At 42.7% G+C, this 72,089-nt stretch overlaps 1 protein-coding gene across 1 annotated transcript; it reads left to right on the top strand.

Annotated features, from left to right (window-relative positions):
* Nucleotides 1-36,517: 36,517 nt before the first annotated feature.
* Nucleotides 36,518-71,889, top strand: PSMF1 (proteasome inhibitor subunit 1). Its single transcript, XM_032462016.1, has 7 exons — nt 36,518-36,818; nt 42,933-43,085; nt 44,550-44,632; nt 51,216-51,401; nt 67,702-67,755; nt 68,848-69,006; nt 69,548-71,889. Exons 1-7 carry the CDS (start codon nt 36,690-36,692, stop codon nt 69,597-69,599), a joined length of 816 nt encoding a protein of 271 aa, XP_032317907.1. The 5' UTR covers nt 36,518-36,689; the 3' UTR covers nt 69,600-71,889.
* The last annotated feature ends 200 nt before the right edge of the window (nt 71,890-72,089 follow it).

The raw sequence follows: 72,089 nt of genomic DNA, 5'->3' as shown, positions 1-72,089 counted from the left end.
CAGGCATTCATTCAATACATATGAATTAGCAGGGAGGGTGTAGTGGTAGAGTGCATGCTTAGCATGCATGAGGTCCTGGGTTCAATCCCCAGTACCTCTGCTAAAATAAAACAAATAAAATTTTAAAATAAACCTAATTATCTCTCCCCTCCTCCCCAACCAAAAAAACAAAAAACAAACAAAAAAAAAATCACACACACATTTATTAGAGCCTTCTCCAAGCCAGAGTAAGATATCCCTTATCGTCAAAGAAAGAGGGAACACTCCAGCCAGCGGGACAACCAGATTTAGAACAAATAAAATGTATAATGAGGTGACAGAAGCCACCGTCCATCACTCTGACTAGGAGGAAACTATGGGATGCCTTAGACAATGTTGGCCCAGGAGGGTGCACTGGCTGTGTGGATGCCAGGCAAGTTGGTACCATTTCCTGGGGGTTGGTGGAATGGATGCCTTTGTGGCCTGACCGAGGCCACCCTTTACCTCACTCCCAAGTTTGCCAAGCTTGTGCCTGGGGGACCAGCTTGCGTAAAGAGACTTGGATCTTACAGGAAGGAGAGGTGCCAACACCTGACCTCCAAGGGTCAGAACTAGTGCTGCAGGAGTGGGTCTATGCAGGCAGAGACCAAGAGTTTGGAGTGAAAGGTGTTTTTTAGGAATCAACATCTATGGAAGGAAAAGACGGGCAAGGAGGACTGAGCAGTAGAGCCTTGGGCAACCTGGCTCCGCCAAGCCACCCAGGTTCTCTACGCTGCCAAATCCTGTGCTCACTTTCCTGCCTTTATATTTACTTGAATCCCCCTCAGCATTCATGTTATTTTATTTGACCCGTTGATAGCTCTCTGAGTGATACATGATCATGTTTGGGCTTCTGTAGTCTCACAGTCTTGGCTGCTCCTCCTCCACATGGCTTCTAAATGCAGACTGACCCAGGACTCACATCTGAGCCCCTCCTCTACCCTGCTGTCCCAGGGCTTCTTAATCTTAGCATGTATGAGCCTCACCAGGAGGGCTTGTTAACACACAGACCACTGGCTCTCACCCCCACAGTGTCTGATCTATAGGTCTGGGATGAACCTGAACATTCAAATTGCAAATATGTTCCAGGTAATGGTGATGACTCTGGTCCTGGGAACACACCTGGAGAACCACTCACTCTGTCTCAGCCAGTGTTTACAGCCTTGGTTTTCAGCCTTGGCTGCATCTTGGAATTACCTGGAGGATTTGAAAATACTGACACCTGGCTCCCAATCCACAGAGATTCTGATTTAAATGGTCTGTATTATATCCCAAGCACCTGGAGTTTATAAATCTCCTTTGGTGATCCCACTGTGCACCCAAAGTTGAGAACCACTGGTCTGGATACTACCTAAATCCTGATGGTTCCCAGATTTATTTCCCTTTCCCAGGCTTGTCCTTGAGTTTCAGCCCAGCATACCCAATTACTCACATAAAGCCTCCCCTTGGATGACTCACAAATGTCTCAGCATTAACACATGGAAAGTGGAAATCTGAACCTTTACTTCCAAACATGCCACTTCTATACCTTCTCCATCTCAACTACATCCATCCAATTGCACAGGCTAAAAAATCTTAGCGTTATCCTTGATAACTCTCCCCCCACAGGTCCCAAATACAATCCTTCAGCATAACTTGCTGGTTCCACCTCCAGAACACATCTCCCAGTTCTCTTCTTCCTTCACCTCCTCTGCAAACACCTGGGGCAGGATGCCATCCACTCTTCCCTGGGTGGTCTCTACAGCATCCCAACCTTCTACCTACTTCCACTCTTTCCTCTCTCACCAATGCACCCTCCATATAGAGACCAGAACGATCTCTGAAAAATGTAAACCAGACCACGAGACACCCCTGTTTAAAGTCCTGCAGCAGAAGGAAAATGTGAAAGTGTCTGTAAGTACCCTGAGAGCAGCAATCATGGCTTGTCTACTTGCTGCGTCCAGCGCAGCTCGGGACCGCGTCTGAGGATGGGCGACGCATGACTTCAGAAACAAAGAGAGAAAGAGCAAAGATGGGACCGGGGATTCAAGATCTCGTGGATCTGGACTGCTGAAAGCCTGGTGGACATCATATTTATTAGGAGTATACAGCTCAGAAAAAAATGCGATCAAAGAGGTGGGGCTTTGGATATTTCATGCGATAAGCACTAAGTTCTGCTTGCTGGTTAACTGATTAATTTCAGATCTATCCCTTCCAGGAACAATCACCCTCCTCGGGGTATGCAAAATTTCTAAGTCTATCTTGTTATTGCCTCCGAGACGTCTCAAGATAGCAAATATTTCCTCTGGGTTAAACCGCATGCTTTCATGCCAGAACAAAGTTCTGTTAATGGATGATCTGTCTTTCCAGGACCATCCACTGTTTTACCCTAAGGAAATATCCACCCTCCTTCATACCCTTATGGTCAATCTCAGGATTTCTCCTTACAAGTTTTCTTTAGCATAATACGTGTTATAGGTCATTTACTGCGGAAAACATTAAAACAAAGCAAGCATGTGCATTTTAAGCAAGTAAGTGTGAATATAATATTTTAAGCTCATGGAAATCTAGGTGTGGCTTGTTTTCTAGCTGCTTGTTGTCCAGTGGCTTGTTTTCCAGCAGCTTGTTTCCCAGCATCTACTCTTTTCATTGGTGTGCTCACAGACCCTGGCCCTGCGTGGGTGCTCAATAAAAGTTTCATGAATGATTTGAATGGTGTTTACCTGAAGGAATTCTAAGATAGTCTTGTCTTGGTTTCCCCATTAAATGGGGTAAGCAGTTCTGATACCCCCTTCCACAGGGCTGCTCCCAACCTAAGGAATCCATCCTGGAAGAAAGGACTGGAAATCCTCAGCTGCCCTGGCTGCATCAGTGGCCCTAAACTTCCTAGGTGACCCCAGTAAACCAGCCTGTCCCAGAAACTGGAGCATATCCTGAGTTATGAGCATTCTACAGGAGGACGTCTAACTGCCTTTGCTAGCACACAGTTAATCCCCCAGGGGGCTTCCTCTAATTAAAACCAAAACCACAATTATGGCTGTATGAAAGCATATGCACATGGTGTCGCTTAAAAGGAAGAGATTTACAAGGTGTTAACAACTCCAGAGTCAGCCTGCCCCAGCACCAGGTGCTACAAATCATCAAAAGTGGAACCAAGTAAGTCACTGGGACTCAAGATACACTATCCAGTGAGACCTGCTGGGTAGTTCTAAGAAACGTATGGGGATTATTCGCAACACACTAAATATGCTCCTGCCATAGGGCCTTTGCACTTATGATTTATACTTAAACCATGGATTGAAGTATGGTTTATGATTTTCAATCCATTGCATTTTTATCCTAATTGACACTCAAATTGTCTCATCTTTGGCCAGTAGGAAAACTTTCAAGTTGGTTCCTTAAGTCCTTTTGACATATCTTTATTAGTTTTATATGTAGAAAACCTTCTATGTAATATGACAAAATATTCCAGGCTTTTCTTGCCCTCACCTCCTACTTCAGACCCAGAACAGGCACTTCTCCAAGGAGTCCTGGTTCCTTTGAATGGAAATGGTATTTCAAGACCACAATCTGAATGCTAGGCATGCTTATTGCTCCTGGGCTGGTTATTATTTCTAGCCCTTGTCGGTGGACAGAGCTACAATATTATTGTATATAATTATTACATACAATATATATATTATAATAGCTCATAAGTTCATACCAGTACTTTCCGTTCTAACTTAGAATTCAGGTTGATTTAACTTCTTTATGGTATATTTTGTATCTTTTTTCTTATGCACTGAGAATTCTAGATCTTACTGTCACAGAGGATGATAGTCATTTTCCTGGTCCCATGCTACACATGCATCCAGCTTAGATTTTTAATACTAACACTATTACCATTAATTATAATTACTGAGATGAGATTTGAAATTTTTGTGTATGCCATCCCATTCCTTTCCCCATTTTTAAGTTTCCATTATCAGACAATAAATCTTTTAACACTCTGTTCTCTTCTTTTCAACCATCACCGAGGCTTAATTGTACAAGTAAGTAAATATTAATGCTCACCATTGGTCTTTATTTTGACATCTCTCTACTGTGTTCATTGTTGTGTGTGAAGCTCATTTTCTGATAGATTCTTCAGGAAAGACTCATGGGAACAATATTCCCCAAGTTCTTGTGTGTTGATAACAGTTTGTGTCTTTTGTATTTGAAAGTCAGTTTTGATATCATTTTCTTTCTTCCAGTATGTTAAATCTGTTGCTCTATTCTATCCTACCCTAAAGTGTTGCTTTAAAAAAAAATATGGTGACAATCTTTCTTTACGTAGGGGCTCTTTTTGCCTAGATTCTCAATTTTATTTTTCTCTAAAGTCTAGAGATTTTACTGGAATAAATGCTGGTCAGCTGAGGTCAATATTGTCAAGTATGTTGTGTTCTCATTCAATATATAATTTCAAATTTGTTTTTGGCTTCAAGAACATTTTCTTAAATTGTAGTTCTTAGTATTTATTCTCCTTGGGTTTTTTTTTGTTTTGTTTTGTTTTGTTTTGTTTTAATTTGATGTTCTCTTTTAGGTACTCCTATTATCCATATGATGTATCTTTTTTGCCTACCAATATATCTCACTTTCCCTTGAAAATTTTTGTTTTTCTTCATTTCTTTTTGATTGCTTAGGACCTCTCTCCCTTTTTACCTTTTTTTTTCTCTTAAGGTATTATTTGCTGTGTTGATTCTCTCTGTTCCTTCTGGTTTAGACTTTATTGTGTTCTGTGTGCATGTTCTATGAGCATTCAAATTGCCCTTTTTATAACGACACTGGTCATACTGAATTAGGGGCCCACCCTACTCCAGTATAACCTCATCCTAACTTGACTAATTGCACCTGCAATGGCCCTATTTCCAACTAAGGTGATATTCTGATATCCTTAGGGCTAAGAGTACAAAATACGAATCTGGAGGGAGGGGGTGGATATAATTCAACCCACAACACTGGGTTTCTCCAGTTCTCTTTGGGAGAAAATGCATAGACCCCAATGTCTCTAAAGGCCCCAGAAAAACTCAAACTCAAGCCCACATCTCTCCAAGCATTTTCAGGGGAACATGTTCCCATTGAGAGTAGTTATGCTCCAAGGCTGTTCTGAAGGCCCTTAATCTGCCTGTTTCAAAACCAGATGGGGGAACATCTCCAGATGAAACTGGTAAGGGAAGGAGAGCAGGCAGACGTGAGTAGTTTACTTTTCCAGTGAAGTCTGAGCCCACACGAGCCCGCACTGCAGATTAATTTCACATCACTTACTTTTCTTAGATACAGAGAATGGCCCATTGAATCAAACCCAGGAAGGGCAAAGGATCCAGCCAAGGTCACACAGAGTGATGAGGAGAGCTGGGCCCTCCCGGATCCCAGCTACAGTCCAAAGGCATCACATAATACGAATCAGCCTCAGAGTATGAATCCTAGAAGGGAGCTTTGGCGGGCCTATCCTAGACAGACCCATGACCTTGGTGATGTGTATTGCAAACAATCCCTACTCCCCCAAGTTCATCATCCAGCTGAACTTCCCAGGTGTGCCATCTGCCACAACGGGACACACGTCTGAGGTACGGTATCACCACAGACTGATTTTGGCCATCTGCACTTTCATGGACTCCAGTTTTTCTTTAGACTCCCTTTGTCTTTGTATAAATATCTTAAAACATATTTAAGTAAACATACTTAAATTAAAAAAATTATATCACAACTGTAAGTGGAAAATCAGTATCTGTCCCTTGTTATGAGTAGAAGTTATCTGTAAAAGTAAATACTCCAGCAGCTAAATAATGTTATTAAATTCTTGCTAGATACTCTTGCCTACCTGAAAAATTTGAACCTGAAGCATGTTCTCTCTTTATAAAAAAAAAAAAAATAGGGGGAGGGTATAGCTCAAGTAGTAGAGTGCATGCTTAGCATGCATGAGGTCCTGGGTTCAATTCCCAGTACCTCCTCTAAGAATAAATAAGTCAAGCTGATTACCTCCCCCCACCAAACAAACAAACAAACAAAAAAGTAAAAAAAAAATGATTAGCAAGTGTTGGAGAGCTGCTGAAGACATACTACCTCCTGAGACTTTCTTCTTAAAGGCCTAGGTCGCATTGGGTACACCCGTGGTACTCCATCCATGCTTGAGGAAACACTGGCACTGGGCAAAGAACTGGAGGAAGAACTAACTCATTGGTGCCACTAACTCACTTCCCTGTATCAGTCAGCAGTTGGAGTAACACCCACCCCAGTTCAGTAGCTTGAACCATTTATTACTGTAACTCATGCATCTTTGGGTCAGCTGGAACTCTGTTCACTTGAGCTGGGCTTGATCATGTGACTGTGGGTTGGTTGGGACTTTGCTCAAGGTTGGGCTTGGCCAAGGCACATTAGCTGGGGCAGCTCTGCTCTGCATTTATCAGTTCTCTCCTCTGGGAGCCCAGACACATTCTTCCCGGGTTGATGGCAAAAACCCAAGACAGCACGTGGAAACACGAGAGGCTTCATAAGACCTGGGCATACTCTCATTTCTGCCTCGTTTTACTGGTTAAAACCAGTTACATTGCTTAGCATAGAGTCACCTCTCTTGTGGGAGGGACTGCAAAGAGCATAGATACAGGGAGAGGTGAAGAACTGGGACCAATAATGCCATTTCCCACAATAATGCAATCACTTGTCTTATTTTACCAGGTTCACCGTTTGTTAAATAATGACATGGGACTACAGTTATATCAGCTTTCCGGTCCTTTTACCCTGGGGGACTCTTTACTTTTTCTCTAGAGGCCCAAATCCTGAAAGACTTTTATGTCTTAAGTAAACTGCTTTTATTAAGGTACAATTTCTTGTAGGATTTTTGAAATTGTACTGTCTTCTGGGGCCTCAATATTGAAACCACTGGATTAATTACCCTTTATATATCTAACATTCCAAGATTCTACAAATCTTTTAAGCAATTATTCTAAGATGCTATGCTTTTAAAATATTCAAGATTCTAGAATTCTTTGCTATACACTTCTAGGACTCAAAAACTAGTCAATGAAACTACATTTCCAAAGAGTCTGTGTTTATATTTCTAAGATTCTCCAATTTGTTTTCAAGATTCAGACTTGATGTGCTAGCACATCTGAAGATATTAACTGAAAGGATTTTCCCCTATGCTTTTTACACCCTGTTACCCTATTTCCTCATGCAAGACAAAGTCTATTTTCGCAAAAGTTCCATGTGCACTTAAAAAGAATATGTATTCTGCTCTTGTTGGGTAAAGCAGTCCATACATGTCAGCTAGACACAGTTGTTTAATGGTGCTGTTCATTCTATATCCTTGCAGATTTTATGTTCACTAATTCTACTGATTACTGAGGGAGCCATATTGAAGTCTTCAACAATAATCGTGGATTTGTCTATTTCACCTTTCTGTTCTGTCCCTTTGCTTCCCGTATTTTAAAGCTCTTTTGCTGGATGCATACACACTTTAGGATTGTTTTGTCTTCTTAGGAAATAGACCCATTTATCATTATTTAAATTTCCTTTTTGCCTCCAGTAATTTTCTTGGTTCTGAAATTCACTTTGATTTTAATATAGACATTCTGTCTTTCTTGTGATTAGTACTTGCATGGTATGTACTTTTCATCCTTTCAATTTTAACCTGCCTATATAATCATATTTAAAATGAATTAATTATGGACAGCATATACTTAGGTCATTTTTAAAATCCATTTGGACTATCTCTGACTTTTGGATTGGTATGGTCAGACCGTTTGCATTTAATGTATTTATTACTGATATGTTTAGATTTATGTCTACCATTTTATTATTATTTTTCTGTTTGTTTCCTCTACTTTTCATTCCACTATTCTTCCTTTCCTGACTAGTTTTGGGGGGGTTATTTGAACATGGTTTACTATTCCATTTTAATTTAACTACTGTGTTCTTTACTGTATCTCTTTGTATAGTTATTTTAGAGGCTGCTCTATTGATTGCAGTAGACATACATACTTGTCACAGTCACTTAGAGTTAATACTTTATGGCTTTAGGTGGCACACAGACACCTTTCCATCCTATGTCTGTTTACCCTCCTCTGTTTGTGCTACAGTTGTCTTGTATATTATATGTGTATACACTGAAATTTCCATCAGACAATGTTCAAAATTTCACTTACAGTTATCAAATATATTTTAAAGAACTCAAGAGAAAAAGAATAGTCCATTATTTTCACTTGGATATTTACTAGTTTATGACCCTTATTACCATCTATATTGCTCTTTCTTCATTTCTGATCATCCACGTTCTCTTCTGTTTCCTTCTGTTTAGAGAACCTCCTATAGCAATTCTCTTAGAGATGGTTTGCTGGCTATGAATTCTCTTAGTTTTCCTTCACTTGAGAATGACTGTATTTCACCTTCATTCCTGAAGGTTTTTGGTGTTTTTTTGTTTGTTTGTTCTTGTTTTTGCTAGATACAGAATTCTAGGTTGATAGATCTTTTTTATTTCAGCATTTTAAATATGTTGTCCCTCTTCCTTCTCATATTCACAGCTTCTGATGTAAAATCTGCAGCCAAAAATGTAGGGGAAAAAGTGTTATAGGCAATGTCAGTTACTAAAAACAGTGTGTTGCTTTTCTGGATTTTGTATTGCTTATGACATTTGTCAGCTTTTTAAAATTTGTGGTTTATTTTTATTTTCTTCTCTCCTTCTAAATAAATATTCACGTCTATACCTAAATGTATATGCATAATTTTTTTCTTAAAAAAGATCATCCAAAATGGTATAAGCTTTCAACTTCACAAAACTAGATCCAGTCCTGCTCCCACCCTCTACTTTTGCCCTCAATCCCTTCAAGGAGATGTCAAGTTGAAAAAGAGACAGGCATCGGCTGAGTTCCAGCTAGATCTCTCCTTCTTGGTCCAGTGTAGGAGATGAAAAAGCCTGCAAGAGGTGCCTAGGCACACAGCTCTGAGTAGCCTCCTGTGGATTCTGCGGGTCAGAGAGTCAATGCGAGCCAAGGACCTGAAGGTGGCCCAGGTGAGGCATCAAAGCCAGCAGTCTTGGCTGAAAATCAGAATGAGGAGGAGCAGCCAGCATGGCTGGGCAGCACGAGATGTAGGACTAGATGCTCCCTCCATCCTGGGATTATGTGAGGTCCTCTGGTTCAGACATAACCCATCAGGGAAGAAGAATATATATATATATATATTTTAATATTCTTTTGGGAGGTAATTAGATTTCTTTATTTGTTTATTTGTTTGTTTATATTTAATGGAGGTACTGGGGATTGAACCCAGGACCTTGGGCATGCTAGGCGTACACTCTACTCTACCACTGAGATATACCCTCCCCCACTAGAAGAAGAATACTAAACTGAGATTTCAATCTCATCTGTGTAGCTCTCAATCTCTGTTTCTCCTCCTCTTACCTCCTCTGCTCAGCCATCCAGGTGTCCACACTGTTTCTCCCAAGCACACCCCAGCCCAGCCTCAGGGCCTTTGCATTTCCGGTTCCTTCATCCAGATGAACCCTTCTTCCCTGGGTCTTCATGGGCCTCTCTCTCACATCTTCCAGGTCTCTGCATAAAGGTTGCCTGCCTCATCAGGACACTTTTTTTGACCATCCTGTATAAAATCATACTCCTTCTCCAACACTACCTACCCCCTTCTCTCTGCTAAATTTTTGTCGGAGTACTTATCACCCCTATGCCATTCTATCACACATTTATTTGTTTTTCACTTGTCTCTTCCATTGGACTGCAAATGAAACTTCATCATGGTAGAAGTTTTTATCTGACACTTCATGGTTCTACTTCTACCCACTTAGAAAACGAAAATACCTGGCACATAGAGGCCTGTGATAAACATTTGTTCAAAAAAATTAACGAATCAATTAAGCCTCTGCTACCTGTACAAATGGAAGCTAATAAACTGAGTATGTGCAAGGAAAAATAAAGTTGTATTTCCTGGAATTTGTCCCTGGCTCATCCATGCTTGGGGCTAAGATAGATTGACTTTTAGGAGTACTTGCTGGGGGTAAGAGTCTATAGTCCGCTCTGTATTTGTTTCTAAGTTCCTGTAATACTGTGATTCTCTGTGCCTGTGTCAAAGATCTTGGAAATCCTGGCTTTGGTGGCTCTGGACAGCTCACCCTGAAATATAAAGCCAGGATCTTAATGACTCCAAGATGTACAGGATAAGCCAAGGGCACCCAGCTTGATCTCACATAGCAATTCCAGCTTGGAGGGATAATTGGAAAGATTATCACCAGGAAATTGTTTACAGGACAAGCAAACTCCAGACACAGCCATCACCACCCCCAACCCCTGCCTGGTTTTTATTTCACATAAACGATTTTCTCAGTAGAAAAAAGGGTAAAAGCCTGCCTGGTTTGGTGTGTTTGTGGGACAAAAAGTGGGTGCCCACAGCGGTCAGGTATGTTTTGGCCATTATGGGAAAGGAAGAGGTCCTGAGACTGCCCCCCCCCCACAAGGCAATATGATGTTTCTGTCCCAGGGCCAACACACCCACATGCCCAATGGGACCAGACAGGTGACCTAAACAAGCAAAGATAGCCAGATGGAGACCAAGGAAAACAGGACACCCATATCCCTTCTCAAGAGGGTAACTTAGACCAATTTTTGCCAGTCAGGGATATCAGTGTGGCCAGATTTTCTGATTTCTCTTAAAAAGCCCCAAACCCAAATTTGGATGTGAAATCTCCCAATTTTAAATGTTGGCAACAGAATCAAAAATTTGAAAGCACTATTTTCTAGTTAATATTTCTACCTAAGAAGTGACTCCAAATTTAGTGACGTAAAGCAACTATTTCATTATGTCCATGGATTCTTTGTGTCAAAAGTCTGGACAGGGCACTGTGGAGACAATTTGACTCTGTTCCATAGCGTCTGGGGCTTCAGCTGGGAAGATTCAAATGGCAGGGGCTAGAATCATCTGGAGACTTCTCCGCTGGTGCCTGGGTTGGGATGACTCAAAGGCTGGGATTGTCCACTGGAACGGCTACATGTGGCATCTCCATGTGGCCTGGGCTTTTCACAGCCTGCAGGGCTGGGTTCCGAGACAGAGCATCCAGAGGGTAGGCATGGCAGGAGAGCCAGGTAGAAGCTGCACAGCCTTTTATGACCTAGCTGCTTGTCCCATAGTGTTACTTACAAGATACTCTACTGGTCAAAGCAGCCAGACCCACCCAGATTCAAGGGAAGTGGTACACAGACCCTTACTTGATGGGAGGAGTGTCATAGAATTTTCAGCCATGTATAAAAATACTACATACCCGTGGCCATGCCAAATGGGCCTGCAGGCTGGGTTTGGCCAGAACATTGCCAGCAGCATCATCGAAGGGAAGTGAAGATGCAGGCACATCCCCAGAGCACAGACATGAGTGTGGAGCCAAGAATAGAGGGATACCTGCCTGGGTGGGCTTCCCCTGCAACACACAGCCACGTGAGACCTCTAGTCCAGACCCCAATCCACACACCCTCACAATGCCTACTCACAGCCATTCTTTCCCCTGTCCACAGATTCGGGCCCATCCCGAGCCACAGCGACCCCAGAACACATCCTCAGCATGGCCAAGTCATCCACTTCCTCATGGACCCAGAGCCTCAACCATTTCCCCTTCCTCTTCCTCTCTAGGAGGCTGTTTCTCTAAATCCTTGGACATAAAAGGCAGATCCCACCCTTCTCCTAAGCAATTTGACTTAAGTGCCTCTTGTGGGCCCAAGCACTCCCAAGGGGGAAATACCTTCCTTACTGATCACCCTCTCAATGGTGATCCCCAGGGGACTGCATGGAAATGGATGTTTCATGCAAGGGAGGAATGAGCATGGACTTCCTGTCAAGCATTGTACTGGCTTCTTTACATCCATTCTTTCCTGTAATCCTTGCAATGACATTGTGAAGCAATTGTCCCCATTTAAGAGATGAGCAAACCACAACAGATGACCGGATAAAGACATTGCGGTATGCAATGGAATACTACTCAGCCATAAAAAGGAATAAAATAATGTCAGTTGCAGCAACATAGATGGACCTGGAGATCTTCATTCTAAGTGAAGTAAGTCAGAAAGAGAAAGAAGAATACCATGTGATATTATTTATATGTGGAATCTTAAAAAAAAAAAAAGACACAAATGAACTTATTTACAAAACAGAACAGACTCACAGACATAGAAAACAAACTTATGGTTACCAGGGAGAGGACAGAAATGACAAGGGATAAATTGGGAGTTTGAGATTTGCAGATACACACTACTATGTAGATGAAAAGATTTCTTCTGCATAGCACAGGGAACTAACTATATTCAATATCTTATAGTAACCTGTAATGGAAAAGAATATGAAAATGAATATATGTATGTGTATGTATGACGGAAACATGCTGTACACCAGAATTGACACAATGTAGACCGAATATACTTCAATTTTAAAAAGTAAAAAAAATAAAGATATAGAAGAGTCTTCCCAGCAGGGCAGTAACAGAAACAAAAGAGAGAGAGAGAGAGAGAGAGAGAGAGAGACAGCAATGAGCAAAACAAGTTTTACAGAAAGTATATAACTTGTCCAGGGTCACCCAGGCAAGTGAGTTGGTCTATTCCATGTGGAACCACAGAATTGACTCTGAAGCACAGGAGCTCAGGACAAGAGACCAGGCAGCTTAGAGTAGAGGAGGTGAGTTAGGGAGGAATGAGGTGAGCCAAGTGGACCAGACTATTAAGAGCCTTACAAGCCCCACAGAGAGTCCTCAACTGAATGAGTAAGGCAGTAGGGAGCCATTCAATGTTCTTGAGCTGAGGGGTGACTCTACTAATTAAGGCCAGTGATGATGCAAGCAATTTCTTTCAAAGTGTTTTATTTTGCAGATCTTTTCCATGCATTTCCTCACTGGATTCCCACCCGTGTGGATAGATTCTGCATTTGCCATATAAGCACAGTAAGAGTCCTAGAAATTATAATATGCCACAAGTACTAGTGGAAAAGCCAAAACCATAATGCAGGTCTCCTAATTCCATACCCTAGTCAGTGACGGGCAGTGGGGACTGCATCGTACAGTTGGACATCAGCCATTCCAGCCACCTAGCATCACTCCCCCTTAGCCCATCTTTCTCTTTTGGGATCTCTTCCTCCCACCTCTCACTCAGTGATTCTAGTGGGGCTGTGATCCTATAATGGGTGGACACAAGGCCAGGCTGACCAATCAGAATCTGTCTTAAGGATCAACACGGATGCTAAAGGAGAAACCATCAGTGTTTTCTCTAAGGCTGGCAACAGTAAGGATCATGAAGCCAGGAGACTCTGGCAACTGTCTTTACTGTAATATGGGGAATGCCTGCTTGAGAAGGAAGCCAGCAGAGAGGACAGCTGGGCTGAGAGGTAGAGGGAGGTATGCAGCCTCAAGGACACCAGTGAGAACCCCCAGGTTCAGCCATGCCTTGGCCTCTCAGTCACAGCCCCTTTGACTTGCTTTTCTTTCACTTGTCCCTGAAGCAGCTCTGACACAGATTTAAGAGTAAGACAAGCTTGTGTTCTCTCTGAACCTCATTTTCTGCATCTGTAAAATAGGAATAATTAAAATAATGAAAGTTCTGGAGAATTAAATATACTTCATAAACTATAAGGTTACAAAAAGAAAGAAAGAAAGAAAGGAAGGAAGGAAGAAAGGAAGAAAGAAAAGAAAAGGAGAGGAAGGTATAAGGGGAAAATGGGAAGGAATAAAAATTATTACCATTTGCAAACAATATAATTATCCTCATAGAAATGTCAACCCACAGACATAATACTAGAACTCTTAAGAAAGTTGCTGGCTTGATGATCAATATTTCAGAAACCAATAGTGGTTTTATATTCCAGCAATGACAAATTTTAAAATATAATCTTTTAAAAGATACAAAATCTATGAGATTTCCAAGAATATATCTAACAGGAGACGTGCAAAACCTCTGTGGAGAAACCTGTAAGTCTGTACTGAAGGGCGTGAAAGAAGGCCCGAATAAATGGTGAAACATGCCAAATTCACAGATGGGAAGGTCCAATATTATCAACACAGCAACCATCCCTCCAATTTAATTTATAAATGTAATGCACTTTTTATCAAAATCCCAATAAGATTTTTCACTGAACTTGACAGTTTGATTCGGAAATTCATGTTGGAGGAAAAATGACTGGAAATACAAAGACGGAAAAGGAAGACTCATCCTACAAAACACCAGGATTCACTCACTCTAAGGCTGTAGTGATGAAACCATGAAGTCCCAAGTACAGATCACAGTGATGCCTCACAATCCTTTCTGGATTAGTGAATAATCCAAATTAGGCAGTATTTTAAAACAGGTTGGCTCTTTTCAAAATGACAGCGTGGACAGTATTTTCTGTCTACAAAGCTCTCTCTCCCTGTAAGAGAATTACACTTCCTATGCCACTGACATTAGGCCACATGACTTACTTTGGCCAATGATATGTGAGCATGAGTGATGTAATACCCCTTTAAGAGCTATCTCGTGTTTCCACCATGGTTTGCCCCCCACTGCCCCCACTTCCATCAGGGCAGCATATCCCAAATAGGATCGCTGGGCCCCAAAAGGAACCAACTGAATCTTAGAAGGAAGGTGGTGTGGCCAGAGCTGCAGCTGATCCTGGGTGTAGGATGAGAAAGAAATAAACATTTGTTGTTGTAAACCAGCGAGATTTGACATTGTTACCTCAGCACAACTTAGAGAAGCAAACTGATACAGAAATATAATCAAGGAACTGATAACATTTCTGTCCTTTGCTAGAGTATAAATGGCAACCTTGTAGAAGTAGTACATTGATGCTGTTCGTTGGTTTCTCATTGTTCTAGTAAACAGACGCCTTCCCCCAAAATATTTACTATTTATATTTTTAAACAAGTTTGAGGATACAGTGACAGAACCTTTAGCCTGACTTTTAACATATCGTGAGAGCTTGGGACACAGATTTTTCTCAAAATGTTTTTTTTTTCTCTTTGCTATTATGTATTAAGCACTTGGTACTTTACATATATTATATTATTTAAATAGTATAACAGTCTCTTTGAGAGAGGCATTATTAATCCCATTTTACAGCTGAGAAAATGAAGGCATAGAGAGACAAAGTGACTTGCTCAGAGAAACCACAGCAAAAAAAAAAAAAAAAGATCATGGAGCTAGCACTTGAACCCAAGTCTGGCAACAAAGACTGAGTTCTTAACTTACAGAAATTCTGAGTCTCGTACTAATGGTTGATGCTGAGTATCCACCGAATCCAGTCCCCTCAATCTCACTCCTGACCACACCTCTTCATGCTCCTCTTACCACCTTCCTGACCATGCCTTTCTCACAGAGGGCTTCCTTCCTGCTACCATCCTGATACTCTCTTCTGCATCCTTATGCCTTCTTTAAGGCTTAGCTCAGTGACCTCTCTTCCAAGAAGCCTTCTTTGACTACTCCTCTCCACCATGAACTCTCTCTGACTTTATCCAAATAAAGAGTGGAGCAGAACATTTCCCAGAGATGTAAATTCTCATGCATTCCCTTAAACATACTGAATCAAAACCTCCAAGGATAGGACCAACTGTCTGGGTTTTAACAAGCCCACCTGGTAAGATACCAATGCACTTCAGGTTTGAGAACCACCAGTCAAAGCTGATGACATTGGTTCCTTTCCCCTGACCAGCAGTTAGTGTAGGAGGAGACACTGGACAAAGATTCTGGAGATGTGAGATGAATCTGTAGGAAGGGGGCTTCTGGGAAATTTCCTCATTCTTAAAAAAAGACATAGGATGAAAGGCTTTACCCATTAAGGTGCTTTTGGTTTCAGACCATAGAAAATCCTGCTAAGAAGAGCTTGAATAAATAGGTGTTTTATTCTTCTCACTTTCAAAAAATCTAGAGCTAAGTAGTGGCTAGTATTGGCTTGATGGCTCAGCAATGTCTGTAATTCTCTTGGCTTTTCCCTCTTAACACAGAATGGCTGCCACAGCTCAGATGTCACATCATATTCCAGGCAGGAGGAAGAAGTGGGGAAGGCTGCTGCAAGCCATGTCTGTCCCTCTTGTATGGGAAAGTAGAGGCTTCCCAGAAGCCCCCAGGAAGCTTCCATGTATGTCTCTCAGGCCAGAATTGGCTACGTGGGCACATCAGGCAGCAAGGGAGCCTGAGAAAGTGGGAATTTGGGTTTTCCAACCTCTATAATGAAGGCAGGAAGAAAAGGGTTGGGGATGATATGGGGTGAGCAAATCCACAGTGTCTTCCTCACTGAGCTGAGTTCTAGGTACTCACAGCTAAAAAGCTTCCTGAGAGGAAGTGGTCCTAGCTTCTTCCTCAGTAGGTGGAGGAATTAATAAAATGGTGCAGAAGTCAAGTCCAGGGTCAGATCACAAACTAAATGACGCTCCACCACAATACATACAGATTCCACCAACATGTCTTTCTGCTTCTCCTTTCTGACTGTCTTTGTTTTCCATAGAATCATTCCTCCTGTTATATCAGGGGGATGGACCCTCAGAATTTACCAAAAGATGCCAAAGGGTAGAGCAGTTTGGGTTCTGAGCTGGGAGAGACCCAGGGCTAATTTTTGATCTGTCACTTGCATGCTGTGTGACCTTGGGCAAGCGGCTTCACCTCTCTGACCATCAGTTTCTTCATCTGTGACATGAAGCTAATGAAAGCCCCTGTCTCCCCTCAGGGAGGTATGAGAATAAAATGAGATCAAGTATATTAAACTATAAGCTCCGTGCCTAGTACTAAGGTAGGTGCTCAATGAACTGGTACCTATTCTTCTCATTATTATCAATTATTTTAGCACAATCCTGCTGTTGTGGAGTAGAAGAGGTTGTTGTTCAGACGTCAGTGTAGGGTTAGTAGGCGGGACACTTACTACATCTCCTTTGAGGACTGCCTTAAGGAAATGCAGAATGAAATTCTTATTAGCACATCAGTCATTTTCCCGTGTAAATGAGTGTCATCCTAAGCCTGAAAATTGTACCCCTGAGTCTAGGGAGAAGAAGATGCTGACCCCCTTGGCACCTTTATCAGCAGCTCAAGCCTCCTGGGGGGGAGGGGAGGTCAGTGACTGTCCCCCTCCCAGGACGGAGGTGGCCAGCATTCTGAGCTGCCCTCCGCGCTTCCTGACATTTGTGGTTTAATCAAGTCCCATTAATCCCTCCAAGTTTCAAAGCCCGGCACAGGAACCACAAACTCCCACAGCCTCTGACGGGAATCGTGTGGCTAAAGCCAAGGGGAACTCTTTGAAAGGTAATTAGCGTCCTTTGAATCCAGGGCCCTTTGATTTTGCTTCCTGGCTTTAAATGGTCACAGGAGATTTTGCAGCAAAGGAGAAAAACAAAAAGGCAGCAGCAAGAGCCCCTCGCACTGGGCCTTCTGCCAGCCTCTCGTAGTGCTGTGGCCTGAGAGAGGACGTTTGTGAGTCTGGTCAAGGATAGGTATGTTCTTGAGGGGCTGTTCATTTGTTCATTCATTCGTTCAAGCTCACCCTCTAAGCCAGGCCCTGTGCTAAGCACTGAATGGACAGTTTCCATTGATCACTCATTCCTTTTGAATATCTCTTTGTCAGACACTGAGCCAGGCCCCAGGGCTATAAGCTTATTGTTTCGTGGAAGAGGCACCCAATAAACAAGTAAATAAATAAAAATAATTGCTTTGAGGAGAAAGTACCAAGAACTAAACAGTGTTCATTCAGAGGAGAGCAGGAGCATCTTGATGATGGGGAGTTAGGAAAGGCCACTCCAAGGAGAGCACAGTCAGGTGGCACCGTGAGACGCAGAAGCCAGTTATTTAATATAGGGCTGTAGGGGATAAGGAATGGGTAAAGGTTTGTATTGGTTGCCATGGAAACCAATGGGCCATGATCGGTTCTGTCTGAGGAATCCTTGAGCAAGCTTCCTTATGAAAGGAGTCAATACAGTCTAGGTAACAAAGTTGTAACAACCCTGAAGTCTTAAATCACAAAAGTGGGCTTTTTGCTCAATACCTCTAGTGTGGCTTGGCTGTGGCTCTGCTCCCACCATCATCCTCACACCAGGACCCAGTTCCTGTGGCAGAGGGAAGAGGGAATTCTTGAGAGTCTTGCACCTGCTGCTAAGTTCTCCATCCAGGCTCAGGAGAACCAGACGTGTTTGGTGAACAATGTTAAGGACAAACTTGGTGGGTGACTGTGGACTGAGCCTGGCAACAGAGAAGCAGAGCATGTGAATCACAGACAGAGGGAGAAGAATGTGTAAAGGCACAGAGGCCTAAAGTAGTCTGCAGTGTTCAGGCAGCTGGAGTTCTGGCAGGAATGGAAATAAAGCTGGAAAGATAGTCGCAAAATCAGACAGAGAAAGACAAATATTGTATGATATTACTTACATCTGGAATCTAAAAAGAAAAGATACAAATTGTATTACAAACCAGAAATAGATTTACGGACATAGAAAATAAACTATGGTTACCAAAGAGGAAGGAGAGGGAGGGATAAGTTAGGAGTTTGAGATTAAGATACACATTACTACACATAAAACAGGTAACAACAAGGACCTACTGTACAGCACAGGGAACTGTATTCAATTCCTTGTAATAAGCAATAATGTAACAGAATCTGAAAATATATATGTGTATGTTTATGTATAACTGAATCGCTTTGCTGTACACCTGAAACTAACATTGTAAATCAACTATACTTCAATAAAAAATAAAATTAAAAAAATCCTATGATAGGTACTATTATTATCTCCACTTCTGAGGTGGGAAAATTGAGGACACAACTGATGAGTGATGGGGCTGGTATCTGAATCCTCATGATCCCAATGTCCAAACTCTTAATCTCTATACCATACTGTCTTTAAGGTAGGAAGGGGCCAGATTACAAAAGTTCCTCAACACCAAACTAAGGAGATTGGCTTCCACAGGTCCCCCAATAACAGTTAGAAGCTGGTGGTCATAGTTGTTCAAAATACACATACTTTATGTGCATATTAAATATACAGGAATATTCTTCTCTCCTAAGAAGAAGTGCGGCCCAAGGGGGAGGGAACAGCTCAGTGGTAGAGTGCATGCTTAGCACACACAAGGTCCTGGGTTCAATCCCCAGTACCTCCATTAAAATAAATAAATAAAATAACTAACTAACTAACTTAATTACCTTCCCTCTTCCACAAAATAAAAATTAAATTTTTTTTAAAAAGTGTGTTCCTTCTGATTCTTCTCAAAACGAGAGACCCTCTTAATGCATATTTTATTTGCCTTCTTCTTTTAATATAGAGGAAGTTGAAGGAGATGTACGGACCCAAGTAATGGCATAGATGCCTTTTGTTCTTCCTGCCAATCAACATCACAAGAATGATACTAAAGATGTAATGGAGACCATTCCCTTTAGTTCTCCCTGCACTGTCTGGTGCTAACCTTGAACTGTTCCAGGAATGAGCAAATGAGACAGATAAGGAGAAAGCCTTCCCCCTCCCCTTTTGGAAAGCTGTACAAAGCGGTGGCAGTTTTGCAGCAATCCCATCAGCAGCTTTGGGTTCCACTATAACTGGCTGTCCAGTCACATGCCCACATGACGCAACAAATCACTGTGTCCAGGGAATGCCTGCATCTGATTGGCTGGGGTTCAGTGCTCCATCCTCAGCCATCCTGGACTGGAGGAAGAGGGGGCTGGACCACCTCAAAGAAAACCAGGGCGTTTGCCAGAAGAAAGGGCAATGTTTAGGGTTAGAGCAGGAAAGAATAAATGCCTCCTTTAGGGGCATTTACTGGCTGATTGAAAATTTCCTTTCCAATCCCTTCCAAGTACAAAAGGGGAGCTCAGACTCTGAGAGGGGAAGGAGGTGTCTGTGGTCACAAAACTTATCAGTTGTGCTATGCACTGAATGTTCCCCCTACCCCACAAATTCATACCTTGAAGCCCTAATCCCCAGTGTGATAGTATTTGGAGGTGAAGCCTTTGGAGGTGGTTAGGTTTAGATGAGGTCGTGATGGTGGAGGCCCCATGATGAGAAAAGTGCCCTTGGAGGAAAAGGAAGAGACCAGAGCCACCCCAACCCCCGCCATGCCAGGATACTGCAAGAAGGCAGCCGTCTGCAAACCAAGAAACCTCACTGGACACCGAATCTGCCAGCACCTTGATCCTGGACTTCCCAGCTTCCAGAACTGTGAGAAGTAAATGTTTGTTTTTAAGCCCCACCCACAAGTCTATGGCATTTTGTTACAGCAGCCCAGGTGGACTTAGACAGCAACAAAACCCAGGTATGATTCTGGGCCTTGCTCTCTGGCAACTGTCTCCTTGGGGGCAAGGCCAAGTGATCCAGGTGCCAAGGGAGCCACTGGGGTTCTTTTTTTTTTTTTTTTTTAACATTTTTTATTGATTTATAATCATTTTACAATGTTGTGTCGAATTCCAGTGTAGAGCACAATTTTTCAGTTATACATGAACATATATATATTCATTGTCACATTTTTTTCTCTGTGAGCTACCGCGAGATCTTGTGTATATTTCCCTGTGCTATGCAGTATAATCTTGTTTATCTATTCTACAATTTTGAAATCCCAGTCTATCCCTTCTGACCCTCCACCCCCTTGGCAACCACAAGTTTGTATTCTGTCTATGAGTCCATTTCTGTTTTGTATTTATGCTTTGTTTGTTTGTTTGTTTTTTAGATCCCACATATGAGTGATCTCATATGGTATTTTTCTTTCTCTTTCTGGCTTACTTCACTTAGAATGACATTCTCCAGGAGCATCCATGTTGCTGCAAGTGGCGTTGTCATTTTTATGGCTGAGTAGTATTCCATTGTATAAATATACCACATCTTCTTTATCCAGTCATCTGTTGATGGACATTTAGGCTGTTTCCATGTCTTGGCTATTGTAAATAGTGCTGCTATGAAAATTGGGGTGCAGGTGTCATTTTGAAGCAGGGTTCCTTCTGGATATATGCCCAGCAGCGGGATTCCTGGGTCATACAGTAAGTCTATTCCTAGTCTTTTGAGGAATCTCCATACTGTTTTCCACAGAGCCACTGGGGCTCTAAGGCCACCAGGGAAGATTTCTTTTGGGGGGTGGGGGGGATGTTGACAAGGTCTTTGAACAAGGACTTGAAGGGTGGACAAAGTTTCTATGCACCAAGAACAAGGAGGAGAACAGTCTACCCTCAAAGGGAGTTCTCTCTCCCTGGCTCTAGCTTCCTCTGAGGACCGTTACAGTCTGATGGGGGAATAAGGCACGTGGCCAGGCTGTTGCTATAGAGTGTGACCAGCACATTGTAGGAGAAAGGACTATGGAGGGAGGTGGGGGCCCAAGCATAGGCCTTTGTCCAGCAGGAGGAGGTCAAGGAGGTTTCCTGGTGGCAGTGATGTTGACGCGGAATCTTGAAAGATGAGCACAAGTTAGCTTGAAAGAGAGAAACGGTCTTCTCAGTGATGGGAACGTCATGTGCAAAGGCACAGAAGCACAGTAGCTCACGATGTGGTTGTAGAAGAGTAAACAGCTCCATATGGAGCCGGACATCCCAGAGAAAGGTAAGCAGTGAGCCTGGGAATGTCAGCAGACCCTGATGGCACAGCTCTGTGTCCAAAGCTGACAGGAGCCCTGACTTTATTCCTCTGGCTTGGGAAGTCCAGGGGAGGGCACGGGAAAATTGAAATGGACAGTAAGCACTTGTAAATATGCAACTGACTATGATCTTGGGAGGGGTGGAGATGACATAAGTGTGCAAATCAGGACTCCTGGTTGTTAAGGGGTAGAAGGAGGTCAACTCAAAACACCTTGGCCCAAAGAGCAGTTTAGAAAGGATCTTGGAGTGACTTGCATTGTCAACTCAAGCTTTGTGAAACATCTACAGGGAGGTAATTATGCAATTTGGTATTTTCCTTCTGGAAGACAGCTGGGCAGTATGAGCTAAAGCCTAAAACATACATATTCCTTAACCTAGAAATTCTGCTTCTAGGAATTTATCCTAAAAAAAAATCAGTGAAGATGATGGTGAAGATTGAGCTTCAAGGATGTTCATTACACTGTTTATATGGGAAATAAATGAAAACAATCTGAATATCCAAAAATAGGAGGCTGGTCTATATAATGACTGAAAGTCTGATGATGAACTATTCTTTAGTCATTCGACGTGCTGCTGTGGTAAAGACCAACAATTCCCAGACATTTTTCCGTGGGCCAAGGCTGCTCCATGAGAAAGTTGTTGCTAGTCTATGGAAAAAATCAGAAAAATAGAGACAACAGCAAGATGTTCATAAAACTTTTTTTTCCTGTAACATTACCTCCATTCTACTTCTTTGGCTTAATGATGATAAGGGATGTTAACTTTTTTCTTCTTTCTAGGCTGCCCATCACAAAAATCAAATTAACAGTGGCATAAATAAGTAGGGGTGTATTTTTTTCACATTCCAAGAAGTCTGGCAGCAGTGACTAGTGGGGAAGATTCACTGCTCACCAATGCTAGGCAAGTAGGGGGCTCTGTGATTCTTTTACTTTTTCCCTCATGGTCTCAAGAAGGCTGCCACTACTCTTGACAAGACATTCATGGTTCAAAGTAGGAAGAGTGAGGATAAGATGGTGCCAGTAATGTTTTTCCCTTTTACGGGGAAGCAAAACTTTCCTAGAAGTCTCCAGCAGACTTCCTCCTATCTCTCATTCGCTAAATTAAGTCACAGGGCCACCCTTAGCCACAAGGGGGTCTAGGAAATCAAGAATCTGACCAAAGGAAATCGAATTTCCACATTGGGTTTACTAATGATGATTAATTGCCCAGGACAGGGTACATAGCCCCCTCAAACAGAACCAAAAATAATAGGGTAGGGTGGTAGGAAATAGGTGTTGAGAGGGCAGCTAGCCATGCCTGTCACACATGATAGAAAGAAAGTTGGCAACCTGCCACCAGTCCCCGCTAATTTTTGGAAGGTGAAATATACTGGTCCATGAAATGCTGAAGACTAGGAACCACTGGAATAGATGACTGGTTTTTCAAGCCAGATTCCTGTGTTGCCCAGAGTTATTTAGGGGCTACTGTTTGGGTGAGAAGGTGGGGAAAAGGGTGGAAGCACTAGCCCCAAATTGTCCTTCAACCCAAACACCTCCATTCTTACCTGAATATTATGTTGAGCATCCACGAGATTCCACTTGATGTCTGTAGAAGTATGTATGCTTTTCTGTATTTAGGTGTGTATATGCATATATGTGTGTGTGTACTTTTATAAATAAATCTACATATTTATACATATGTGTGTATTTGAGAGAGAGAGATCTAGAAAGATACATGCAGGTGGTTTCAAACTGGTAACCCCCCAGAGCCTCAGTCAGTATCTGAAATCTCTCTGAGTTTTAAATGTCTTTCTTTTGACTACATATGCTCAATTACTCCACAGATCCAGACATTCTTGATATTTTTAATATCACAATTCACATATTTATATTAATCTTCATATCAATTAAGCACCCTCCTCACACATTAAATTAATACCACTTGATTCATACATATTTATTCATTTTAATACCACCCAATTCACATTTACATCAACTCCTGGTCCCCTGTGCATTTAGTTTGTGACCCCTGAATACACCAGTGCATTAACAATGACTCCCTCTGGGTCATGGGTCGTTTTAAATTTTTTCCTTTTCCTGGTCTGGACTGTCTAATTTTGCTAACATAAACAAGACATGGCTTTTGTAATAAGGGGGAAAGACGCCATTTTAATTAAAAAGTAATAACAATGTGGCCTGTGATCCCGTGGGCTGCTGGGCCAGGCTCCATCTGCGCTGCTGCTCCTGCCTCCCCATCCTGCCTCAAATGTGCCTTGAATGTGCTGCCAAGTGAGTGATTGACAGGGGTCCCAGCCTTGCCCTATGAGTAAGGCTCTCCCCAGAGGTGTGAGTGAGATGGGGGCAGGACACCCTCTAAAGAAGGGGCCCTTCCTGGAAGAGTTTAGATACCCAGTTGGGGTCTGAGGCTCTTCCAAGGGCTGAACTCAAGTGTCAGGGACAGGGTTCCTGCAAATGCCAATTGCTTTCCTCTGACGGGGGCTGGTGGTAGATATACTGCTTCAAGCTAATGCAGTATTATTGCAACAAAGCTCCACTCACAGCTACTGCAAGTCACCAGGACATCTGGTTTGAATCTTTTCTCATTAAGACCTAACAAAATAAAAGCTGAAATCTAAGCCACCCCTTTAACACCCTGTATCTCATCCTCCTTTCTTCCTCTTCCTTTCTTTTCCCGCTTCTCTTTCTCTTTTTCTCTTGCACTCCAGAAACTTCCAACCAGGTGTAAGAGTTTAGAAATTGCCTTTCTGTCCATTTTACAGATGGAGACACTGAGGCCCGGGGAGGAACAGTGACTGTATCACAAACCTTCTTACTGACCTGCTAAATAGCCTGTGGCAAGCAACTTGGGTCCCTCAATTTCCTTATCTAAAAGGCAGGATGGTGCTGACACCCCACCCCGCACACCCCATCACCTCCAAGGGCCCTCTGCCAAGAGCAGAAAGGAGAGTGGGCAGGAAGGGCTGGGTGATCAGCAAGGCTGTTGTCACTTCGCTCAAGGGCTTCTAATTAAAACTGGTGGTAGAACAATGTCTTTCTAGAACTTGAATCCCCTGATTTCTAATTGTAGCATCCTCTACAATTTATTTGGGAAGAAGGACTGGGAAGACAGTGATAGTAACACCTTTAACATAGCGGGTGCTACATTCAGTGCTTTAGGAATAAGTGCAGCATCGCAGATGAGAGCAACGTTCTGCAGTCAAGCTATGACCTTGAGCGAACACATCACTCTATCTCAGTTTCCACATGTGATTGATGGGGTGATAATAATGCCTACCTAATAAGCTTGACGTGAGGATGAAACGAGAGCATGTGTGCATGTGGCTAGACTTTACCATGGCGAGCAGATGTGCACAAACGATGGAGTCTTTGCTTTCTCTAACTGATCTCTTTGCCTCTCTGGTCGTTTGATAGCAGTGCACTGTGTGTGTGCGCGTGTGTGCATGTGTGTTTGTGTGTGTGTGTGTGTGTGTAAAAGAAACTCCCAGGAATCTTGCTTCCTCTATCTCTTTTTCCCTGACTTGTCTCTCTTCCCTGATTTTCCTTCCTAGGCAGAAGGGACATCCCTAACAACTTATCTCAGGCATTTTTCTTCGTGTGGTTTGTGGTCAAGATCCATCTTCCTGTTCATCAGGTCAAGATCAAGCTCTTCATGTATTTGATGAAACCCCAGAAATTGAAAACATTTGTTTCTCTCTAAATAACTTAGCTTTCAAGACTCCTTCTTAGAGAGGGACTCAGAGTTCCTATTTTGAGAATCCAAGGCTGAACATCAGCTTTTTCCCTGGAGCTTCTGCTGTGATGATCCTGATTCCCTAGAAAGCAAATGGATGCCTCTGGCTGCCTGGAGGAAGCTTAGCTACTAGGAAAGGGAAAAGGAAAGAGAATATGGGAATATTTCAAAATTTTAATCCTTGTTACAGGATTTAATCCGTGAGGCATTTCCTCGGTACCTGGCTTAAATAGGACTCAGTGGTCTTGGCCAATTTATTATGTTTACTATTGTCGCTGTTATTATTCTCATTAATTATCTACAATATAAGGTATCATCCTTATACCCACTTTTGAAAAAAGAAAGCCACTTTATTCAAGTATAACTTACATACATTGTGACTTGTATTCCAAGTGAACACACCACGTAACTGTCATCCCCCATGCTCCCTTCCAGCCATTCCTCCCTCCCTGCTCCAGAGACAACCCTCATTATAATTTCTAACACCATCAAGTGGTTTTGCCTGGTTTTGAACTTGAAGTACATGGGATCAGGCAGTGATTCTGGCTGTGTCTGGCTTCTTTTACTTAAAATTGTTGATGGTAAGATTCTCCCATCTTGTCACATGAAGTAAAAACACATTTGTTTTTGTTGCTCTTCAATTTTCTACTGTGTAAATATACCACAGTGTATTCATTCATTCCGCTGGCAATGGGCATCTGAATTATTCCCAGTTTGGGGCTATCCTATATCACAATTCTACGAACACTTTATATATATCTTCAGTGCTCATTAGGACTAATTTCTATTGGGTATAAACCTGGGAGTGGATTTGCTGACCACAGGGTGTGCATACATTTGTCTTACTAGATACTATTAGTTTTCCGAAGTGGCTGCACTGATTTAAGCCAATATGTGTAAAAGTTTCAGTTGCTCCACATCCTTGGCTACACTTGGAAGTGTCAGTCTCTTCCCTTTTAGCCTTGTTTGGTGAGTGTGCGGGGGTGTCTCATCAAGGATGGAAATTTCATTTCCCTGGTAACCACGTGCCTTATTCACCACTTGGATCATCTCTTTCATGAAATACTTGTCTGTGTGTGTTGTCCTTTTGTAAGTTTCATAAATTTTAATAAATTCAGTTTATCAGTCTTTTCCTTTATGGTTAATGTTTTGCTGAACTGTTTAAGGAATCTTTGCCTAACCCAAGGCCATGAAGAAATTTACCTCTTGTTTTACTTAGTTTTAATTTTCACATTTAAGTTTAAAATTTAATTTCACAAACCACTTGGATTTTTTTTCTTTGTATCTGTGAGGTAGGGAATCAAGATTCATTTTTTTCCTGAATTGAACATCCAACTGTCCTACCACCATTTATGGGAAAGTATACCCTTTCCTCACTGTGCTATACTGTCAGTTTTGTCCTAAATCAAGTATCACATACATTCAGGTCTGGTTCCAGCCTCTCTCTCCATTTCATTGGTGTCTTTTGCTAATACTACATTGTCTTAATTACTGGTTTAATAATACATCCTGGTATCTGCTAGAGTAAATTTTCCTAACCTTCTTCTTCAAGATTTTAGTGGTAACTCTCAGCTGTTTGGGATTTTCATATAAATTTTAGAATCAGCTTGACTTTTCTTTTTTCACAAACAAAAGGGGAGAAAGAGAGAGAGGGAGGGAGAGAGAGAGAGAGACAGAGAGAGAGGGAAGGGAGGGAGGAAGGGAGGAAGGAAGGAAGGAGGAAGAGAGGAAGGAAGAAGGGAAGGAAGGAAAATTTCCTGGGATTCTGATTGAGATTACATTGAATTTGTAGGTCAAATCAGGGAGAACTGACATAATTGCAAACTGAACAAACATGAACATGTATATACCTATTTTAGAGATGAGAAAATGGGTATCTTATCAGCCGCGCCATGAAGCCCAGGCCACTGATTCCCCTTCTGGTGCCTGGTCTGGTCCTCCCAAGGCCAAAGAAGGCCAAGCCTGGAAGGAGTGGTCCTTGTTTTATCTTCTCCCCCACTTCTCCTCCCTACCCCAACTGTTCACCCCACCAAAGCCTACAGGAACTTAACCCTTCTTTTAGGACATGGGATAAAGAACTTTATTATTTTTTAAAATTTCCTCCAAGTCTTTTCCTAATATTTGGCTTTAGGTGACAGCTCTGACCTCATCTCCCACCTCTCCTTCTTCCTCCCTGGGCTCTGGACACACATGCCAGGCACACTCCCCTTTTCTGGAAAAACTAGCTTTGCCTCCACTTATAATTCAATTCCTTTATTCCATATAAATTTGTGTTTTCTGACTTTTCCTTTGAGCCGGTTATGACATCCATCTGGTTCTCTTATCATTTAACAAGGTAAATAAAATCTTTAACACATGGTCATTTTTAAATTTGTATGAGAGTCATAATTTTACCTTTTTCTGAAGGTTATCTTTTAACGTGGCCTTAGAAATCAGTGCCTGATCCTTATGGCAAGAGCCCTGGAAATCAAACGTCCCGTCCCCCCTTGATGACCTCCAGTGCTCTTAAGTCTCAGCCCTTCCTCGTGTATTTTCTAGATAATCCTCATACAGTATGCTACTTATCACCCTTCAGTTTACAAATGAGGAAATTTGGGCTCAGAGAAGCAAAGCAGCTTAGCCAAGGTTACCCAGCTAAAGCCAGCAATTTCTCTTTCTGGACCTCTGTCTCTGTGTGTGCGCGCGTGTGTTGCCTCCTTGACTAGATTGTGACTCCAGTTCCAGATGGAGTCCAAAAGATCCATTTGGAAACAGTCTGGGGTGTGATGCGGGCCAGGTGGTTAAAGAGCAGCTTCCAGAGGCCTCGGCAGGTCACTCAATCTCAAGGGAGTGAGGTTGCAACATTACAGTTGGTCGTGCCTTTGACCTCTCCAAATCCTGAAGAATAGCCCAGGCCAATGCAGTGGCCCACTCCGTCTCTCCCTACATCTCCCCACTGAGAAACTTGCTCAAGGTCAAACTGCTTATAAGAGTTGGAGCCTGGACTTTAACCCAAGAAGTTCGACCTTGTATGTGGCAGTATTCAAGACCTGGACTTAAGCCCAAGTTTGTTCTTTCCAGCAGTGTGTGACCCTGGGCAAGTTATTTAACCTCTCATGAAGTAGTTAAGATAATTGAATTAGATAATGTAAGCCAAGTGCCAGACTTGGTAAATCCTCAATAAAAAGTGCTGCTTCCCAAGACCTCATTATTTCAAATAATGAACCACTGCTGAGGAGCCCCTGCCATGTGCCAGGCACTGTGCCAGGTGTTTTGGTGACAGCATCTCCAGGAATCCTCCCAACAGTCCTTGGGGAGATACCATTATAAACTCTATTTGACAATTTGGTAAGTTGTTTGGCCAAATTTGCACAGAGAGTAAGCAGTGAGGTGGAGCTATAAACCATGTTGCCATGACTCCAAGACCTAGACACTTTTCTCCTTTATGCATTCATTAATTCATTCAATTCAACAAATATTTATTGAGATTCTACTATATATGCAAGTCTCTGTTCTAGGAGCTAGAAGTACAGCAGTGAACCAAACAGACACAGATCCCTGTGCTCATGAATCTGATGTTCCAGTTACAGGAGCAACGAGCACAGCTTCTGGCCTTTCAGGGTGAGGCTGGTTACCCATCCCACCTGCCTGACCAAGGTAGGATAAGTGCCCGATGAGTCTTTTGGGTTGGAGCTAGACTTTTCCCACTGTTTAGTGGGCAGGAGAAAGGATCAGGGCCAAATCAATGAAAGGATGAATATAAAGATGTCTGCTGAGGGCAGTGGGGAATGGCCTCGGAGACAGAAGAGCAGACTGTCAGTGTCCCCTGGGACTTGGCTTCCCTGAAAACTGTCTCTCCCTGTGGTCAACAATGCCCAGAGCGAAAAGCAGGTATTTCCATGCATGAAGGCTCTAACTGCACTGTGGACAGAACCTGCAGTGGGGCCCCCAATCTAGGGTTCCCCTGAACCTCCAGGTAGAAAGAATCAGGATGAAGGAGACATGGGAACCTCACCCTGCATGGCTGCCCTTCCTGGGCATTTGGGTGGGCCCGGGCGCCCTCTTGTGGCTTCCCTTGTCAATGCATGGCCCCTCCATGTGTCCCTGTGGTTGGAGGGGCTGCCCATACCTAGACCATTTCTCTGTCTCCAGCCTGGACCCTTTTCCCTACCCCTAGTCTTTCCTGTCTTTAGCTGAGGTCTGAAAAACTTAGTCACAGCTTTCTGACCTATTCCTGCATAGACCTTGGAACACAAAACTTCGGCACCTGCAAGTTCTTGTGATGCTGGATGTAGAGCAACCAGGGATCTCACTCATTGTTCATGGGAGTATAACACGGTAAAACCACTTTGGAAAGCTATTTGGCAGTTTCTGATAAACATACACTACTACCAGCAATCCCACTGCAGGAATGTATCCAAGACTAATGAAAACATACGTCCACACCAAGACCTGTACGTGAATGTGAATAATAGCATTATTCATAATTAAATCAAACTGGAAGTAACCCAAATGTCCACCAATAAGGAAAAGAACAAACTGTGGTATAGTCATACAGTGGAACATTACTCAGAAATAAAAAGGGAGGAACTGATACACGGAACAACATGGATAAACCTCAGACATGATGATGAGGGAAAAAAGCCAGGCACAGAAGAGTCCATGTTTCACGTCAGCCATGGAGGGGTGCCAGTCTCTCTTCAAGAAAGAAATTGCCAGTCAGCTGCAAGGAGTGAAGTTCTCCAGCAGGGTACAGCTGTAGCACCTTTGGGACAATGCTTGAGACCATGTCTTCATGGCAACTCAGCCAGTGACAGATCACAGAGGGATAGCTGGCCATTTCTGCCAGACACGGGACTCCATGGGAATCTTTGTTCTGGGGCTCCATGCTGGGGCAGCTGAGACTTTCTCAGAACTGCACCAAAGCCTGAGGATCCTCCTGTCCAGTCCTCATTTCTCCTCGCTCTTCTTTCACGGGTGTCAGACCTGCATCATGGTATGAAAGTCCTCCCACCCTTACTCCTGTTCCTACTCCCTTTTTTCCTTCACAAGCCTTATCTGCAACAAATCTCTAGTACTGCTAACTCCATTGACATCTGCTTCCCAGGGCCCCTAACTGACATTCTTTTTTATGAGATTTAAGAGGGGCCAAATTAATCTGTAGAGACAGAAAGCAGATCAGTGGTTGCCTGGGCCAGAGGTCAGAGAGATCGGCTGCAGAGCCGCATGAGGAAATTTTGGGAGTAATGTAAATGTTCTATATCTTGATTGTCATGGTGGTTACACTGGTTTGTACATTTTGCCAAAAACTCATCGAAGTGTACAACTAAATAGGTGCTTTTATTGTATGCAAATTATACTTCAATAAAGATGCTTTTTAAAAGAATCTCTGCTTCCTAGAAATATCTAGAGTGTATGGTGGTTACAGGATTGTGTACATTTGTCAAATCAAAGAATTGTACACTAAAAGGAGGATTTTTGTATTATGTGTAAATTGTACATTCTTGAAAAAAAGAATGAATCAGGAAAATAAGTTTTACTGATTATCATGTGATTATTACTTAAAACAATTTTGTCATGTGTATGCAGGTGATACTCCAATGGAGAACTCACACTTCCTGACTTTAAAACTTAATACAAACCTACAGTAATCAAGAGTGTTGTACTGCCATAGAGAGACATGTAGACCAAAGGAACAGAAAAGAGAGACCAGAAATAAACCCTTGCATGCATGGTCAAATGATTTTAACAAGGGTGCCAAGACCATTTACAAGGGAAGGGCAGTTTTTACAACAAACGGTACTAGGAAAACTGGATATCCATATGCAAAAGAAGGAAGATGGCCCCCTACCCCACCACACACAAAAATTAACTCACAATGGATCAAAGTCCTAAATGTAAGACCTAAAATTATAAAACTCTTGGAAGAAAACAGGATAAAAGCTTCATGATACTGGATTTGGCAATGATTTCCTAGATCTGATGCAAAAAGCACAGGCAACAAGAGAAAAAATAAATTAGACTTCACGAAAATTTGAAAATTTCATATATTCAAACACACTGTCAACAGAGTACAAAGGCAACCCACAGAATAAGAGAAAAATATTTTCAAATTCTATATCTGATAAGGGATTAAGGACTTTCACCCAAAATAGAGTTATTAACAACAATAAGAGTTGTTCAAGAATAAGAAAACAAACAACCTGATTAAAAACTGGGCCAAAGACCTGAACACACACCTCATCGAAGACGATACACAGATGGCAAATAAGCATGTGAAAAGATGCCCCACCTCATACATCATCACGGAAATGTAAATTAAAACAATGAGATACAACTACGTACCTATCAAAATGGCCAAGACCCTGAACGCTGACAATGTGAAATGCAGGTGAGAATGCGGAGCAACAGGAGCTCTCATTATTTATAATTGCTTAAACTTAGAAGCAACCAAGATAACTTTCAGTGGGTAAATGGATAAACCATGGTACATCCAGATAATGGAATGTTATTCAGTGCTAACAATAAAAACAAACAAAACAGAAAATGAGCCATCAAACCATGAAAACACACGGAAGAATCTTAAACGCACATTACCGAGTGAAAGAAGACAGTCTGGAAGTCTACATACTGTGTGATTCCAACTATATGATATTTTGGAAAAGGAAAGACTGTGGAGACAGAAAGTGGTTGCCAGGGACTGGGAGGGCGGGGAATGGGGAGTTAATGTTTAATAGGTACAGAGTTTCAGTTTTGCAAGAGGAAGAGAGTTCTGAAAATGAATGTTGGTGATTGCACAACAGTACGAATGGACTTAATATCACTGAACTGTACACTTTAAAATCATTAAGATAGTCAAATTTTGTTATGCATATTTTACCACAATAAAAAATACTTTAAAAAAACTAATAGTTATATTAAAATTACATATATTTGTGTGTATATATATATATTTAAGTTATCTCCTCTAAGTATCAAATATGCTGGGCACCTCACTGACAAGGGGAATGGAAAGTCTTGGGTTCCAGGTAGTATTGAACAGTATTAATCATGAAAGGCTTCCTGGAGGAGGTGTAGTGATTAGGCCAAAGGAGCAGATTCCAGTGGTGAATGATTCTACCTCAGTGTCCATCTAGATCCTGCTTCTCACAGTTTCCAGGGAGATAGTTTCCAGGGAACTTGGAATACCCACATTGCTGTCACTTGGCAACCTGGAACTGGTGGCTGCCGCCACCTGCAACGTTCTTTCCAGCATCCTGGGCCCTCATCTCTGGCATGGGCTCTGCGCTGCCCGGGCAGCGGGGGCCCAGCCAGGGCGGCACATTCCACCTGCCTTCCTTCTCAGCCACTCACAGGCCTCACAGGAACAACTGAGATTCTTGTTGATGGCGGTAAGTCCACAGAAAGTGCTAGATGGACTGGGGGCAGGACATGGACAACCTCCAGCCCCAGAGGATTCTCCCATTTGCTCCATCCATGGAGGACCCTGGAGAACCCTGGGGTCCAGTGTGGATGGAACACAGTCCTGGATCTCAGGGGACTCGCAGCTAGTACAAGAGACAGAGCTCACCTCATTCTTTCAATACACAGATGTTAGTGTCCACTTTATATTGACAGCTGGGCCACAGACCAGGGGCCGGGGAGTGCAGAGCAGTCACTACTGGTGCCCCACTCACTCCTTAGCAGGCACCTCTATGGACCACAAGCTTCTTTCTCTAAACTCTACAATTCTCTTCCTGAGGGCTTTTCATGCCGCAAGAAGCAGCCCTTGACCTGTGGCAGATGGCAGTGAGTGAGCAAAACACCCCAGTTTCCTCATCTTCAATTGAAACAACTCTGAGACATGTCGTAACTCTGCTTCATAGGGTTGCCTGGCAGGACTGAACTCCAGGTGCTCAGAGGTAATACCTTTGCTGAGGGCACAACATGGTGGGCCAGTAACGCGAGTTGGTAAAGAATTACCAGTGACTGGGAAGAGTTCAGGAAAGCTTATTAGGGACACTGCTATAGGCAACAGCAGACCACACAGGCCAAAGGTGCCCGCATGAATGCCAGGGATGGGCGTACAGGGTCTTTAACTGAGGGGAGGGGGCTGTGCACACAAGGGGGAGGGGGTTGCATGATCAATTCATGCACAGGTACCTGATTGGTTTGTAAGATCTGTCAGGGACTTCTCTGAACAATAGGATTTAAGACTTTGGGAAGGGCAGGATGTGAGGCCTGTCAGTCTAGGGTATTGTGAGCAGGGCTATCCCCTGGGGCAATGAGTTTTGTTAGGGTAAACACACATCAAGAGAAGATGTTTTATATCTTGCAGAAATGCATGTATGCAAAGGTTCCTGCAGTGGGGAGTGGAGGTTAAGGTGTCTATAGGCTCCAGGCACACAAAGAGCCCAGGGGTAGGGGTTTGATGACTCCAGGGATTGCCAGCGGGCTCCACAACCTTTGCTTTATCACCTAACACTCATTGGCTGCCTTCCTTTCTCTCTCTCACTTCTCTACTCCCTTATTACTATTTCCTGGAATCAGCTTCCAAATAAACCACTCAAGTCCTGTCTCCTGTTGGCCTCTGAGGCAACCCAAGCTAACAGAGATGATGATGTATAACAGAGAACCAAACTTCTGTGAGATGTGAGCTAGAACCAACTGTATGCAAAGCAGTGGCCAAAACAGGGGAGCTGTCTGCCCAGATGCAGGCAACGGTCTGGGCGGGTAGGGGCATTGTCTTTAAAAAACTTAAAAGCAGTAATAAAATGGAGCAACAGCCAGTCTGCTTTTTATTATCACCATGAACCAGCCATTCTAATCAACTTCAGTGACAAAATTCTCCTCCCTACTAAGGCTGATAGCTCTGGCCCCTACCCGCCTCTCGGCACCCCACTGAGGCCAACAGCACTGAGGAGAGAGTAACTGATTGTGGGCGGAGGAGATGGGGGAAGGTCTCATTCATGATGCAGCATGGACGCTCTAATCACACAGTACCAGCTGCCTTTCACCCCTCCATGCCTTTGCATATGCCATTCTCTTTTACAGGAACAACTTTTATTTCACTCCCAATTTTCCAAATAAAGTTCAGTGCAGTTGGAAATCTCTTCCTCCAAGAAGCCTTCCCTGACCCCCAGCCTGAATTAGATGTCTCCTCTAGGTCTGCACAGTCCTCCAAGTGTCCCTCTACCATGGCAGTTTTCACACTGGATTACCTCTGTCTGTAATTTTTTTTAACCAGTAGACAGCTCCATAGAGGCAGGAACTACAGATTGGTCATCTGGTCCTTTCTTATATAGACACTTGAGAATGGGGCTGCTACTGGGTGGGCACTTTTGTGCAGTGCACAGCCTGCATCACCATCCACGGCAACCCAGCCTATGGAGGTTTACTGAATAGATGGGAATTTTCAATAACTGGGGAAGGATACTGCAAGCAAAAGGGACAGAGCAAGCAAGAGCAGGGAGCTTAAAAGTGCAGAGCCTCTCAGTAGAAAAAACACACAGCTTTATGTCACAGGCATCACTAGAGTGTGGTCAACATACCTGCACTCCAGCTCAAACCAGCTCAGCCAGAATCTCTGCAGATGGGGTTCAGGAATCTGGGCATCCCAGGGAACCCCAAGAACACCAAATTTGAAAATGTACAGGGCCAGCTAACAAAGTGAGTGGTAGACTGCAAAGGGGGTGAGACTGGCCCAACTGGGCTGAGCCCAGGCCAATCATTCATTCCTTCTTTCAGTAAGTAAGTATACATTGTGCCAGGAAGGCACAGGTATACCTATGCACGAGACAGACACGGTCCCTTCTTCCTTGTCACAATTTAGTGGGAAGACAGTCATTAAATAATCGAGCAAATAAATACCTAATAAAGTGTCAGGTTGTGATTAATGCTTTGCAAGAAAGCAGGGTAAAAGGTTAAAGAGTAGGAGGTTATTTTGGATGGGGTGTCAGGGAAGCCCTCTGCTGAGGCTGATAGGAGGTGAAAGGAGTCACTTAAAATGAAAGACCAAACCACGCAGATGTTTGGGGAAAGAGCAGTGCAGGCAGAGAGAGTACATGCAAAGGATTAGACCAGGGTGGAGGCAGTGTAGGTGGTAGGAAGTGGTCAGATTCAGAATATATTTTGAGGGTAATGTGGGAGTGAAAGAAGAGGAAAGTTGAGGTTACTGGAGTTAAGAGTGCAGGGGATGAGAAGAGAGTTGGAGGAGATGATGTTAGAGAAAGGTGGGGATGGGGAGCACAGATCATATGAAGGTTCTTGCAGACCATGGGAAGTACTTAGTTTTCTTTCAAATGTGATGGGAGCCTGGAAGCATTTTGAGCAGAGGAGGGATGTGATCTGGCGTGTGTTCTAACAGAATCTTTAGTTGCAGTGGGTAGAACAGGCTTTAGGGAGACAGAGATGGAGTAAGACAGTTTAGAGACTGTGCAGACATCCAAGTGAAAGATTATAATGGCTTGCAGCAGGGTGCTGACAGGGATGGGGAAACTAAATTTATTTTAATAAAAACAGTAAGTGGATTTCAAGAAACCTGTTGAAGAAATAATAGGTGTTAAGAATCATGAAGGAGACAGACAAACAAATGACTGAAATTTGGTAGTGGATCAGGAGCGCCAGCTCTGCAGCTCTGTCTTTACAGCAAGCAGCTTCCAAGCTGGTTTTAGTTATCGGCAAAACAGGAATGGTAATGGAATATACCTCAAAAAGTTTTTGATGGGGTAATGTAAAATTTTTTGCATAGGATCTAGCACGCAATAAACATTTAACAAATGTTTCCCTAGGAGACAGACTGCTAGGTTGCAGTGCCATCTCTGCCTCTCCCTCATCTTGGTCAAATTTACCCCTCTATGCCTCTGTTTACCAATCTGTAAAATGGAGCTATCAAATACCAACTTTAGAGGGTTGGCTTGTGAGGACTGAATACATGAATACAAGTAAAGCATTTAGAATAATGTGGCGCGTGGCAAGCGCTGCCTGAATGCCAACTATTATTCTGAATATATTTTAGCCCAATTTCATAATCTCTTCCCCCACCAGCAAAAGCGCCCACCTCATTCTGCAGATGGGAAGTCTGTGGCTGAGAACAAGGTAGCCTTTCCTCAACTACCTGCGTGTAGCGGTCCTGCCCGCTACGGGGAAGATGGAGACACCAGTTCTGACCCCCCAGGGGTCCCGCCCCGTCCGCGCTCTGCCCGCAGGAACCTTTAAGTGTCGCGCGCCTGTTTCCAGCCGGGCGCGCTGGCGCAGCAGTGCCGGCGCTGGAAGCTACTTCCGGCGGCCGCGTCCCCACCCCCGGGAGTCTCCATCTCCATTTTGGCTGCGCAGGCGGAGACGCGAGCAGGATCAGCTGAGGAGCCAAGCGGAGTCAGCTCTCCTGTGAGAGCGGAGAAGGCTCACCGCACTCTCTCCCTTCCTTCCTCCGCCCGCAGAAGCCGGGGGCGCACATGGCGGGCCTGGAGGTGCTGTTCGCGTCGGCGGCGCCGGCCATCACCTGCGCGCAGGACGCGCTCGTCTGCTTTCTGCACTGGGAGGTGATCACGCACGGCTACTACGGCTTGGGTGCCGGCGACCAGGTACGCTGCGGAGCCGACCTGGGGCAGGGGGTGGGGGTGGGGGCAGTTAAGGTGTCTTCTGCCCAAACCCGAAGTACTGGAGGCTTGGTGCAGAGTGCCTGCCCTTCCTCCCAAGTCCGGGCCCTGGGGCTCATGACACCATTGGTACCTATAGTCTGCGGGTCGGGGAGGTGCTGTCCTGTCCCAGCCCACCTGGCCCAACATGAATTGAAAAGCCAAGGACAGGAAGTCTCCCAGGTCGGGATTGTGGGAATCTGGCATTGAGACAGGGGTGCAGCTCCCCTGAGCACCCCTCACCTACCCGAACTCCGCCAAGCTCCTTCCCACGCAGCTGGCGGGGTTGGGCGGGGTTCGGGGAGAGTGATGAGCTGTACTCAGGTCTACCCTCGTACGGTACTCCAGCGCCCACCAGATACCTGGATCCAAGCACGGGTATAGGGATGAGCTTGGACCAACTCAGCTCTAGGCAAGGGCCCAGAGAACTCACACGCCCTTCAGCCTTTACTGAAGGGCCCAGTGCAGCCCATTCATTGTTGTCATCTTCAACTCAGGCTCTGGGAAACAACCACCTCCCACATTCGTACACACATGCACCCTGGGTGTGAGGGCCAAGTAAGTTTCCTTCCTCACAGCTGCCCCTACAGGACCAGCCCCTCCTGCTCTCCCATCCTCAGGCTCTGTCTCTTACAGCTGGGGGCCTCATTGTCATCCCCACACAGTCCCAGGACTGCTGGGCTTAGCCTACCTCACTGATTCCTTGCTGTAGCATTCTCCCATCTTCCCTGCCCCTTCCCCTTGAGTCTCCCTCCACACGTCATTGTACACATCAGAGAAAGTACCCTCCCAGCCACTGTCTCTTGTACACACACTCGGGACTCTAAGCCTGTCCGTCACTGTTGCTCTGTTCTCACTCTCAGAACCTAGACCTGCTCTGGGGAGCAATTCACTCTTTTCCTCTTCACTCCTTTCATCTTATGGTGAGATTTTAACCTTACTCTCATTTCTAACTACTTTAGTTCTCTAACTCCCTAATCCTTTTCTAGTTTCTCAGGTATACATTGAGAATCTTAATTTTTCCTCTCCTAACACAGAGCTTTGGGGATCCCTCCTCAAACACGGTTTACACATCCCAAGCTCTTAGAGCCAGGTTCTCCACCCCACCCCCACTGCCCCCTTTCTCTGTCCCTTAGAACTAGTGACCACGACCACCACACCCCCTCACATTTTATGCTTGCCAGTGGGAATCAGAATCACAAGAACTGTCATGGCTTTCTGGCTCTTTTCTCCCCCCAGACCTCAAGTGGCTCACTGGGACCCCAGATACACACTCTTATCTCCCCCACCACCTCCTGGCTCACGTATACTTCATGCCTCACACAGACTCTAGGATTGGCGATAAGGCTGGAAAAGAAGGACCAGCCTTTCACACACACACACAGACAGCTGGAAGCAGAAACCATTTCTTCCTCCCTGATGCCTCTGTTCCCGGCCTTTCTGTTCACCCTGCACTTTGTTCCATTTACCTTGCCTTTCAACATTTCAGACCTTAAGACCAGGTAAAGGTGGGGCCCACATTCACGAGTGGTAGGTGTCCCCTGTCGGTGCATAGGCTCTCCCACAGAAACCTTGTCTCCTCAGTTGCCCCATTCCAGCTTTCGAATCTTTAACAGCTCTTTCACTTGCCCCAGGCATTTCATTTCATCTCTTCCTGGGACGTTTTCCTAGGAAGCTGGTGTGTACGGTGGTGCGGGAGGCAATGGGATTGGAGAGGGGGTAACCTTGGGGCCCCTCATTGGCTCTCAGCTCCCCACCACCACACACACACCCCTTGTCCTGTCCTTCAGACCTAACAGGTCTGCCCTGCTCTCTCCCCTGCTCATGTGCCCCTCTCCTTACTGTCAGCTAATACCGTTAGCAGCTTGTCCCCCAGGACCAGGAGCTTGTTACAAAGGGCCTGCGTGACTCCCTGCTCTTCTCCCCTTCCACAGACACATATCAGCACTGCACATCCACTCCCACCACTTGTCCCCTCACAGATCCTGTCAGCAACTCTGTCTGAGTCAGTTGGGCAGCTTTGGGACATCATTTCCTGTAGGTCATTGGCTGATGACTGAATCCCAAAGGTCCATCCAATTCCACTCTGTTCATGGTGCCATGTGTTGAGTTCATGCAGGCCAGAAAAAAGATGCTGGCTCCAGACTTCTTAGGGGTGGCCAGCGAGAGTGGGGATGAGGGGTTTAGAAGGCACTGCCCACTGTCTTATCTGTCCACCCTAGCGCTAGGTCGTGCAGGCCCCCCGGGGGTGGGCGTTTGTGCCGTGCACAGTAGTGTGGCACGTGCGTGCTTTTGCCTCTCTCTGCCCTTTAAGTGTTTCTGGAGCTCAAGTTGCACCCGTCCTCCTCTCATTTCTGCTTAGTCTACTTTCATTCAGAGTGGAAGCCATTTGGAGGAGCATCTTTCCTATTAGTTTACTTCAGAGAGGGTTTAATTTTCTAGCCTGGGGCCAGCAGACCCAGCTGAGACCCTCAGTGTTTGCCAAGTTCAAAATATATTTCTTTGCCTCTCCGCCTAACTTCTGCTTCCCACCCTTCTGGGGGTGATAAGAGAGAGAGGAAGGTCCTGAAATTGTGTACTTGCTCATTTAATATATTGACAGTTAAATAGAAAGTGAAGTTGTCTGCTTTTCTCTTTAGTTTTGTCTCCTCTGGTGCAGGGGAGTTGTGTACATAAAGCTTGATTAGAAGAGCAATGCAGTATTTGAATTTGGATTTCTTTACTGAAGTCAGCACCACTCCTCACAAGAGTTTTACAGCTGTGTCAGGTGGTTTAGATGGCAAGAGGGTAGAGATGGCTATTGACTTAAGTTAGAGACTTTTGTTTGCTGTTGTAGGAATCTAAGGATTATAATGAGAGAATGCCCAAAATGATCTTTGGATGCATTTTAAGCCAGGGACACTGAAATGAACTCATGGCCATTAAAGAATGCTTCCAGCCCCAGGATTTTGCCTAAGGGGACAACTGTCTTTACTTTTGGGAAGCCTGTCTTGTGGACCTAGTTGGAAAAAAATCTCCAGCCATAGTCTGGGCAACCAGGAGCTCTGAATGCCAAACCCAGCTCTGCACCTGACTTGCCATGACCTGGGGCAATTCTCAGCCCCTTTCGGCCCTTAGATTTTTTTTCCATCTGACTAAGTTAAGCTATCCAACTGTGTACTTTGGGTACTTTCCAATTGTAGCTTTCTGGAAAGTCTAATACTTGATGTCCCAGTCTAGAGTTGAATGCCGTGTTTGACCTGATATCACCAGGGCCAGTCTCTCTGAGTGCCGTCTGTTTTCCCATATCAGGGCAGCCCTTGAACTGGGGACCACTGGTTCCACTGCACTGAGAGGCAGTAGCCTTACCAGACCCCAGGATTGTCTCTTGCTCTGGAAACCAGAGGTTATAGGATAGTAAGTAGGCTGAATTATTTATATTCCAAGAAGAAGTTCTACTTGGTTGAGTGCTGTACATGGAGGATATAAATATACATTCAGAGGCCCTTGATAGAACAAAGACATGTTACCAGATTCTTGGCTTCCAGAGTAAACTTTAAATCCATGGCACTAAACATGTTACGGGAAGTTCACCCAGGTGGCGGTGGGGATCATTTCTCTTTCTCACTTAGCAGAGGGGACTGATTAAGTTTCACTTTTGTTTTCCATCACTCTCCTTTCTCTGCTTCAGGCCTCTGAGTTTCCTTGTCGTTCTGCCAGGTTTGAAACCATGCCAGTTGTAACATCTTGAATTTCATTTGGAACCACTTCTCCCCAACCTCCATTTGATTCCTTAGTCCCAGAGGTGACCCAAGAGGAGAGGCTCACAATCTCCACTCCTGGCCTCCCGTTGTCATTGGGGTGTATGAGGTCTGGGTTGTTGAACCTTTGTCTTTTGCTGCTGTTTTTCATCTTTGGTCCCACTCTCTCCCACTATATTCTCATGAATACAGATCTTCTCAGTCCTCTTGCTCCATGTTTAGCTGTAGAACTATGGATCTGTGAAAACTATATATAGTTTTTAGTGTTTCAAATTTTTTACATAAATTGTACCCAGCTGTAAATCTTATTTTTTCTTGACTTTTCTTTAAGTTGTAGTGTTTACTTTTATCTCTAATACTGCCATTAGATCTAGTTTGTTCCTTCTCACTGTTATACAGTATTCCACTGTGAGCATATTTTGCATTTTACCTCCCCTTGGGTGCCCAGAACTAGGTTTTGATGATTCCTTGTCATATTCCCTGCACAGAATTTCTTCCAGGAGTGGAGGTTTTGGGTCATGGGGTGTTGGCTCATCTAATTACACTGAATGTTAGATTGCCCTCCAGAGGGGTGTCTTAAGTGTGACTCGCCACCAGGAGGTTGTCATTCTCCTCTTACCCACACGAACACCTGGCAAAAAATGGAAAAATGGATAAAAGCAGTCTGATGGGTGGAACCTGGTATCTCATATTTCAACCTACGCTTCTCTGAGTGCTGGTAAAATTGAACAACCCTTTATTCACTGTTAGCTGCTCTAATCTTTTGCTTGTTTATACCTTTTGCCTGTTTTTCAAGTGGGTTCCCATTGTCTATTGTTCATTTTCCAGGCATTCTCTTTTTGTACTAGTTACTAATTCTTTTCATTTGCAGCCATGGCACATAGCTCATCCTAGCCCGGGGCTGCCTGTTCTCTTTGTCTAGTGTCTTTTGTTCATTTGAAGCTTTAAATTATGAGCAGTGTCAAAAGACAGCACTTTTTTTCTTTTGTGGATCTTGTTTAAGAAATCTTCCCCCTCCCCAGAAATCACTGTATTAATTTTTACTATGGAAATAGTTTGAGAATTTTTTCTCAAACTTAATGTGTAAAAGGAAAGTTCTAGGATTATTATCTTTTTTTTTTTAAAGGAAAACATCACAACTCACAGTGATGCATTTTTACACCCACTAGGTTGGCAAAAATTTTTAAACTGAACAGCAGCAATATTGCTGACCACGTGGAACAAGAACTCTCATACACTGCTTGTGGGAGTGTAAATCCATACTTCTTTGGAAAACAATTTGACTTTATCTTTTATAAATTAAAAGTTCTTCCCCTAGGCATACCCTGTACAAATTCATCCATATGTGTACTAGGAGATGTGTACGAGAATGTTCATAGCAGCAGTGTTTATAATATCAAAGTCAATAAGTTGGAAATACTCCAAATGTCCATCAACAAGTGAGTGTGTAACTTGCAGCGTATTCACACAGTGGTACGCTGTGAGGCTGTGACCTGTGTAGCAATGGAATGTTACACGGTGAGGCAACTATAAAGTGCATTGACATGGATGGACCTCAAAATAGTATCGAATGAAAAAGGCAAGTGATAAAAGTGATGCCATTTATATAAAATTCAAAGACATTTGAAATAATATATTTTTAGGGTTTGTGTATAGCAATGCAACTATAAGGGAAAGTAAAGAAATCTCTGAAAATACAGACTAGCGATTACCCGTGAGGGAGGAGGAGGAAGCTTCATTGGGGTACACTACTCGAGGCTTTAGCAGAATTAGCCAAGGTCTGTTTCTTAAGCTGGTTGTCGATACATAGATGTCCATTTTATAATTCTTTTTTAATCTTATACATATGCTATATTTTCTGTTTATATGAAAGTTGTTCATAATTTTTGTTAAACCACTATAGTAGTTTGAAGAGGGGTACATAGAACCTGTATTTTTAGTCAACACTGCATTGATCCTATTGCAGATGGCCCAAGTACCAGACTTTGGGAAGCACTGTCTTAGGATTTCACAGTATCCCTTGAGATGATTGGCCTTATTCTTGGCAGAGGGATGGACAGGAGATTAGTATTAAACCATGGCTACAGATTCTTGACAGGTTCCAGTGCTATGTCACCAAAGCAGTCAGATATGAGGAAGGAGCACTGGGGCGGGATTTCAGAGACCCCAGACCTCTAACTCGCTCTAGGACCTTGAACATTTTACTTCTGACCTCTGTGTCCTCATTTGTGAAGTGGGGGAGTGGGATTAGATTATATGTAAGGTCCTTTTTAGATCTGAGGTCATGATCTTCCTCCTCTCATTTCTGGTGTCTTCTCAGCCCGGTCCCAATGATAAGAAATCAGAACTGCTGCCAGCTGAATGGAACAACAATAAAGACCTGTATGTCCTCCGGTATGAGTCTAAGGATGGGTCCAGAAAGCTCCTTGTGAAGGCTGTCACCGTGGAGAACAGCATGATCATCAACGTGCTGGTGAGTCTCTAGCACACGGAGGGGTCTGCTGGTGGGCGTGGACTTTGGGATCGCCTGTTTGAAACCCATTGGATCAACAGCCCTAAATGTTTGTGAAGCCTTTACCCAGTGATCCTGCTTTGGAACTCTATTCTGAGGCCAGAACCCTAAATATAGAAACACTTTGTATTCAGAGATATCACTGCCTAGTGTTGTAAAAGGAGGGACTTTTCATCACAGGAGGGTGCTTGAGTAAATTAAGGTAAATCCATCTAGAGACAACCTGAAAGAAAAAAGCTTATTGTGGCCCCAGGGGGCTACTTGTAGTTCTTTAGGTAAGCCTAGCTTTCTGCTGCCTTGGAGTCTTTACACCCCTGCTTTCTGTGCTGGAAAGCCCTTCCTCTCCACCATTGCCACCTCACAGAGATCCCTTCCTGTAGCCTGCTGACTCCTCGTTTTTCACTTACTCAAAAAGATCGGTCCTGACTGCTTACTTTCATCTGCCAGAAAAATCTAAATTATGCCTCTGCTTCATCATCTTATTTACCTGCCTGGTGCGTAACACAGTCTGTAATTAACCTACTTACTTGTGCTGTGGTATAATATTTGTGTTCTGCCACTGGACTGCGACCGCCATGAGGGCAGTGACTCTCTTTTTTGAAGTTTTGTCCTGGTTGTCTGTGTTCATATAAAAGTATCATGCAGTCTGTATGTGCTGCGCTTTGCTTTTTTTTTACCCAGTATGTTTTGGAGGCCTTTACGTGACAATGCATATAGCTGTACCTTGTTCATTTTAACCACTGTGTCGTATTCCATAACACTGCAATTTATTTCTTCCTCTCCCTTTTGATGAACATTTAGATCTTGTATCAGACAGGGTTCTTAGTTATAAACAACAAAATCCCCTCAGGTTTTTATTTAAACAGTTGGGTTTATTAAAAGAACTGAGATAGCTCATTGAATTGTTGGAAGGGCCAGAGAAACAGGTACAAGGCTGGACTTCCAGTGCACTGCCCCAAACCACTGCTGCTGCCACCACCCCAGGGCATTAGGTACTGGCTGACTGCCAACCCTGGTGCTCCTTCTCATGAGCCACTGATATTGTGACCCCTGCTGCCTCTGTTGCTGCCCTCATTAACAAGATGTCTGCCCTTTACTCAGCTTGTGTATCCATGTTGCCCATCTCCAAGTTGAAGTCGTGCATCCATTTGGTGCCCCAGTTACATGCCCGTGTCCAAGCTGCAAAAGAGCCTGGAAAGTAGGTTTTCTGGGCTCTGCCTCAGAAAGGCATAACCCTAAATCAGAGAAGTTCTCAAGCATTAGAAGTGTATTTCACCTATTACAGACAGTCCTTATGTGTGTCTCTCTGTGCACATATGTATTTCTTTAGGTTGATGATTAAATTGTTCCTCTCTCCCCACCTGCCCCCTCACTCACTAGACCAGAAATACCCCAGTCTCTCATTTTCTATTTTCATTTTTCTAGGAATGTGGCTCACAGCAAGTGTCAGACTTGACCCTGAACTTGAATGATTATATCGATTCAGAACACCTGATTGACTTCCACAGGTATTTCTAAGTGATGACTTTTCCCTGGGAAAAAGAAGAGAGAACCAATGGCCAGATGTAAGGAACAGAGTTGAGGTGTCCAGAGAATCGAGGAAGGTTAACAGAAGAGTCCTTCTCTCTTGGGCGCAGTCACTTCTCAGTTCTCTTTTCTGTTTTTAATTTATTTGAAGAAAAGAATCACATGGCAAATGCCACATGAAGTAACATGTTGCAATCAAGAGTCCACACATCTACCCCTGTAGGGTAGAGATGGGGCCAGGTCAGTGGAGTTAGAGTGAGATCCTGGGAAAAAATATACCTAATCTGGTTTCCACTCCACCCCCTAATTTTTTTTTAATAGACTTATTTTTTAGAGCAGTTTTAGGTTCACAGCAAAATTGAGCAGTAAGTGCAGAGAGTTCCGGTGAACCTCCCACTTGCCCTGAACTCTTAGCATCCTGCACCAGCGTAGTAATTTGTTGTAAGTGATGAACATATGCTAAAACACATTATCACCCAAATTTCACTCTTGAAATTTCATTCTTGGTGGTGTTGGAACGTGTTTACTTTTATAAGAAACTGTCAAGCTGTCTTCCAAAGTGGCCGTACCATCTTGCATTTGCACTTGCAGTGAATGAGAGTTCCTCTTGTTCTACATCCTGTCAGTGTTTCGGTGTTTCAGATATTGTCCATTCTAACAGCTGTGTAACAGTATCTCATTTTTGTTTTAATTGGCAGTTCCCTGATGGCGTATGATGTTGGGCATCTTTTCATATGCTTATCTGCCACTTGTGTATCTTCTTTGGTGAGGTGTCTGTTCAGGTCTTTGGCCCATTCTTTTAATTGAGTTGTTTTCTTACAGTTGAGTTTTAGGAGTTCTGTGTATATTTTGGATAACAGTCATAAATCATATCTGTTTTGCAAATATTGTCTTCTAATCTGACTTCTCATCCTCTTGACTTTTTATTTTGAAATTTGCAACCCAGCAGAAAAGATGGTTTGCAAAAATATTACAGTAAACACTCACATACCCATCACCTAAGTTCACAAATTTTTAACATTTTGCCACATTTGCTTAGTTTTTCTGTATGCTTTTTGTTCTTGAACCATTGGAGAATTATTTCCAGACTTTATGAACCGTGACCTGTAAGTATTTGAACATGTATCTCCTTGTTCTTACATGGATGTCCTCCTGTATAACCTTAATACAGTATCACACTCAGGATATGTAGCATTGATACATTAGTATCATTTAATACACAGTCCATGTTCCGATTTCTGCAGTCATTCCAGTAGTGTCCTTTTTACCTAGTCTTTTGGTTTAGGTTTGAGGTATTTTTTATTATACAACCAAGTATCATACATTGCATGCACTTGCATGTCAGTTCCTCAGAGAAGCTTCCGCTGGTCCCCCCGCATTTGATGTTCGAGACAACCTCTGAAGCATTCAAGAAGTGGGTATTTTATGATTAACTTTTTAGAGTTGGTCTCACCTATTAGCGTGGGATCTCCTTGAAGGCAGGGTCTGAGTCTGGGTTACACAGTGGACAAAGGAGTAAAGGAGTGGAGTGAGGCCAGGCCTGGCCTTGCAGAGCTGCTCATCTGGGTGCTCCCACACCGTGACCCCACCTCACCCCTTAAGGGGCTAAGGGAGGTACACTTCAAGTGCAGTCTCTCTCTTGACTTTTTATTCTAGAATTTCATTGGGAGAGAAACTGTCAAAACCTTGGAAGCAGCCAGGCCTGTACACCAGGCTGTTCATGCTCCTTAGAGGATTTAGTCCTCTCAGCAGTACGTCAAGAAATGGTGGTAATGTCTCCATTCTTTTTTTTAAATAACATTTGTTAGAGTTCTGTGCATGTTGGTGTGTGTTTTGGTTTGGTTTTTGATTACTGTGAAATAAGACAATTGTACTACTACCTGAGAATGTTGTCCTGAGAAAGAAATGAAATGTCAACACAGAATGCTTAGTGCTGGGCCCAGTTCTTAATAAATATGCAAAGGGAAAAAAATCTGATCACCAGGAATCACCTCCATGAAAACTGAGGCTCTGAGAGCTGGGATATTGATCTGCCTCCTGATCATAAGACCCTCCCTCTCTCCTCTGCCTTTCTGCCAGCAGCACTGGGCTGCCCACTTCTGGCCTCCTTCCTCCATCTGGCCCTCCTTGTTAGGTCTTCCTGGCATGGCACGTCTGTTCCAGGTAGGAATTTGTGCTCCTAGTTGAGCAAACTGATTAGCTAAGGAGTATAAACCTGTTCCTTCCTGCCATGCCTCTTAGGATGAAAGGCTGTCTTTTGCTACTATGGAAATGGCAGTTCTACTAAAGTTTAGAAATCATGTGATAACTTCTTCTTCAGGACTTGGCAGTTTTTGAATCAGATCTGACTTCTACAGGTAAACCTCTTACGTAGGGAGATCGAAGGCCTTCCACCTATATCACACACAGCTCATCCGAAAGGAAAGAGGAGTTAGATTTATCCCCTCTCCCCAGTTTGGTCAGGGAAACAACACTGTGCCCAGAGTTCTGTGTTCTAAGTAGGAACCTAATCTTTGTAGAGACATATGGACCACAGGCCCTTAGAGCTTCCAAACCATCATAGATCTTACACTTTTTAAGCTTGGCATTCTTTATTCAACCACAGTGTTCTTTAGGATTCTGGTGGAAAGGGTAGGGGCAGCAAATAGAGATCCTTGTTCCCCATCCCCTTGGCTTTCTCTGTTGCCTTCCCTGGTCTGCCTTCCGTGCCAGAGAAAACCTGAAACCATTGATCTAGTCTAATCTCAATGATTTTATGGTTATATAATACATTTATTTTTTAAATAAACTTTTTATTTTGAGGTAATTTAGACTTACATGCAGTTGTAAGATATGCTGCAGAGAGACTTTTGTATCCTTTATACATTTTACCTCAATGATAATATTGTATAAAACTGTACTTAATATTACAATGAGGATATTAATATTGATACAATGACATAATGCATTTCCATCACAAGTGTCCTTCCTGATGCTTTTTCATACCCACATCCACGCCCTCTCTCCACCTCTAACCACCAGCAACCATCATTTATTCTCGATTTCTAAAATTTGGTCATTACAAACATGTTATATAAACAGAGTCATACAGTACGTAGCTTTTGGGATTGGCCTTTCTCACTCAGCATAATACCCTTGTGATCCATCTGAGTTGTTGCATCAGTGGCTTGTTCCTTTGTATTGCTGAATGGTATTTCATGGTATGGTATTCATGGAATTTCAGTTTGTTTAGCCTTTCACTAGTTGAAGGACATCTGAGCTGTTTCATTTTTTGCTGTTACAAATAAAAGTACTCTGAACATTCATGTACAGGCTTTTGTGTGGATGTAATACTTATTTCTCTGCAACAAATGCCCAAGAGTTCATTGGTAATTGCATGTTTCAATTGTTAAGAAACTGCCAAACAATTTTCTATGTCCACCAGTAATAGTTTCTCTGTGTCTTCACCAGTTTTTGGTGTTATCACTATTTTTTATTTTAGTTATTCTGATGTATAGTAATATTTTATTGTGTTTTTAATTTGCATTTCCCTGTTGACTAATGAGAGTTCCTTATATATTTCAGATGCAAGTCCATTGTTGGAAGTTGGCTTGTAAATGTTTTCTCCCAGCCTGTACTTTGTTTTTTCATTCACTTAACAAGGTCTTTTGCAAACAAAAGTATTTTATTTTGTTGATAGCTATTTGATCAGTTTTTGCTTTTATGGGTCAAGCTTTTGGTATCAAATGTAAGAACTCTTTGCCTACTCTTAGATCCCAAAGATTTTCTCCTATTGTTTTCTGAACATTTTATAGTTTTATGTTTTTAATTTAAGTCTGTGGTCTATTTTAAATTAATTTTTGTATAAGGTGTATGGTTTAGAGACAGTTCATTTTCTTGCCTATGGATGTCCAATTGCTCCAACACCATTTGTTACTCCTTCATTGAATTGCATTTGCAACTTTATTAAAAATCAGTTGCCTGTACTTGTGTGGGTCTTTTTCTGGATTCTCTGATTTTTCCGTTGATCTTTGTGTCTATTCCTCTGCCAGTATCACAGTATTTATTATTGTAGCTATATAGTAGACCTTAATATTGAGTGCAATGATTCCTCCCACTCCTTTGTCAAGATAGTTTTCATTATTCTAGAGTCTCTGCCTTTTTCTATAAACTTTGGAATAAACTTGCCTTTGTCTATAAAAAACCTTACTGGGATTTTGATAGGAGTCGGATTAAACCTATAGATCATTAAACCTAAAATGAGAAAGGTTGACATTTTTGTCATGAACGTGGTATGTCTCTCCATTTATTTAGGTCTTACTTTATTTCTTTCATTATCATTCTGTAATTTTCAGCATATAGATCCTGGACATGTTTTTGTCATTACCTTTGGGATGTTAGTGGTGATTATAAATGGTGTTCTCTTGTTGTTCTGATTTTCAAATGTCCATTGTTAGTATATAGAAATGCAATTTATTTTTGTGCGTTGATCTTGTATCCTGTTACCTTGCTGAGCTCAGTGTGGCAGTTTTGGGGTTTTTTTGTTTTGTTTTGTTTTTGTAGATTCCTTGGGAATTTCAAGGTAGACTGGCATGTCACCTGCAAACAGGAGCAGTTTTATTCCTTGTGTTCTAATCTGTATGCTTTTTGTTGCCTTATTGAAGTAGCTGGAACTTCTAGTTTTGTGTTAAACAAGAATCCTTGCCTTGTTCCCAGTCTTAAAGGCAAAGTACTCTTTCATTATTAAATATATTGTTAGCTGTGGGATTTTTGTAGATGGTCTACATCAAGTTGAGAAAGTTCCCCTCTATTCCTAGTTTGTTTGTTGAGGTTTTTATTATGAATGGATTTATTGTGTTGGATTTTGTCAGATGCCTTTTCTGTATCAATTGATACGATCATACGATTTTTCTTAGCTTATTGATGTGGTAGGAATTTGTGAATATTGATCCAGTTTTATATACCTACAATAATCCTGTCGTGTATAATTCTTTATATTTTTATCAATTCAATTTGTTAATATTTTGCTGAGGATTTTTGCATCCAAATTCATGGGAAATACTGGTCTGTAGTTTCCTTTTTTTGTACTTTCTTTGCCTGATTTTGATATCAGGGTACTACTAGCCTCATAAAATGAGTTGGGAAATGTTCCCTCCTCTTGCATTTTTTTGCAAGTGACTGGAAATTGGTGTTAATCCTTCTTTAAATGTTAGGTAGGCCTCTTCACTGAAATCATTTGGACCTGGATATTTCTTTTGGGGGATGCTTAAGTATGAATTGTGTTACTTTAGTAGAACTATTCAGATTATCAGTTTTGTTTTGGCTAAGTTGTTACAGTCTGTGGTTTTTGAAGAATTAGTTTATTCTAAGTTGTTCAGTTAGGTTGTTCTTAGTATTCTCTTATCCTTACAATAGCAACAGATTGGTTCTAATATCCCATTTCATTCTTGACAGTAGTGATTTGTGTCTTCTCTTTGTTTGCTTATCTTGCTAGAAGTTCATTAATTTTATTCATTTTTTGGAAGAACCAGCTTTTTGTTTTATTAATTTTCTCTTTTCCCTTTTCTTTATTTCTGTTCTTTATTATTTCCTTATTTCTTCTTCCTTTGGATTTAATTTGCTCTTTTTCTGGGTTCTTGAGGTTAGAATTTCAACTGAAAGATTTCTTTACTCTTTTCCAATGTAAACATTTAGTCCTATGAAGTTTCCTCTCAACACTGCTTTAGCTATAAGCTCACATATTTTAATATGTTGTATTTTTATTATTATTCAGTGCTTTGTATTTTTTCCCAAAACTTTCTCTTTGATCCATGGATTATCTAGAATTGTATTGCTTTATTTCCATGTATTTATATACTTCCTTCCTGTTTTGATACTTAGTATGATTCCATGTGGTCAGAGAACATACTCTGTATGATTTCAGTTGTTTTTTTTTTTTTTACCTTTATGAGGTTTGCTTTTTGACCCAGGATATGGCTCTTTTTAAAACACCAGATTTTTAGGAACTCTGTAGAGTCCTGCCCACTCCCTGTTACTTCAGTCTGCCTCAACACTTCAGCTAGAGCTTACATTGCTTGTCTCACAGGCAGAGAAGAGAGGCCCAGAACAGCATTCTAAGGGCCCCTGAATTAGTGACAGAATTAGACCTTAATCCGCCAGAGCTCCGCCTGCTTGGACCAGGAACCTGGTTCATCCTCCCCATGGAGTCTTTGCCTTCCGTGACCCTCCCCATGACATGTGATGAACACACAATGAGGCTGAGGGTGGGGTGGTGTGGGGAGGGTACAGAGGAGAGGCAGTCCAGGCCCTGTGCCCCTACACCCTCACCTCTTTCTAATGGGGTGGTAAATGAGGAGGGGCAACTCAGATGCCTAAGAAGCTTAGGCCCAAATCTCGGAGACGACGTCGGGCTGTCGCCCCCCTCATCCAGGTCCGCCGGGCGGCCCATTCCCACCCTTGCAAACGGTCCAAGCGCAACGCCGAGAGCTGTCGGGGCCGCCGCCGCCATTACCGCCGCCGCCAAAATACTGTACTCAGGTTTGGCAACCAGCTGCAAGCCGCTGACACCTCGTCTCCTTCCTACAGGGCCTACAAGAACAGTGAGGAGCTTCGGTCTCGCATTGTGTCTGGGATCATCACACCTATCCACGAGCACTGGGACAAAGCTAGCATAAGCAGTCCCCACCGGGAGTTTCCCCCTGCCACTGCCAGAGAGGTGGACCCACTCCGGATTCAGCCACACCACCCACGTACCAGCCAGCAGCCTCCCTGGTGAGTACGGAGCCAGTGGTGGGCGGCCCATACTTCTGCAGACAGATTCTGGGCATGACCGTCTTGCCACTTGACCCCTCTCTGGTCACCACATATCTTCAACAGAATTGTCAGCTTGGGTGTATGGAGATAGAAAGTGGGGATATAAGTGGGGCAGTGAGTTCTTACACTGCTGTTAGTCACCCCAGCTGCCCAGCTTCCTAAGGCTACCTGCCTCCTTTCTAGAGGCCACAGGGAGCTTCTGAGTGTGCCCAGAAGTCAGTGCGTCTGGGGCGTGTGTGCAGTCCTCCGGAGGTGCTGCACAGGTGGTTCAGTTATTCATTCCAGAGCTCTTTGTCTGTCAGGACCCAGACCAGACTTTTGGGAAAAATGTAAAGATATAGAAGTATTGGAAGTTCCTCAAGGAGATGTAGTCCCAGTGTTCCCTTTTCATTTCACTTCATTATGGTCCCTTGACCTCTTTGACAACTTCAGAACTTTTCCAAAACAGCATGAAGTATGAGTAAGTTACAACCAAGATCTTTGCAGATTAGAATGGCAGCATTTAGGACTGGAGACTTCTGCTCTGAGGGAGAAGACAGGGACCAGGGACACCTTAGTCTCTAGCTGAGACAGCACTTCCCAGTTTGGAGTCCATAATATGGTAGTAATGGTAGGGTTGGTAGGTGGTGAGGGAGGATTTACTGTGTGGCCCTCAATAATAAGCACTCACTAAGTGTTAATTACCATTGTTACTTTATTCTATTTTGCAATTATATACCTTTGGTCAATTAAGTAAATGGGAAATCTATTTAATTACTATAATAAGTAATAATTGGCAAGTCTCTTTGTCAGTCTTTGGAAATATTGAGTTCTATGGGGAGAGTGAAGAATAATGAAAAGTGGTTGAAAGGTTGAAAACAGCTTGTCTGATCAAACCTCCTTGTTTTACAGATGGGAACAAGGTAAGATGACCTGCCTAAGGTCACCAGCCACTAATAAAGAGACAGAGCCAGGGCTGGGGGTCCAGGTGTCCCCACTCCAGTGCAGTGCTCTGCTGTGATGTAACCACAATATGGTGGCAAGATTTAAGGATAAGTCCTGGACAGCAATCAAATTAGGGGAGACTTTTAGACCTTAAGTAGATAGTAATTCTCAGCTGTCTCAGATTCACTTCCCATTTCAAAGCAAATATTCTCTGAAATCTCCTTTACTCTCTCAAAATGGAATTCATAGATAATCTAATTTACCAAATGCACAATTTCGAAAGGGATCAGTATGAAGTCTTAACTATAATATAAATGAGAAATAAAAAGTGAGTAATTAATAATAAGATGTGTATTTCATTGTGTAGATGCCCGAGCATGATTACACTGGAAAAGATAGATATCTGCACTTGTATGTGGAATTACCTTGAATTTGAGAGTAACAAAAGCAGACACATACTACATTATAGTCACATTTCTGGAAAAATTTGTATTAAAACAGGATGAAAACACTTGGTGTTCACATACAAAATGCCCTTAGACTAATTTATGGTAGGTAATTTTATGTAGGCTATACAGCTCTATGAAGTCTCTAACAACACTTTGGAAAGTTGTGTGGGATGAAGATCATTCTTCATTATGGAGCCTTGCTGTGAGTTGTAGGGTATAAAGCATCTCTGGCCTTTGCCTGTAAAATGCCATAAGCACTCTCCAACCACTGTAGCAAGCAGAACACCCCCCAGGGCTTACACAAAAACACCTCCAGGACACCTGGAGGCTCTTCCATCCTAACTGGAAATCATAGACCTAAGTCTGAAATTATGAAGGTAAAAAATCCTATCCTTGGAAGAACTGAAAGAATTAGAAAATCACCATATTGCAGCTTCTGAAATAATGTGGTGACTAGGCACGAATTGCCAGTGGTTGCTAAAACCATTCGGTAAAAGGTTAATGGGCCACTTCATAATGGACAAATCAGGCTGGTAGCACCTGAACTCATAAATCAGTCTTAACACTAAAAGTGGGACAGCCAGACATTGTGTCTTCTAATATGATGCAATGGTGGGTTCATAGCAGCCTGAATCTAGATTGAACTCCCGGTTTAAAAGAAGCATGAGGGGTAGAAGAACAAGTTAAACAGACGCATGTGGATACATGGATTCCAGCAAAACTGAAACATGAAAAATTTTTACAGGATAAATTCATATTGTTTTTTCATCGAATGAATGGCATGGGGAGAAAAGGAAAAGAGGCCTGTTGAGTCTTATCAACAAAATACAGTGTTGGACTTTGGATCTTGATTCAAACGAACAAATTCTAAAATTCTGGAGACATTTGGGGAAATTTGAACATGGATCAGGTATTATTTAATATTACTGCTAATTTTGTTAGGTGGAATAAATTCTGGTTACATTAAAAAAAAGAAGTCTTTGTCTGATATATATATGAATAATTTTATTAAATGAAGTTTCTAAGGGTGAGATGATATGTCTGGGATTTGCTTTAAAATAATTCCACCCCCAAAAAGGGTAAGACATTGGGAAGTGAGTGTAGGTGAAATAAGAATGGTAGAATATTGATAATTATTGAAGCTAAATGGAAGGATACACGGGAGTTCATAGATTATACTAATTGTACTACTTTTGGTCCATTTGAAAAATTTCCTTAATGAATTTTTTATTAATGCTAATCCTTTAAAAACTCTTCCAAAAAATAGAAGAGGAAAGAACACTTCACAGCTCATTCTGTGAGGCCAGTATTACCCTGATACCAAAATCAAAGACATCATAAGAAAATTATAAGACAGTATCCCTTATGAATATAGGTGTAAAAATCCCCAACAAAATACTAGCGAAACAAATCCAGCAACATATAAAAACTATATACCATGACCAAATGAAATTTATTCCAGGCATGGTTGGTTTAGCATCCAAAAATAAATCAGTGTAATACACCATATTAATAGAATAATAGGCAAAAAACATGTTCATCTCAATAGAGAAAAAGCATTTGACAAAATCTAACACCCTTTCATAATAAAAGCATTCAACAGTAAAAGGAGACTTCCTCAATGCAGTTAAGTAAGTAAAGGTATCTGCAGAAAGCACATAGCTAACATCCTACGTAATGAAGAAAGATGAAATGTTTTACCCCTAAGATCAGGAATGAGACAAGAATATCTGCTCTTGTAACTTTTCTACAGCATTGTGCTTTGTATTTCTAACCAGGTCAATCATTTAAGAAAAGGAAATAAAAGGTATCCAGATTAGAAAGTTTGAAGTAAAGCAGTCTTTATTTGCCAGTGACATAGGATCTTGTATATAGAAAATCCTAAGGAATCCTGTTTAAAAACCTTTTAGAACTAATGAATGAGTTCAGCAGTGTGACAAGATACAAGATCAATAGGCAAAAATCAGTTGCATTTTCTATGCATTAGCAGTGAACAGTCTGAAAATGAAATTAAGAAAATCTCATTTATAATAACCCCCAAAGGAATAAAATACTTAATAATAAATTTAACAAAAGAAGTACAAGACTTGTGTACTGAAAACTAAAAAGTGTTGAAAGACGTTAAGGAAGATTTAAATGAAAAGATATCCGTGTTCATGGATAGGAAGACAGTATTGGCAATACTCCCCAAATTTATCTATACATTCAGTGCAGTGCTAATAAAAATTCGAGGGATTTTTTTGTTTGTTTGAGGGAGGGGTTTTTTGTGAGGTTTTTTTGGTGGAAATTGGCAAGCTGATCTTAAAATTCATACGGAAAGGCCAGGGAACCAGAACAGCTAAAACAATCTTTAAAAAAACAAAGTTGGAAAACTCACATTTCCCAATTTCAAATCTTATTACCAAACTACAGTAATTAAGTATAGGGATAGACATGTAAAGCAAGAGAGTAGAATTGAGAAATAACCCATAACATTCATGGGCAATTGATTACAACAAAGATGCCAAGACAGTTCATTGGGGAAACAATAGTCTTTTCAAATGGTGCTGGGATGCTGAATATCCACACGCAAAAGAATGAAATTGGACCTTTCTTCAAAGTATACCCAAAACATTTACTCAAAATGGATCACAGATGTAGATTTAAGAGCTAGAACTATAAAACTCCTAGAAGAAAATTTAAGAATTTTCATGACCCTGTAGTAGAAGTGGTTTCTTAGATACAACACCAAAAGCACAAGCTACAAAAGAAAAAAATAGATGAATTAGACTTCAAAAATAAAACCTTTTGTGCATCAAAGGACAGTATCAAGAAAGTGAGAAGACAGCTCGCAGAAGAATCATGTATTTACAAATCATGTATCTGACAGGAGACTTGTATGCAGAATATATGGAGAACAACTCAGTAATAAAAGACAACCCAATTTTAAAATGGTTAAAGAATTTGAGTAGACATTTCTCCAAGGAAGATGTACAGGTGGCCCATAAACATGTGAAAAGATGCTTGTCACGAGTCATTAGGGAAATGGAAATCCAAACTACCATGATACATTATTTGTTTGTGCATATATTCATGTACAACTTGTGCATATATTCATGAATATTCGTAGCAGCAGCATTTATAATAGCCGAAAAGTAGAAACAACATAAATGTCCATCAGCTGATGAATGAATAAATACATATATGATATATGTGATACATGCATATGATGGAATATTTCAGTAGTGAAAAAGAATGTAGTGCTGATACTGATACATGTTGTATACACATAGGAATCTTGAAAACATATGCTAATTGAAAAAAAGCCATTTATGTGAAATGTCCAGAATAGGCAGATCCATAGAAACAGAAAGTAGATTAGTGACTACCAGATGCTGAGGTGGAAGGATTAGAGAGCATGATGAATGGAGAATGACTGCCAATGGGTACAAGGTGTCTTTTTAGGGTGCAAAAAATGTCTAAAATTAGGATAATTGCACCCTCTATGAACATTTAAAAACCATTGCAATAGACATGTTTATTGGGTGAATTTTATGATATTTCATGAAATATCCCAGTAAAGCTGTAAAAAAAATTAAAAGGTCCTAGCTTGGCTTAATTGGAAACATTAATAAACATGAATATATAACAATAGAAATGAAGTCCCCAGGATCAAACTGCAGTAAGAGAATTCATGATAATCACCCATGGTTGAGAATTTTGTATTCTTCCTTTAACTAGAAAGTGGTCTGTTAATATCTAGACAATATTTTATGTGCCCATTATCATACTAGCACAAGGAATTTATTTAAAATTAGTTGCTGAATGTTTTCCCCACAAGAAACAAGGCAAGAATATCCACTCTTGCCAGTCTTATTCAGCATAGTGCTGAAAGTTTTGCCACCACATTAAGACAAGAAAAAGAAAAGAAAGTTTATATTCACAGATGACACAATGGTCTTCACAGAAAATCCCAAGGAATCGATGAAAAATAATGAAATTAAGAGCCTAGCAAGGTTGCAGGGTATCAGCTCAGCATTCAAAAGTCAATTATATTCCTATTTATTAGCAATAAACACCTGGAAACAGATTTAAGATACAATATCATTTACAATCACTGAAAAAAAAACAGGTATAAATCTAACAAGGCATATAAATTATAAAATGCTATTGAGAGAAATCAAAGAAGACCTAAATAAATGGGAAGACGTAACATGTTCATGGATGGAAGGCTCAGCATAGTAAAGATGTCAAATACTCCACAAATTGATACCCTAGTTTAATGCAATTCCTATCAAAATCCCAACAAAAATTACTGTAGATAGAGCAAGATTATTCTAGGATTTATGTGGGAAAGCAAAGAAACTTGGAGTGTCTAAAACAACTTAGAAAAAGAATGAAGAGGGAGAAATCACTCTACCCAAAATTAAGGCTTATTATATAGCTTCATTAATCAAGACTGTGCTATTGGTAGATGGAAGGACTCAAAGCTCAATAGAACAGAATAGAGAACCCAGAAATAGGCCCATGGAAATATGGCCAGTTGGCTTTTGACAAGGGTACACAAGCAGATCAATGGAGCAGTTGGATAATCACAAGCAAAAATACGAACTTTGACCTAACCTTCACACCTTATACACAGTTTAGCTCAAGGTGGATCATAGATTTAAATGTAAAACTTAATATTACAGCACTTTTAGAAGAACTCAAAGGAGAAAATCTTAAGGATCCAGGGCTTGATAGAATTTTTAGGTATGACTCTGAAAGCATAATCTATAACAGAAAACAAAATTAGTAACATTGATTTCATAAAAATTAAAAACTTTTGCTCTGTGAAAGACCCTGTTATGAGGATGAAAACATAACCTACAGATTGGGAGAAAATATTTGCAAACCACATATCTGAAAGGAATCGTGTCTAGAGAGATAATCTTAAAACTTAGCAAGTTAAAAAAAAATCCAGTTAGAAAATGGACAAAGGCTATGAAGAGATTTTACACTGAAATGGATATACAGATGGCAAATAAGCACATGAAAAGGTGTTCAACATTACTGGCCATAATTAGGGAAATGTAAATTAAGCCACAGTAGGATACTTAACACCTACTAGGAAAGCTTAAATAAAAACCAGTAATGATACCAAATGCTGGAGAGGGTGCAGAGACCTTGGATTTCATACATTGCTGGTGGAATGTAAAATGGCACAGCTACTCTGGACATTGGTAGTTCCTCAAAAAACTAAACATACACTTAATAGTAAGATCCAGGAATCACACTCCTGGGCATTTATCTCAGAGAAATAAAAACTATGCCACACAAAAACACCTGTACACAAATGTTTATAAGTAGCTTTATGTGTAATAGCCAAAACCTGGAAACAACTTCAGTGAATGGTTCAGCAAACATGCATGCAGTGGGCTACCACTCAGCAATGCAAAGGAATGAACTGTTGATACAACAGAATGGATCTCAGGGTCATCAGGCTGAGTGAAAAAAGCCAACTCCAAAAGGTCACATACTGTATGATTCCACTTATGTAACGTTTTTTGAAATGACAAAATTATAGAGGTACTAAACAGACTAGTGGTTGCCAGAGGTTATGGATGGGAAGAAGGTTGTGGGTGTGATTATAAAAGTGGGTAGCATGAGTGAGATCTTTGTGGTGATGTGACTATTGGGGAAAACTGGGTGAGGGTACTCAGGATTTCTCTGCACTATTTCTCCAACTTCCTGTGAATATTTATTTAAAAATAAAAGGTATTTTAAAATCTAGGTACTAAGGAGTCACTTAGGTTCTTAAGTCCACTGTGTTTATTGAGCTCACTGTTTGTGGGGCACTAGATCTAGGCTGAGTGCTTCACAAAGACCAGTGATGCCATCCGTGCTCCTGCTCTTCCCTCATCTCATGGGGATGAATAGGAGACTTCGGAGCGCATAGGAAGAAGAACCTGAACCACACTTGGTGTTCAGGGAAGGCTTCCCCAAGAAGGGACTGACCTCCAAACAGGAGATGTTAGCCAGGCAAAGAGTTGGGTAGAATGGGCGCTTCAGCCAGACGGTCTGTCCTATGCAGAGGCCTGAAAGGTCAGGCCAGGTGTGGTTAGAGCCAGGCGAGGGTGCAGTGGCGGTGTGAGTGGGTCGCTGAGCCCAGGGCAGACTTGCCCACTTAGGGGTAAGGGAAGAAAGGGTACAGTGCTCCCTACAAAGTGAGTGGTGTTGGGCCTCAGTTCAGGGAACCTTTTGTATGTGAAAGCTCTAAGTCTTTGGGCTGAGAAAGGCTTTGGGGAGTATGTGGGTATTGTTCTAGGCCCAGAACGTGGGGATAGAGGCTGGGAGTGGTGTCAGCCAAGCACAGGCCAACTGCAGGCACGGCCAGCTCTCCCCATCCTGCCCTTGCTCTCTTGGTTAGCTGAAACTCCTGGCCCCCTAGCCCTGGGATTCACCCGATCCTTGACAGAACTACCACCCAGTTATTTTTGTCTAATCCCAGGATTATTGGCTTATTTCAAGTGCATATCACCTTTGCCCTACTTTTTCATCTCTTGGTATCTCCAGCACCTAGACCAAAGCCTTGCACATTTTTGATGAGTTCTCTATATAGCAGATGTTTTCCTCTGAGTTCAGGAATCCCTGGGGCTGGGCCCCTACCATTGAAGCACATGCTATCCCTCTGGCGTGGGAGACAGGCGAGTAGAGAAGAGTGATAACTGCCGTTACAGAGACCCTTCATAGGTAGCCTGGGAAAGGCTTCTTGGAGGAGGTGCTGCCTGAGCTGTGTCTTCATGGGGAAGAGGAGAAGTACTCCTTAAGCTCCTTTTTCCCTTTTATGTGTCTGAATTATTTCCTACAATTCCTTTCCGGGAGGGGTTGTTCCAGGTTGTGGGACCAGCAGGCCAGAGGCATCAAGGTCTGAAAGCATGGGACTGTCCCTGAATTTTGGCTGGAGAGAGAATTCATATATGGAATCCTAGGATATAGCAGCTCTGAAGGATGGGACTAGATTTTGCAAGGCCCCTGATGCCAAGTGCATGAATCTCTCCCTTGAGCAGTTGGAAACCACTGAAGGATCCTGGTGAGAGGGTCTTTGGCTAAGGCTCCTGGTGGACTGAAGGGGGTGAGGCAGAGGGCCGAGTCTCGTCCCTCCTGCATACCACTCTTTGCGGATGGGACTTGTTCTCCTTTTTTCTGCCACCTCACCCACCTCCCACGTCAAGGAAAGAGTATTACATGGCTCCTATTAGGAGCACAGGCTTTGGAGGTTGATAATCTGGGCTCAAACTCTGACCTTGTAGCTTTACCTGTCTCTTGGTGAGCACAGTTAGCCCTGGTTTTCTCATCTACACCTTGAGAATTATTGTATCTTTCTCAGATGTTTCTTAGCATGAAATATGGTAGGTGTCACGTACTGAGCACATTGCTCAGAATATATAGTAGATGTTCAAGAAATACTCCATGGATCCCATTCAGGTAGCAGGCAGAGATGAGAACAAGACTGAAAGTGTAGTTATTACAGGGTCCCCCGAAAGAGAGAACCTTCTTCTATTTATTTATTTTTTAATACTTAGCCTATTCCTCCTAGAAAAGGATTTGATGGAGGCGGAGCAACTTAGGTGTGAAAGTTTCGACCCAGAGGGTGTGCTGGGCAACTGCATTTAGACCTAGGACCTTGACATTGTTTCCTTTATCATCACTCTGGCCACTGCTTATCAAGGATGGGAGAAACTGCCATCTCTTGTCTGTCTACCATTTGTTGACCGCACACTGAGTGCTTTCATTTATGGTTAGCGATCTTCCAGACAGTCCTACAAGGAGATCAGTGGCATCCCTACTTTTACAGGGGGAGAAGACAGTGGATGAGGGAGGGAGCATAACTTCCCAGAATTATCTAACTGGGGTGGTGAAGATTAGGGTTTGCCCCTACGTGGGACTCAGAAGCTTGTGCTTTCCCCACTGCACCCTTCAATGTTAGTTCACTTAATAAATATGTGTACAAGTTCAGTGTAGTGCGTGCACACTGATTATGGAGAAAAGTCCATCCCCTTTTCCTCCTCAGTTAGGTCTTTCTCAGGCTATCTTATCTCCTAGGACTAGGTGGAACTGGAAGAGGAGACGAAATGTTTAGGAGGCTTTTTGTTAGCCACTAGCGAGTCAACGGGTCTTCCATATCCCCTTCTCCCTCCACCCCTACCCATTCCGGCCCCCTACCTCTGTCAGCACAGATGCCTATAATGACATCCATTTCTTTGTGAGAGCCCCGTTGCCACCATGTTGCTGGGCAACCAGCACTCACACTTGCACCTTTTTGTTTTTCCCTCAAATGCCAGATTCAAGGGTGGAGCCTTAGGGCAAGAAGAAGGGAAGGAGCAGGACAGGACAGCAGAGGGCCCATCTGGCTGCTATAGGATGTTAATTACCCTGTCACTGAACAGCCTTGGCTTGTGTTCTGAGTAGGAAAAAGGGAAGGCTCTGCTCCCTCCCACAGAATACAGTTCTGTGTTCCACCCCTCATTTTCCACACCATCTTGCCTATCCCACACTGAAAACCTCCAAATGCAAACTGAAGTCGGGATGTCTTGACCAAGTCTGTGGTGATGTGTGTCCAGAGTTTGTCAAAGGATACTGGGTCTGCTGGTGTAGATGGAGAGGACATTCCAGTGTGGTGGAGAATCGAGGGTGAAAAGTAGGTCTGTTCTACTCCTGGGGCCTCTAGGGAGGAGGAGTTACTGACAACAGCCCATCTGTAAGGGAAGTTTTTTTCATCTAAACCTAACTTTTTTTGTTGCCATTATGATTCTAACCCATTTCCCTTTGCTCCATCTGTCCTCAGTCAGGAGACTGTATCCCTCAAATCTTGTTCTCTGTTTTGAAAAATCAGTTTTTACTATGCTTAACCAGCTTTGCTAAAAATAAATCCTTAGCTATAAAGCTTTTATTTATGTCATTTGAAATTCATTTTTAATCCCAATCAGTCTGTATCTTTATGTATTTTTTAAATGTTCCCAATATTTTATGTTCCACATTTTCTTTTTAAAATCTCATAATTCATTTACTAAAGAACTAAATATATCTTTTTTTTTTTTTTTTTTTAGTAATCTGATATTTTAGTCTACTGATATGCTGTAGCTTGCCTAACCTCCATAGGGTATTTCAAGCGCATTCAGTTTTTCATTTTAAATAGTACACTATGAACATCTGTATATAAATTTTTTCTTTTACTTCCTGGAGTTATATTTCCTATGCTGACAGATTTCATACTTCTTTGTCTCAGGAACTCTCTTGCATTCCCCAGAATTATTGAGGGTCCCAAAGAGCTCTTGTTTGTTTGAGTTAAATCTATTGATATTTACTATATAATAAATTATAGCTGAAAATTTTTAATTAAAAAAGTAAATTTTAAATTTAAATATACATTTATTCATTGTAAAATAGCAATAATAAACTTGTTTTGTGTTAACGTAAGTAACAAATTTTATGAAAATAACTATTTTCCAAAACAAAAAATCAGTGACATTGTTGCAGATCTCTTAAATATCTGGCACAGAAGACAGCTATATTCTCATTCCTGCTTCTGCAGTCAGTCTGTAGGTGGTAATGTTTTTGTTTAAGCCTTAACATACATTGTTGGAAAAGAGAGGAGTAGTTTAATAACCTTTTAAAATAATTGTGGATATTCTTCTTTGCATTACATCAAAACTTGATTAGTGATAGTTTCTTCAATGTGTTAATCTAAAACAATGAAATAGCCAGTTATTTTACTAGCAAAACAAGTTTATCCAGAAGCAGCAACGAATTGCAATTTGGGACATGCAACTACACCAGACATGCAAGTCTGGTAAAGCAAGGGAGAAGTTTTTTTTTTATAGAGGAGAGGGAGATGTTGGGAGGGGCTTTTATGAACAAAAAGTCCATTGGAGGAAACTGGGAATTTGAAGTATAATGGCTTTCCATTGGCTGAACTGTGACACTCTCACTGGCTGAGCTGTTGCCAAGCAAGGAGAAAATCTTTCTTCCTTCTCCTGGCAGTAGTAAAGGAGTGTCAATTCCTGTTGGAGGTGCAAGGTACTCTTTTCCTGCAGGATCTATATTGATGTCAGGTGGTATGGTATTTAGTCCTTAGTGTTTCCTCCTTTTGATACCTGTATCAGTTGCTTCAAAAGAAACTGTCTTGGCTTAGATTATTCCAAGAACAAAATATGGTTGGAACAAGATGGGGTAGAGTGATAGGAGATAACACTACAGGGGTAAGCAAAGGACAGTTTGGTAGAGCCTTGGGGTCAAGGTCAGGAGCAGTGGGAAGCCACTGGGTGTGTTTAGCAAGGGAGGGACTTCGTATTATTTACTTTTTTTTTTTTTTAAATTCCTCTGGCACCTTAGCGAATAGAGTGGAGAGGGACAAGAGTAGAAACAGAAAGACCAGGTAAGGGGCTGACACAGGCACCCAGGCAAGAAATAATGGTGGTAGGTGGTAGACGGTGGCAGATACATAGATGATTTGGGATATATTTGGAAGTCTACCTGATAGACTGCTTATGGGTTGGCTTAATGATGGAAAGAAGAATCAAGAATGATGTAGGGAAGTTTTTTATTTGTTTGTTTTTCAGCCTAACTCATTTCTAATTTGGGGCCACCATTGCTAATGCTTTGGTGAACTTTTTATGCAACTTAGAGCACATTTCTGATTATTTCCTTAGCATGCATTCCTGACAATAGAATTAACTACATTAAGTACTAAGCTTCTTTTTAAAGATTTGGATACATATTACTCAGTTGCCCCCCCAGACAGTTGTATTAATTAGCATTCCCACTATTTTGATGCTATTTCTCCATCTTATTCATTGCTGGAGTTAGTCTCCTTTTTCTTTTAGATTTAGAAAAGCATCATCCCCATAGCATTTGTGAACTAACTGAACCCAAATTCAGTTTCTTATTGTTACCCCATTCTTCACTGGCTGTTGGCTGGGGCCTCTCTCTCTGTGCCTTAAGATCTTGCATTTCCTCTCCCATGGCTACCTCCATGCTCAAAGCCAACAGCAGTGTGTCAAGTTCTTCTCATGCTTCAAATCTTACTCCTACCTTCTCTTCTGCCACCAGCGAGGGAAAATTCTCTGCTTTTAAAGGTCCGTGTGATTAGATTAACCCACCCAGATAATCCCCCCTTTTTGGTTCACCTGCCATAAAACAAAGCAGTTGGAGGAGTGATCTCATCACACTCACAGCTTCTGGGGAATCCAGGAGGTATGGAATCTTGAACAGGGACCATTTCTACCAAATGCAAAGTACATTTCCTCTCACCCAGAGTTCCTGAGAGTCTTGTGCCATTACTGGATCAGCTTAACCTAAAATCTTATCTATATACCTTAAAAGACCCAAATCTTACCTTCTGAATCATCTGAATCAGGTGCAGCTGAGGAAGGTGAATGAAAGGACTTAAAGATACTGGTGAAGTTTTTACTTTCTACTTGAAATGGTAAAATATTGTTTCTCAATAGACTGAAAAGTTACGTATGTTTATTGTGATCCCTCAAGCAACCACTGAAAAAACTATACAAAGAGATCTAGTCAAAAACACTAAAGTTGAATTTAAAAAGGAAAAACAGAGAAAAGAAGAAGAAAAAAAGTTGGAAAACAGTAATTAAATGGTAAATCTGAATCTAAACATATCACATTAAATGTAAATGGTCTCAACACATCAGTTAAAAGAGCATGGGTTGGTTTTGAAATTGGGCAAATCAAGTATGAATTCACTCTTGGCCAATTATTACTTACCTGGCCTTGTGTAAGAACACTTGCTTCTCTGAGCCTCAGTTTCTTCATTTGTAAAATGGGAATAAAAATCAAATGTACTCAGAGGGCTGCTGCAAAGATGAAATTAGGTAATTATACAAGGAGCTCAGCACATCCATCTGTTTAAAAAGTAGAGGAGATACTTGCTCATATGTACAGAGTATCTTTGGAAGGACATACAAGACACTGATGTCACTAGTTTGTGGGAAGAACTGGTAGGCCGGAGGACAGGACTGAGAGGGAGATTTTTTTATTATTATTACAGGTCCACAATCTCTTATCTACATCTAAAATCAAAAGAGCTCTGAAAACCAAGTGTTGTTGGTTGTTTTGTTTTGTTTTTTCATAAGATTGGTGCCAAACCTTGTCTGGTAGCAAAACCTGACCTGAAGTGACATGAAGCTCCTTATATATTGATCTTGTGTGAATTCACATTCATTCTGCAGAAATGTTAGGGTTGCAGGGTGCTACACAGCATTTGCTAGGTGTACTCATCTGACCTTTCTGAAATACGAAAAATTCTGAATTCCAAAACACATCCAGCCTAAGATTATGGATCTATGTATCCTTTGAATTTTGAGTTCAATCTGTGTATTCTCTTGAATTTTGAAACTGGTAAAAGCATTACCTATTCAGAAATTGTTAAAACTAAATTTTAAAAATTGTTAAAACAGAAATTTTAAAAACTAAATTTAGCGTGGTGCCTGACACAAAGCAAGCTGTCGGTAAATATCGACAGCTGCTGTTAATCCATTCTTCCAGGCCTTTCCTGTCAACAAATCTGTTCATGTCCAATACTACATTTCACCATCACAGCAGCCCCTGCGAGTGTTACTACTTAGATTTTACATCTTAAAAGACTGAGGTGCAAAGGTTTTGTGACAGACCCCTGCCAACCAGCTAGACAGTCCCCCACCCAGAGTCCAGTGCCCATCTCTGATTCCCAGTCCTGAGGCCTTTCCAGTTCCCCAGACCACCTCAGCCATTAGGGTGGCATCAGCTGGATTTGTGTGCCCAAGAGTAGTGTGTTGTTTTTATCTAAGAGGAGAGGAGAGCACGTAAGGAGGAAATCATGTGTGGTCAGGATCACCCCCAAATCCCTTAGAGGGGCCGTTTTGAGGTTGGGCCGTGCTGTCCAGTGGGCCCAGCTAGGCAGTTGTGCCTACAGAGTTTAGCATACAGCACTTTTCTTCAGTTGATTACCAGATGAAGTTTTAGGGGCTTGATTTTAGAGACCATGTAAAAAATTAGCTTTTATTTTCAATCTCTAGAGCTTCAGCACATCCAGGACTGAGAATGTTTTATAACAGGCTCTGGGCATATACAGAACGAGCTCACAGAAGTGTGTGTGTGTTGCAGTGAGACCGTGTTGAGTGTGAGCCTGAAGGATAAGCCATGACAATTTCAAGTACAGTTTCAAATTGTTGGGGTGGGTCTGGCAGCTCCCTTTCTATCCTCCATGGTTCGGTGTTTCTTCTCTCCTCCCCACGCTCTGTGGCCCAGGAGAGAGAAACAGAGATGGCTCTGTGTTTCAGGAGCCAGCAAGGCTCTGCTCTCGAGGGCATTGTGATAGCCACTGTAACCACTCTGTTTGCTGCCCTCTGGCACCACCTGGTCTGTCCAGTGAGGCAGGTTATTGGGAGGCCACCAGAAACTTTGATTGCCAGCTCCATGAACCATGGCTTGGGGGCAGTAACCTAAGTCAGGAAAAATTGCTTCCCTTGGAAACCACGTCCACCTAAATGCCAACAGCCTGTTCAGCCCAGTAGGTAGAACTTAGTGAAGAAGCACCTACTTTTGGATTTTTTCCCAGTTCTTTAATTAATGACTTCTTACCTGTAAGCTTAGATTTGCTGCTTTTCACAAGGCTTTCCCAAGGTCTGGCAGGAACCCGCCATGCCCCAGAACTGTCAGGTTTGTATTGCTCACCAGGGCTCCAAGCAGATTCCAAAGCACATTTTTTTCAAATACCAAATCTTTTTTGTTTTTTTATATCCATAGCCATATCCTTTATGGAAAAAAACAGGAAAGTATAAAGAAGAAACTCCACCCAGGTGTAACTGTCACTGTTTATAGTTTCAGTTAATGCATCTTTCTAGTTTTATTTATACACACATACACGCATTTTTCACACTTAATTTCATAGGCTATTGATAATCCCCTTTTCTCCCACAGTTAACACTAGAGCATAAGCATTTTTGCACATCATTTTAAAACAGTCTAAAAGAATGCTGTTTCCATGGCTTCATTACCATGATCTCCCTAACTGGTCCCAATTTAGGGCCAATATAGTTCCCTTAGTTAAAGTCTTTATGGTGATACTTTAATTTGATTTATGTATTCTGTCTTTAAGATGGATACCTAGACAGAAAATTATCAAATCAAAGAATGTGAAGATACAGAAGGCTGTTGAAAGACATGTATTTTGTGTGTATATATTAGTATAGGCTTGATCCACAAAGTATGCACTCAGTTATGCTCCGTATGCTCCGGCTCCTGCAGTCTCAGTGTGGGCAAAACTGGTTCTCGGTGGGGATGAAAAAAAATCCTAGAAGTTACAATAGTTTGTGGCCATCCAATGGGCCACAGTACATAAAAAGATGTACAATGTCTGTGATATTAAAATTTCATGCAGGGACCACAATAAAAAAAAGGTTGAGAGCACAATTCTAGCTGTATATGAGCACCCATCTCACTCCATCCTTGGAAACTTTCCAATCTGAGCTTTTGGGTTTTGGTTTTAGAATAGTATTTTTCTGGTCTAAGTATTTTTGGTCATTTATACAAAGTTTAGGAACTTGAGAAAGATATGAATAAAAAAATTTATCTGTTATTGTTCATATATTTTATCTTTCTACATTGTCGGGAATCTCCCATGTTTCTAGCTTTGTGTCTGGCTCTTTTCACGTAATTGCCATTATAATATTTTCAGTGTTAGTCTGTGCCAAGGACCCCTTGTGTTACGGAAATATCCCTTGTCTTTCGGTCTCATGCAGGGGCTTCCCCTGTCCCCCACACCTGGGAGAACATTTGTGTCCCCGCAGGCATCAGGTTTGGACCTCTGAGAGCCCAGGCGCCTGGCTGCTCTGGGACTTTCAGTAATTGTCCCTTGTTTGTTTCAGGTGTGATCCCCTGGGCCCATTTGCTGTCGGGGGAGAGGACCTAGACCCCTTTGGGTGAGTACTGCTGAGGAGATGGCAGCAACACGACTCGCTCTCATGGCTTTGCAGCCCCTTCATCTTCTAATTTTAGAGCTTTTAGTCAGTCTTCCTTTGGGGTGAGGGAGGCAGTTGTTCCTGAGTGGCTGAGAAATCATGGCTGCTGTTCAGCGCTGCCGTGCCCGGAGCGGTACAGGCGGGCTTTGGGTATTGGGGCGGGGCTGAGCAGACCTGGTGGGCTGCTCCTCTCTTGTTTTCTGATCCTGCTTGTCCTGGTGGAGAACAGCAGCTGTCCCTTGGATGGAAAGACATTACGGGGGTTTCTCAGGTGCAGACTGAAGAGCACACGGTGGCTCTGGACGTTAGGGCAGTTCAGGGCTATTCGAGGCCACATCAGTTAGTAAGGGAAGTCTCTGATTCCCACTAGACTCGGGTGTGGTTCTTGTGTACCACAGTTACAGCCTCAGCTATGCGCCATCTACTCTGAATCCTTCTAGATTCTAACCTGCTGCAAAGTATCCTCAACTTGAGCATCTCATTTTTTGACAGTGGGGACATTGTATGTCTTGTTAAGCTTGAACAGTGGCCTCAAAGTTTAGGGAGCATCAACTCATTCATCCTAGTTTGAGCCATGGAACTCCGTGAGGGACAGATGCTGTCAGGAGCCAAACTTGAGGCAGTCATCAATTTCCCTGAGGCCCGTGAAGGAGATAGCCAAAAAGCTCGCATTATAAATTGTCTCAATCATAAGTCATTAGACCTAAAGTAATACCCTGCAGAGCCTTGTGATGGTTCTGCACTGACCTTGACTTCTGGCATGTGCCAGAGCCCATGTTCTTGATCAAATTGCCCCCCTTGGGTATAGGACATGGCAGGGATCTCAATTTTGTGGGTTCGGGGAGCGTGTAGAGCTGAACGTGCAGGCTGGGATTGCCAGAAAAGGTGTGCTTTTTGTGTTCTTGCTCTTGCCCACTCCTCCTGGCACTCAGGCAGCCATCCATGCGTGTCTGCTTGAACCTTCCAGGGTAGACGTCCCATTCTCACCACCTTCCCCACTTCTCCAAGGGCTGCTTACCACACCTGCTTACCCATCTTTCCTTCTTCCCTCAGGTGTCGGAGAGGTGGCATGATTGTGGATCCCCTGAGATCTGGCTTCCCAAGAGCACTTATAGACCCATCGTCAGGCCTCCCAAACCGGCTTCCTCCAGGCGCTGTGCCCCCAGGAGCGCGCTTTGACCCCTTTGGACCCATTGGAACCAGCCCGTCTGGGTAGGTATTCACTCGCTGAGAAGTAGGACCCGATGACAGCTCAGCTCAGCATCGCAGGAAAGAAGGCGTCTGACACCAGGCGCAGAGTTGCCACTAGCTCTGTCCTCTGCTGCCAAGAGAGTGGAGTCTCCTCCACACCCCTACCCAATGCCTCCATGGAGCCTTCCAGGAGCTCCCTACTCCTCACTGCCTCCCTTCCCCAGCTCCCCTCAGGGAGGACTCAGGGGAGGGGTTGCTACTCACAATTACTGGAATTTTTCTGTGTCCAGAACTCATTGGATCCTTATATCGACACTTGGTATATATTCCTGTCCACATTTCACAGATGCAGAAATCAAGGCCCTGAAAGATGAAGTTACGTATCCAAAGTGGGAGAATCAGAATTCAAACCCAGGCTGTTGGGCTCTGGAGCGCATGCTCTTAAACTCCACAAAGCACCACATCATTCTGGAGGGCAAGCTCCATCCATTCAGGGCCCTGTCTGCCTGTGTACCCCCAACTCTCCATCACCCCAACTCACCAGCCCCTCTTTCCATTCCAGACCTAACCCAGACCACCTCCCCCCACCGGGCTACGATGACATGTACCTGTGAAGGCCTCAAGAATGTAACATCCCAGCCTTCCCTCCACTCTCCTGGAGCTGCCACCACTGGGCCCATCAGCAACCGTTTTCATGCAGGCTGGGGGCAAGGAACTCTGCCCATGTGTTTGCAGGCCAGCTGGGATTGCCTCCCCACCCCTCACCAGAGCCAAGGCGCCTGCTGCAGCTCTCCACATGGCTGCATATAGGTCCCAAAGAGAAATCAGTGTGTGTCTCACCACCAGCTCCTCCCCACTTCTAGGGGAGACTCCGGCAACATATATCCTCAACCCGATGCAGTCCCAGTTGCAGTGCTATAAGAACAGAATGCATTTTGGATGTTATTATTAAGAACCAAATGTCAATACAAAAATCATGTTGCCGGTCTCCTACTCTTCTTTACTGCTCAGCTCCTTCCAGTTGTGAGACTTGAGAGTTTGAATCTTTGAGGGGCTAAGTGACTCTTTTTGCCAAGGGCCTGTTCTTGCTTCTCAGTCACCTTCCTTTCATAAATTGCTCTTGGTCCTGACAGCACTAAGGTGGGTCCCGGTCTGACAACGTGGATGAAAATGAGTGACTGGAAACCCCATAGGTTACAAGGATGACTTTCACAAGGACAGGCACGTTGCAGAAAGACTGCACCATTCTAAAAATGGCAAAATCCTCCATTTCTGCTTGTCTGAGCCAATCCTCTGGGTCTGTCTGTGCCTGGGCCATGGGAGACTGAGAGTAAATGGAACAGACCTGGAGGCTAATCTCATTTTTGCCACTAACTTAGTGAGTGACCCTGAGCAAGTCCCTTCCCCTCCCAGGGCCATCGTGCCCACCTACAAAATCTGAAGTGTGCCTTTCTTACTCTGAAATCTTCTATGTCTGCTTCTATATATGGTGACCCCTAGGAACTGGGGCAAAAGGAAAAGAATGAAGGTTTAAGGCTTTGTGTGGCACTTACCTACAGAGTCTGCAACTCTGTGCCTCTCGTCCACCTCGGGGCCCAGACACAAGCATAGCAGCATGGGCTTCACCTGGGTATGGTGTGGAACTCTGGGCAAGCAGGGGAAGCCCCACCTCTGGAAGCTGGTGGGGGCTGGGGCGGGGGGGGGGGTTGCTGTATGGAGGAGCTCGTGATGTAAGAAGCAAGCCAGGAAGGCATTTCACCTTCAGGGAGCCCCAGCCTCTGGAAGCCTGTGCCCTCTGTCCCGGCCCACCTGACCTTTGGCGTTCTCCGGATCCTTTTCAGCCCGAGGCCTGACAGACGTGGTCAGTGATGAACCCCTGTGCTGGAGTGGAAAGAGCACCATAGAGCACCAGGCTCAGAGGCAAGAGATCAAGGCACTAGTCGCTCACTCCACATCTAGCATTTCAGCCACGGGTGGGTCCTTTCCCTTCTCAGCTCCTTGGATTCCTTCCCCTAAATTATTGGCATATTATTTATCTGTGGGCAGAGGGCTGCCAGAGCCTTCCTGAGGTATCTGCTAATATGCTGTAGCCTGGGATTGCCTGTCTGCTCTGCCCAAGGGTGGGTTGGGGTAAACTAAACAGGCATATGTGCCCAGGATCGACCCAAGACGGAGGCTGGGCCTAGGTGGGGATGGGTGATGATGGTGAGTGGGCTTCCTGGGCATTTCTGGCAGACCCCACTTCAAACATTGATTTAACCACCTTGAAGCTGTTAGAACAGCTCTGCTCTGAAGAAGGACCCAGAGGTCAGGCAGAACTGCAAATGCAGCCATCAGTAGTCTTCTTCCTCAAGAGCCAGCAGATGGGTGGAATGTTTTTGTTTTGAAATTGGATCGTCCCTTCTACCAAAAGGGGCAATTTGCTCATAAAAACATCCTTCATTATAAAAGGAACCATTTTAAAGGAACATCAGAGCAGAAACCATTAGACAAGCAGGGATGATAGATAACTTTCAGGACACTGATTCAAGGAAAAGACAAGATTGAAACAATAAATCTACTTAGATTTCCTAGGAGCAGAGGTAGAAAGGATGGTCATATATATAATTCTGTTTTCTGAAAACAAACTTTATAGAGATTCATCTGCAGAATCAGCCATCTTTGACTGGGTCTCCTTGCATCAAGGACACTGAGGAACACAGACAACGTCACAGTCATTATGTGTGGGAAAGTGAATGGGGCCTATAGGAACTTCCAGATCAAGCTGTCGGTACGTGTTGTATGTCTGGCCACTTCCCTCCTTCCAGCCGTGGGTAATCACCAGGCAGCCAGTGGGACTGGTTCAGGCATGTGTTTGTGGAACCTGAAAGGTTGGTGCCTTAACAATAAATAATCAGTACTTAATAACCTGCTCCTCTTTTTAAAAAATAACAGCTTTATTGAGATATAATTCACATACCGATAAAGTTCACTTGTCTTAAAGTGTGCAATTCAGTGTTTTTTTGTATATTCACAGTGTTGTGCATCCATCACCATGTCTAATTCCTGAACATTTTCACCACCCCAGAAAGAAACCCCATACCCATTAACAGTCACTCCCCATT

The sequence above is a fragment of the Camelus ferus genome, chromosome 19 (genome assembly GCF_009834535.1).
Source record: "Camelus ferus isolate YT-003-E chromosome 19, BCGSAC_Cfer_1.0, whole genome shotgun sequence".
Classification (NCBI taxonomy): domain Eukaryota; kingdom Metazoa; phylum Chordata; class Mammalia; order Artiodactyla; family Camelidae; genus Camelus; species Camelus ferus.
Note: the sequence above shows the minus strand (reverse complement) of the source record. Positions and strands in the feature narration are given on the sequence as shown.

What these genes read in the sequence shown, in the direction of transcription:
- PSMF1 (XM_032462016.1), top strand. Translation starts at nt 36,690, where the DNA reads ATGGCGGGCCTGGAGGTGCTGTTCGCGTCGGCGGCGCCGGCCATCACC. An exon ending in ACCAGCCAGCAGCCTCCCTG is followed by an intron (nt 51,402 to 67,701) that starts GTGAGTACGGAG and finishes TGTTTGTTTCAG; the next exon opens with GTGTGATCCCCTGGGCCCAT. An exon ending in GAGGACCTAGACCCCTTTGG is followed by an intron (nt 67,756 to 68,847) that starts GTGAGTACTGCT and finishes TTCTTCCCTCAG; the next exon opens with GTGTCGGAGAGGTGGCATGA.